Source organism: Brassica napus, chromosome A1, assembly GCF_020379485.1.
Source record: "Brassica napus cultivar Da-Ae chromosome A1, Da-Ae, whole genome shotgun sequence".
Classification (NCBI taxonomy): Eukaryota; Viridiplantae; Streptophyta; class Magnoliopsida; order Brassicales; family Brassicaceae; genus Brassica; species Brassica napus.
In genome coordinates, this window is record NC_063434.1 from 17,223,417 (window position 1) to 17,295,505 (window position 72,089).

At 34.3% G+C, this 72,089-nt stretch overlaps 5 protein-coding genes across 12 annotated transcripts; 3 read left to right on the plus strand and 2 right to left on the minus strand.

Annotated features, from left to right (window-relative positions):
* The first annotated feature begins 10,340 nt into the window (after nucleotides 1-10,340).
* On the plus strand, nucleotides 10,341-11,264 carry LOC106414146 (cytidine deaminase 1-like). The gene has a single exon (XM_013854855.3). The coding sequence runs from the start codon at nucleotides 10,623-10,625 to the stop codon at nucleotides 11,049-11,051; it is 429 nt and encodes a 142-aa protein (XP_013710309.1). The 5' UTR covers nucleotides 10,341-10,622; the 3' UTR covers nucleotides 11,052-11,264.
* Nucleotides 11,265-14,821: 3,557 nt separating this feature from the next.
* Nucleotides 14,822-18,372, plus strand: LOC106416287 (probable serine/threonine protein phosphatase 2A regulatory subunit B''delta). The gene is made up of 11 exons (XM_013857146.3): nucleotides 14,822-15,198; nucleotides 15,265-15,510; nucleotides 16,099-16,204; nucleotides 16,278-16,377; nucleotides 16,477-16,582; nucleotides 16,657-16,747; nucleotides 16,927-17,068; nucleotides 17,156-17,303; nucleotides 17,399-17,508; nucleotides 17,590-17,872; nucleotides 17,958-18,372. Exons 1-11 carry the CDS (start codon nucleotides 15,049-15,051, stop codon nucleotides 18,096-18,098), a joined length of 1,623 nt encoding a protein of 540 aa, XP_013712600.2. The 5' UTR covers nucleotides 14,822-15,048; the 3' UTR covers nucleotides 18,099-18,372.
* Nucleotides 18,373-18,613: 241 nt separating this feature from the next.
* LOC106411655 (protein RRP6-like 1) lies at nucleotides 18,614-22,936 on the minus strand. Of its 8 annotated transcripts, XM_013852455.3 has the most exons (14): nucleotides 22,379-22,934; nucleotides 22,116-22,271; nucleotides 21,645-21,803; nucleotides 21,477-21,560; nucleotides 21,064-21,143; nucleotides 20,926-20,976; nucleotides 20,738-20,846; nucleotides 20,506-20,588; nucleotides 20,258-20,303; nucleotides 20,085-20,172; nucleotides 19,806-19,975; nucleotides 19,284-19,427; nucleotides 19,128-19,208; nucleotides 18,614-19,047 (listed from the first exon to the last, which is right to left on the minus strand). In XM_013852455.3, exons 1-14 carry the CDS (start codon nucleotides 22,859-22,861, stop codon nucleotides 18,736-18,738), a joined length of 2,046 nt encoding a protein of 681 aa, XP_013707909.1. In that variant the 5' UTR covers nucleotides 22,862-22,934; the 3' UTR covers nucleotides 18,614-18,735. The 8 variants fall into 8 exon arrangements, with proteins under 8 accessions (XP_013707909.1, XP_048631926.1, XP_048631923.1 ...); XM_048775969.1 differs by having other exon boundaries at nucleotides 19,284-19,337; nucleotides 20,926-21,143; nucleotides 22,379-22,935; XM_048775966.1 differs by having other exon boundaries at nucleotides 20,926-21,143; nucleotides 22,379-22,935.
* A 4,329-nt stretch (nucleotides 22,937-27,265) lies between these two features.
* On the minus strand, nucleotides 27,266-28,276 carry LOC106412978. Its single transcript, XM_013853838.1, has one exon. It carries the CDS (start codon nucleotides 28,274-28,276, stop codon nucleotides 27,266-27,268), a length of 1,011 nt encoding a protein of 336 aa, XP_013709292.1.
* Nucleotides 28,277-51,309: 23,033 nt separating this feature from the next.
* On the plus strand, nucleotides 51,310-53,656 carry LOC106414884 (aldehyde oxidase GLOX). Its single transcript, XM_013855465.3, has one exon. It carries the CDS (start codon nucleotides 51,690-51,692, stop codon nucleotides 53,346-53,348), a length of 1,659 nt encoding a protein of 552 aa, XP_013710919.1. The 5' UTR covers nucleotides 51,310-51,689; the 3' UTR covers nucleotides 53,349-53,656.
* Nucleotides 53,657-72,089: the final 18,433 nt, after the last annotated feature.

Genomic DNA, 72,089 nt, shown 5'->3' on the forward strand with positions numbered 1-72,089 from the left:
CCAGTAGCTGAACTTATGTGAATTGTCTGAATTAAACCGAACTGATTTGATCTTGTCCTCAACTGATCTGAGCCGAGCTGTCTATGGTCTGAACTTGTCATCTACTGATATAGTCTGAGTTTAACTGAATTTTAGGACCAAAGCTGAACTTGTCTTGTACCAAACTGATACTAGCGGAACTAAACTGAAACGTTATGAGCTGAGATGAGTTTCTTCTTGAACCGGAATGTGAACCTTAAGTTCCAACAACTTTGTTTTGTTCAGTTACCCGAGGAGATTGGAATGGTCAGCCAGATCATGCCTTGTCTTTAATTTTAATCTGGAAGTGAAGAAGAAGTGGAGTGTGATTAGCTTGAGCTCGAGTCTAGTCTTGATTAGCCAATCTCAAAGAATCAAAGGTGAGTCTAGATAGATGATTGATGAGTAGTGAATGAATATTTCTTGATTGAATGTACTGATTGTAGATGATTGATAGGCTTTGTCTCTTGATCAATATTGAATTGGTAAGGTGTTTACTTAGTGTAAACACTTATTAAATATTTATGAATGATCATAGAGGTTTATTCCACACCTTAGTACTTGTTCTCAAGTACTAATACATATGTATAGTATTAAATATAATTAAGTATGAAAGTATTAATCATGTGAAGTCTTATTATAAACATGTCTTCCAAAATATTCCCGTATGAATGATGATTACCGTGAATTGGTCATGCGATATGGAACATGGTCACGAAGACACGATGATGGGGTCGCACCCTGGAGGCCGTGTAACTGCATGCAGCGTTAGATGTTCCATTTTTGAATATCTGATGGTGATGATGGTGATGCTAACTCGCTAGACTCGTTTAGCCTTTGTGGTTTCTTTGGGGTGCGGGACATGGCTCACTGAGTAAACTAGTTACTCATGACTCATTTGTGATGCAGGTAACCAGTAGACGGGAGACCTTACTCTAGGATGGGAAGAAACATCATTAGCCAGCGGTAGTTTTATTATCCTTGCAAAGTCATTTCGATATATCTTATGTATAAGATTTGTAGATCGAAAACCTCGAGGTTAATTTATAACAAATTTTGAAAGATGCTTTTAAATGATATATAAAGAATGTTTTTAAAGTACGGGTTCCATATGATATTAGTCTTTGTCCGGACGAACTAACTATCGGGTATTGCTTTTTCGGGTTGAAAAGCCTAGAGTGATATCTGTTAGGAGTGTTGGTGTTCTTTGGTTGTTAGTCTAAGGTGGTCAGAAGTATTCTGAGAACCTCGGATCGACCATCGAGGAACATCGACCGTGTCATTTCCGATCATCTACGATCGGGGGTGTCACAATGAATGTCCAGAGGGACATTGGTAAGCCTAATGATCAACATGAATTTCAGGAAGAAGGTTCAACATCGATCGATAGGTTCCGCAGGGCATCACTCGACGGCGAGAAACCTATAGAACATCTTCCCTACACAGCAGCAGAAGTAGATCATATCACATCAAAGCTTTACACAGCTATAGACACCATGGAGGAACAACTAAAAAAGCTGTGTGATGACATATACTTTCCATTCGATGTCAGACTCGGTGGACTGGATAGCCAAGCAGAGTGGTTACAGAAGGAAGTCAAAGCAGAGGCAACTCGTATCTCAACACCAGATATAAGCATCAATCAACAGAAAACGCTCCACCAGACAGTAAGGCACAAGCATCGACCGATAAACACTTGGTCGCATCGATCGATACCACGTCTACACCAGACGACGAGCAGCTGATACAAAACAAAATGGAGTCAATGCATGAGGAACTGAACGAGCTATCAGCATACGCCTACGACAGGATAGGATGGCATCAGTTCAGCATTGAAAACATCCTAGAAAGGCTACAGAACATCTCAAATGCAATACACAAGATGGATGAGAGATGGACCAGAAATGATGAGGCCACAAGAAGTTTCATTACAGCTTGGTCCAGAATGTGCAGAGATGAGGTGGATGCTTGTTTCCCAACAAGTAGCTGTCTTTCCACCAACTAGCCACACACCTCCACAGTCAAACTAATGACTATAACAAAGCGCTGAGTGGGAGGCAACCCACTATTAGGTAATTTTAATTGGTTTTCTTAGTTAGTAGTATTTGCTTTCGTTTTCATTCTTTCAAATTTATTGCAAGACCCAAGTAGGATGATTACCAACATATCGACCGTGGACGAGACGTCGACGTCGATTGACCTACAATCACATACGACGATCGATACATACTGATGCACATCGATAGATTCCCACTCCGGTCAGGTTTATCTTCCTAACTTGAATACATTAAGTACTTATGATTTATTTCCACCATAACTCCGACTGTGTTTAAGTATGGGGGGGAGGTTTACTGATATTATTTATTCTGATTCTTATTAAAGGATTTTAATAAAATTATGCTTAGTTATGTGAAAGGGACTATGATCTTATTATTAATTTATACTTGAATGTCAAACCACTCTTTAGCACCATTCTTGATTTACTGATTGCAGATAGTACTAAAGATGCTCAAGTCGATCAATCTGTCAACTATACACACTTGCCTTGATTGTTTGAAGGAACCAAAGCTGACCTCCAACACTAAACCTGACATAATCGCTTGTCTTGGGGCTTGGTATACATGGGATCAGATTCTTCAGACAAGTCTAGAAGGCAACGCCTTGTGTAGATTCCTTATCACATTTCCTCTCTTTATTTCGACCCTAGAGTAGTTAGTTTTTATCTTAAAAAAAAATCTAAATTTTTTTACTTAATTAGGACTTAGGATCTAGTTAGGAGGAGTCTGAACAGGATTTGGTGGCTAAAACCATTAAGGCTTGATTCATAAAGATTCCAATAAAAGAATTCGAACGGGACTTGGAGACGGCAATCTTCAAGGCTCGCTTCACAAACAATTCTTGGATATACGTCAAACAGAAGTGAACAGGGCTTGGTGGCAACCACCATTAAGTCTTGATTCATGGAAGCCTGTCCAATCTTGGTCACTGATCCTGCAATGGAAGCAGACTTTGACTCAAGAGAGAAATTAGAGAGAGAGAAATTAGGAACTAACTTTTACCTGCAGTTCCAGATACTTGTCTGAAAATCCTTGCATCCTGTGATCGATACTCCCAAGGTAAAGCATGCACTTTTATATTTATGCTAAGAAATGAGGTTAGTAGAGGGGAATGTCAGACAGGATTTTCTGAGTTGTAGACTAATTGAATTTGGTTGCTAAGCTAGGATATTGCATAATGTGCTTTTGTAATTAGGACTTTTTAGATGTGGTTTGCGAAATTGTAGAAGTGATGATTTCTGTGTTTTAAATATGTGAGTCCATGCTGTTTTCAAACTTCTTTCAGAGAGACTGCTTGTTTGTTTTGCTTGTGGACAAGCAAAAGGGTAAGTCTGGGGGAGTTGATATACCATGGATTTGACCCATTTTCATCAATGGCATATAAGTGTTTTACTATCTATATATTATATATTCTATCCTATTAGGTATGTTTTCAGGTTCAGGAGTATCTTGGAGTAAAGTGATGATTATGGAGCATTTAGGAGCTTGAAAGAGATTTCATCCGAGCTGACCATTAGAGGTCGATACGAAGAATAAGCAATCGTTCGATGCACATCCAGTACCGTCGATCGATACAGAAGAGAAGCCTCGACGATTGAAGATTAAGATCGATCGATGTACATCCTGTACCATCGATCGATGTCGAGATGAAAGATGCGCGACTTGGTTCCAGCCGACTTTAAACCCAAGGCTTCACCAAATTACAAGATTACCCCTGACGAGTATTTAACCTAATAGTTATATACTTGCCTAAGTGTTAGGAGGCAATAAGAGCTTTTAACCACTATTGTATTCTTACTTTCAGCAAGAGAGAGAGAGAGAGAGTTTTAGGAGAGAAAATCATAGAGATATTTGTGATTGGAACTCCATTGATTCATCTATTCTATTCTACGTCGTTTTTATCTATATTTTGTGTCATGAATTGCTTAGCTATGTCTGAGTAGTTTACTTGTTGGATTCAGGGTTCAAATAGGTTAAGAGGGATTATCCCCAACTATAGATTTGCTGAGTTGTGATATTCATTGATTGATTGTTCTTAATGCTTGTTTTAGCCTTGATAACTAGAACATGAACCTAGGAATTTGCATGTGTCAAGCATCCTTGATCATCATGTACTAAATCTAATCTGTCATGCTAGGACTGCTATAGAGAGCTAACCACTGATCTAGGAGACTAGTGAGCATTATCAACCCGCGTCTAGGGCTCCGTTAGAAGCTATCGATCGATATTGTCTTCTGACAATCAATCGATATTGCGAAAGGTGTATCGATCGATATTCATATAGGATCATCGATCGACACTTTCTTGTGATCAAAAGACGACAGTTGAGATCCAAGATCTAGTTAGTTAACCAGTGAAACATTGCCATCTCGGATCACTGTGATTAAGGAGTTGAGCTCTAATATATCATGCATGCAACTCTTAAGCATCTATAGGATTATTATCTCTAACACATGAATAGAAATCCTGCATCTAATATCTTCCAATAAAGTTACACCCCAATCATCTTGTTAGTCGAGCAATAGACTTGCTCAATTAGGATTCCTATTTACTTTTAAACCATAAAACAACAAACACCTAGAATTAATAACCTGACTAGATTTAATAGGGTCCCTAGCTCCTTGTGGATTTGATCCCTAAGTACTGAAACTCAATGTGGGAACCAAAATTCGCACTGTCGATTTCTATTTAAATTGGGTAACTATGAAAACCCTACTTTCCCAGAGGTCCCAGATCTCTGCGAAAGATAACGACAAGTGACCAAATATATGCAGAAATCATGAAAAGATAACAAACGAGTTTAGAGAAAACAATAGATCTTATTTCGAGTCCGCGTAAGAGCGTTGCGATCATTACAAGAGATCATGAAAGCTTTGGCCGCAAAGGCTGTCAGCGAGTTACTTAGTTCTAGCGACCTAATAGCTCAAACCTAGTTGAGTCGCAGCACGATAACAAAAGACGAAATAGATACAGGAAAGGTTTTTGATTGATTTCGGACAGAACCTTGTTAAAGGCTGGCTACGTACCCCTTTCGAGGATCAAGCCGAACGTAGTTCAATTGATAGAGCTGGACAAGAGATCGAACTTGTCGAGAATAAAGCCTAAAGTTTCTAAGTGCAAAGAATTCCGAGTCTAAAAAGTTCTCATCCATGCCTCTCGCCTAGGACTCCTTATGTACTAGCTCCAAGGTCGGTTTACGCTTTTACTCTTCTGCCCTTAAGCCGTCATAGCATAAAATGGAGATATTCCATTTTTTCCGATCTTCGTAATTATCCTCAAAATTTCGTATTTATCCGTGGAATCTTGACATTTATCCTTCCTTGCTCGCCAAGCGTAAACCGTGCTACGGTTTACGAGCTTTTGGTTAAGGAGTCGTAGGATGGGCCTCGAATCGTGTTTTAGGTCCCTTTGGGCCGTCTTCCGGCTCGAAGCGTTTAATGTGACTTCTTTCGATAAAGAACAAATTTTCCGGTTTTATCCGCAAAGTTTGATCGATGATTTAGAATGGCGGAAAACATGAACTGAGTTTGCTACAGTCTTCGGAGATAGCATCGAAGGATAGACGAGAGTGAATGGACTGGTGTCGAATCGACGTTTCGGAAGAGCTCGGTCGCTACGTAGTGACCGAGCGGGATGGACGCTCGGTGGCTACGTAGCGCCGAGCTGTGTGCATGCTTGGTCACCGTGTATCGATCGAGCTTGGCTTGTCTGCGGTCCGATTGCCATACTCGAGCTTGTCCGCGGCCGATTTGGATACATGTATGTTGCCTTTGGACAATCGTATTTAGTGGTTCGATTGAGATTTGAACAAGATTTTACCGCAAGGCTCTTCGTAAAGATATCTTTACGAGGATTGCTTTTCGTAAAAATGTTCATGCTGTTTTTTACGGACTTTCATACATTAATTTCGTCGTGACCGATTTTGACCCCAACAGTTAGCCCCCCAGCTCATTCGAACCATGAGCTTCTAGCGTGAGGTTCTAGCGAGTGGCTTGGCAAGTTAGGTAAGTAAGGTGAGTTAGGCGGAATTAATGGTTGAAAAGGTCAGTGAAAAGTGGTCTTCTCGCTCTTCTAAAAGTAGAAAGCGATAAGATTGGGGCTGCGCCTTATGATGGCTGCCTACGTACCCTTGTTGAAGGGATCAAGCCTTTCGTAGTTCGTCTTGGAGTTAAACTTCTTATGACTAGTTTTCCAGCGAGACCTTTACGGTCTAGTTTTTATGTAGCGGTTATTAGGAGTGTTGCTGCCGATGGCATTTTGTATGGGTGTAGAAGGAAGACTACGAGTTGTCATCTCGTAATCTAACTCTGTGTGAACTGCTATATCCGTAATCTGTTCGAGAGTTTTCCGCAGTGTGTAAACTTGCGGGATTTTCTGAAGACGTTCGAATATTGGCAAAGAGACAAATTTTGGGATCTCGTATCAGGGTGTTTGATACTATGCCTAGAGATGTTAGAGACCAGTGCGCTGGGTTTAGGGCAAGACCTAGGTTTACTCCTTGTTTTAGAGGGTGCGATGACTAATTCGACTTACGTATCCCGTTTCAGTTTCATCCTGATTCCATACCGATTTAAAGTCCGCAATAGGTTCTCGGCTTATACGACTTGTATGGTTGGAACCGAGCATCTCTCCAAGGACAATTTTTAAGCCTCCTGGAAGTGCTGACCAAAAATTTTGGGTTTCTTTTATAGCGCTATTATCCTTGTGTCGGATGTACGAGAGTCATCTCTACGAGATGGCTAAGTCTGTTTAGGACGTTGAGAGTTTGTTGTGATCAGCAAAAAACTTAATGGTATAAAAATACCGTTTCGAGTCTTCGCGAAGGATATGTTTTGAGAAGATGTTAGTGCGTATGAATGTCTGGTATTCCAGAAAATTGTTTTTATCGAGGAAGGAAATTTCGTCGAAGAACGAATCTTCAGGCGTCTGCGACGTCTCGCGATGCTGAAGATTTGATATTCTTTCGTATGCCGCGTTTCGTGCTTGAAATGTTCGCAGGCTTGAAGATGTTTCGTGATGTTGCAAGGGTTTAGTCTTAGCCCTACGTTTGAGAAACGTTCTTGTTTGACTACGGATGTTCGCAGCAAAAATTGTTGTTCCTGTTTGGATGCTAATAATTTGATTTTCGATCGAGGAATTAGGATTGAGGTGTAGGGTAAATTTATCCATGGGAAGAAGTGTTTTCCTTCATAATGTTTTTTGAAGTGTTGGCCTTCCGAGATCTATTTCGTGCATTTTTGAGGATGTTTCGTATAGCTCTAGAAGTTTTGTTACGAATTTTTTTCCTTACATGCCGCGTATTATAGGTAAAACGTTGCAGGCTTAAAGTGAATTGTGGGGCGTATTGAACTTGGTCAATTTTCGAAAAGTTTAGATTTTCCGTTAACCGTTTCATTGTTAGGACTTAGTTTCGTTACGAAGAATTTATCATATGCTTTCTGACTGTGGGCTATACGATAATTTATCATATCATATAACCGGTTTTACGAAGGTTGTAAATCAGTGATATGTATACATAGGTCAAAGTAGCGTTGTTTCTGTGAGTTTTACGAGAAACGTTTCTGCTGTGATTTTGATCTTAGGCGAAAGTTGCTTGGAGTTACTCATGGAGTGTTACCGAAGTTTATTTCAATACGATCTAGTCGCAGAACGTTTTTCATAGGTTTTTTGAGAGGATTCTCATGACACATTCGTTTCTTGAACGAATTGGTCAACCAGAGGTGGATCTAGCTAACCATCGGGAGGAAAGTGCTCCTTTTAATGTGCACGATGCTACATCTATTCTCGAGTTTGCTTCGTCGCAAATGTTTTCGATGCTTTTCCGTGACTTACTTGGTACAACGGAAACTGAAAGAAATGCTTTGGTGATTGAAAATTTCTCGTATAAATTTTTAAAACGAAAATGGCTTTGTGAAGCCGGAAAAGGCTTCAATACTTTGGCTAATCGTCGAGTTTCAGTTTGATATTGGTACAAGTTTTCTGTACGCATGATTGCGACAAGAAATGATGTATAGTTTTTGAGATTATGTTCATGATCGTCTGGATATGTTGCTAGCATTTAGACGAATATTAAGATTGTCGTTTGCCTATTCTTGACGATTTGCAGAAGTTTTTGAAGTTTAGGTTTATACGAGTATAGTATACGTATCTACTCCCCCATTTTTTTTTTTTACGAAAGAAAACGGTTGAACCGATACTTTGAAGGGTTGTGTACGTTTCTTCTTCTGATGTTTGGAATGATCGATAATCCGGGACGATTTATAGACGACGCTTGGACTGTGATTTGGTTGTTTCCACGTTGACGACTTGGGATATGTCGGTTCCGAGAAAATTGCCAGAAACGAATCGGTTTTAAGACGAAGTTCATGTCTCTAACTTTTTCTCTCTTTAGAAAGCGAGCTTGATATGCGTGGCGATCGTTTCTCGACTTTTGGAGAGTTTAGATCGGTTTGCAAGATCTGGATGAACAATTATGGAACAATATATCGAGACAGGAAAAATCGCTTAAAACTTAGTTTGCTAGACTATCCGCCTAGGTTTTACGTTCCCTAAAGTTCTATGGCAGCCCCAAAGTAATTTCCTACGAAAATTCCAAGTCTGATTTCAAAAATTTCAAGTCGGAAATACCTTAGTTCTCTCGAAGATGCAGTTTTGTCTCTTCTCAGTTTTGCTTGCTTATTTCCCTTTCCTCTTCTTGTGTATGTTCGCCATTTCCGATATTGGTGTTTATCCTATGAAACTTGACATTTATCTTCTGAACTTGACTGTTATCTTCTCCTTAGATAAGACGTCGATTTTTGTAAAAAGGTTCAACGTAATTGTATAGTTAAGGCGGCTAAGATGTTTAGTTAACCATTGCCGTTTTATACGATTAATCTGAATCCATGCGAGAAAACAAGTCTTTGCGGGTTTTTTTTATCGTAAAGTTTCAATGGTAACTCTGATAGAAACAAGAGACGTTTCGATCGAGATTTGAAGGAGAATACAAAGCTGGAGGTAAGGGCGAGTAGGAGAAAGCGAAAGAGTTTAGACGAGTCTTATTTGTTTTTGTCGTAAAATCTCGACGGAAACTCCGGTTGAGACGAAACGAAGAGCGTTTCGATCGGGATTCAAAAGAGAACACAAAGGAGGAGCTTTTTGAAGCCTGAAAGGTCTCAATGTAGCGCGCTGGGGGTCTGACAGTTTGCTACGTAGCGAGTGGAAGCAAGCCAGGAAGAGTCCTACTTGTTTTCGTCGTAAAATCTCAACGGAAACTCCGATTGAGCCGAAACGAAAAGCGTTTCGATGAGGATTCAAAAGAGAACCCAAAGGAGGACATTTCTGAGGCCTTACGGGTCGCTACGTAGCGACTAAAGGTCTGACAGGTCGCTACGTAGCGACCGAGCCGTGTGTGTGCTCGGTCGCTACGTAGATACAAAAAAGGTTTTTGATTGATTTCAGACTGAACCTTGTTAAAGGCTGGCTACGTACCCCTTTCGAGGATCAAGCCGAACGTAGTTCAATTGATAGAGCTGGACAAGAGATCAAACTGCCTGGACGAGTTCGTCTAGTAATTGAGCGCCAGTCATAGAAACCGAACTTGTCGAGAATAAAGCCTAAAGTTTCTAAGTGCAAAGAATTCCGAGTCTAAAAAGTTCTCCTCCATGCCTCTCGCCTAGGACTCCTTATTTACTAGCTCCAAGGTCGGTTTACGCTTTTACTCTTCTGCCCTTAAGCCGTCATAGCCTAAAATGGAGATATTCCATTTTTTCCGATCTTCGTAATTATCCTCAAAATTTCGTATTTATCCGTGGAAACTTGACATTTATCCTTCCTTGCTCGCCAAGCGTAAACCGTGCTACGGTTTACGAGCTTTTGGTTAAGGAGTCGTAGGATGGGCCTCGAATCGTGTTTTAGGTCGCTTTGGGCCGTCTTCCGACTCGAAGCGTTTACTACGACTTCTTTCGATAAAGAACAAACTTTCCACGGTTTTATCCGCAAAGTTTGATCGATGATTTAGAATGGCGGAAAACATGAACTGAGTTTCCAACAGTCTTCGGAGATAGCATCGAAGGATAGACGAGAGTGCATGGACTGGTGTCGAATCGACATTTTGGAAGAGCTCGGTCGCTACGTAGCGACCGAGTGGGACGGATGATCGGTCGCTACGTAGCAACCGAGCGGAACAGACGCTCGGTAGCTACGTAGCGACCGAGCGTGGCTCGAGCTCGGTCACTACGTAGTGACCAAGCGTGGCTCGAGCTCGGTCGCTACGTAGCGACCGAGCGGGACGGACGCTCGGTCGCTACGTAGCGACCGAGCTTTGGCTCGAGCTCGGTCACTACGTAGCGACCGAGCTCGGTCATAGTTGTAGATCTAATGAAACAATTCTGATCATGTCTCATCTGATAAATTAAACATTTATTTGAGATCTGTTATTGAAATGTCAAAACTTTGAACATTGATAAGTCTCTATTAAGAGTTGTTTTTCTTTGCTGCATCTAATACATATGGTTTGGTCTTGAAATTGCAGAAAGCGTGAATGAGAGATTGTGATGGAGTCAAAATATGGTAAAAATAAGTCCGGCAGTAGACGTCCCTCTACTCCTCGAGCCACACAATAACCATCTCACTCTCTTAGGTATCACCAACGGTCATGTAGATTCTGATCTAAAGGTCACGGCTTTATCTGCTGCGAATAGATCCTACGCGCCGTACAGTCGGTGTCCGACGGGAGTGGCGCTGGTGGACTGCGAAGGGAGAGTGTACAGAGGATGGTACATGGAGTCGGCTGCTTATAATCCTAGCTTGGGGCCTGTGCAAGCAGCGTTGGTTGATTTCGTGGCGAATGGTGGAGGCGGAGGGTTTAAGAGGATCGTTGGAGCAGTGTTGGTGGAGAAGAAAGATGTGGTGGTGCGTCAAGAGCATACGGCGAGGATGCTTTTGCAGGTTATTGCTCCGAAATGTGATTTCGAGGTCTTTCATTGTTGTGGATAGTGAGATTGTTGTGAGAAGCTGGTAAAAACCAAAGCTTTGTTAGTGAAGTCATGAACTTTCAATTTGTAATAGTAGTAATTTGATGCAATGTTTCTATGATGATGATGATGAAAAACCAATTATTTGTTCGTAAAGTCATAAACTTTCAGCTCTTAATATTTGTAATTTGATGCGATGTTTCTATAATGATGAAAAAAGCTAAAGCTTTGTTCACTTAGTTTCACCACAAATAGCTATGTAGACAAATTCTGAAAGGCAAAACAGATGCACTCTGTTTCATTTGTTAAGAGGAAGAAGAAAGTGTGGAGGATGCTATGTTGATTATCACTTTGTCTTTTATCATCTTACAAGAACAATGGCTGTAGCCTGTATTCATACACGAAAGCAGAATTTCTCCATTTAAAATAATACATTTGTTACCAAGAGTAGACCGTCCTATCAATAACCATTAAATAATTTGGCAAAATATGATCAAATGTTTTCCTGCATCTATATTTTTCTATTCCTAGACATGTTAAGCTCAGTTTCTCCATTCACTTTTACCGTGGAGCTGATGGCCAGCTCGAGTCCTTCTCATACTTTTTAAAATAATTTTCTGCACTATTTATTACTGTATAAAATTTTATAAAACTCACATATTATGCATACATTGTATAGCTCCATCAGTAGACATGTTAAACTCAGTTTCTCCATTTAAAATAATACATTTGGATTTGTTATTTGTTACTTTTTGGCCTTATTATTAAACATATCAGTAAAACTAATTCTGAATATATAAGCAAATATAACCAAAAACATCAAAGAAAAGAAACAAAGAAAGGAGATGGTCATGGTAGCCATCATCCTCATCATGTTATTAAATATACAAACAAAGTGTTATTAAATATACAAACTACAAATTAAATTCGCTCAACGCAAACACACATAAAAATGAGACATTATATTTTGATATATTTAAATAAATAATTTTTAAATATATTATATTCTTGATAATTTTTAAATTACTTAAAAAGAAACTAAATTATTAAAAAATTAATATACAAATAAAACTAAAGCAATATTTGTAACATCAAAATAATAAATGAATAAAAATATATTATGTTAATAAAATAGATTTTAGATTTTAAAGACTTCTAATTCATGTAATATTACAAATTTCAAAATTTGTTTATTACAATTAATATTTTACCATTAGATACAATAAAATAATATTCTAGATCGATATTCAATTGTCAGTTTTCAACTAAGTACGTTTTTAAAAAAAAAGGGGGTTTTATATTTTAAGTAGGTTATTGGAGTACTTTTTCTTTTCGTAAATTTATTCGAGATGAGATTTTGATCTTTTAAACTAAGATAATTTATGTTCTATACAAAATTATATTTTCTTTTACATAACTCTAAAAATTTAGGACTTGATTCTTCATATTATATTTGTTAATTGTGTTACATATAATAGAAATACTTACTTCAAACTTAAAATATAAAAAAAATCAAATTTAAAAATTAGTTATATATAATTTAGTATACAAAAATTCACATACAAATAAAAATAATAAATGTTCGGAAAAAGGATCTAGTGAATATTAAAAATTGAATAAAATTTCATTTAAAGAACTGAATTGAAAAAAAAAATGGTGGTTACTTATCAAATTTGGTAGTCTTCGTTAATTCATCAATATGAGAAACGCAAAGGAATGTGGTGGGTCCATATGCTTTTAATTTGACAAAAAAATCAATTTAATTGGTATTAATTTCGAAGAAAACAAATTCATTTAAAAAAAAATTGATCTTATGCTGCTCGACGTGTCACCTTAATTAGTAGTAGCATACACTAATGTTGATTTTGGGGGAAAAGTATTTTATTAGTTTCCAACAAGTTACTAATTATAGTTTTGATTAAGAGATTGTTTATGTCATTCCATCCTCTCTCTCTCCTTGAATTTCTCTGTTACTAATAAGGTTCTAATGACCTTAAGCTAAGATAATCCAAAATAACAACATCAAAATAAGCTATTTCATCAAGAGTCTTCACTTCAGACGACTTTAGTCAATTCTCCTGTTTACAAGAGAATTTTTCCTGCCTCCAACATGTAAATGAACATGAATTATCATGTTTACAAGAATTTTTTTCAAACCCATCAAACTCATAATGAAACCAATGAAATCATAAGTAAGCAAATTACAAGATAACTTACATGTTCATCTTCAAAGCTCCAGTCGCAGACAACTCTTTCACCCTCTTCCTTCTGTTTGCCTTCTGTGACTCTTCATTTTGCAATTTTGACACAAGGCACACTTTTGAACCGAGTTTGGTCGGGACTCGTACTATAATGAATAGCTCATCGGTGGGTTAGTTCAAATGTGTTTTATTATATCGAAAAGATTCCAGTTACAAATAAGGAAAGAGTAATCGGAAATTAAACTGGAAATTAAACCGATGCTCGGTGAGATGGCCGGGAAAATACAAGTCGGTGAGGATACAAATGAGTAAAGTTTATAGCCGCCAAGTGTGTGTATATGTTCGGATCCCTCTCCTGGTCGTCCTCTTCTTCCTTATGTAGTCTGTTTTCCCTCGCCTCTGCCCTAGGTCGTCTAGTCCTGGTGGGCTTGATCTCGATCGGGCCGAACAATTGGGCCTTCGAGCCGAGCTGATGTGCTTTCTTCGTGGAGCCGAGTAAATCAGTCATAAGCTAGGGTCGCACGTTTGGTTGGGAGCCGCTCGCTCAAGCTGATGTCCTAGGCCGGCTTAGATCTCTATTTTAAAGGCTTTGTTGAGGGATGCTAGCCATCTCCTACACACGAAACACAAAAGGAATCTCTAAGCCTATGTCGAATTCACCCTCTCTTGAATCTCACAATTGAAACTCGAAAATCTCTCAATCTAAGAAACTAGGGTTCGTCATCTATGTGTCTTCATAATTTGTGAATTTTTAGAACACTTAGGGATTTAGAGCTTAAACTACTTGATGTTTTAAATTAATATTGTGTTGTCTTATTTAAAGATCATATAATTCACAAAATAATCAAAACACATTGTATTGTTAGACAGTACAATTAATGGGAGGCGTAGATTCAATACAAAAACTGAATTAAGGGAAACATATGTTGAATCATTAATTGAGGGGTTTATATCTGAATGGAACATACTTGAGAAGTTTTTACGTTAAAAATCTTTAAAAGAAAAAAAAATAGTCTGAGTGTATCATATTTTAATACTATAGATTCAAAGTTGTTTTAATTTGTGTACACAAAGATGTTTGTAAATGGCTGGGATTTAAAAGTTAAGGTTTTGATGACCATTTTACCAATAAAGTTTTGAAAATAAGATACTAAAGTTATATCAATATATATCATTGCTATTTTGCAAATTTGTATTCAAATTATTAACATGTGACTAACTAACCCCGTTTTTAATAAGAAAGGTTGAACACTTCTATCCTTTAATTGGTGGACAATGAAAATGAATAGAATGAATATTAAAAATTGAACAAAATTTCATTTAAAGAACTGAATTGAAAAAAAAATGGTGGTTACTTGTCAAATTTGGAAGTTTTCGTTAATTCATCAATATGAGGAACACAAAGGAATGTGGTGGGTCCATATGCTTTTAATTTGACAAAAAAATCAATTTAATTGGTATTAATTTCGAAGAAAACAAATTCATCATCATTTTTTTTTGAAAAAAATTGATCTTATGCTGCTCGACGTGTCACCTTAATTAGTAGTAAGCATACACTAATGTTGATTTTGGGGATTTGACCCAAAAAAAAAATGTTGATTTTGGGGGAAAAGTATTTTATTAGTTTCCAACAAGTTACTAATTATAGTTTTGATTAAGAGATTGTTTATGTCATTCCATCCTCTCTCTCTCTCTCCTTGAATTTCTCTGCAAAGGTTGAGTAATCTCCTTCAGTATCGGACGGATCTAACTTTCTCCACTAGTTCAGATGTATAACTTTCTTCACCAAGGAATATTTGCATTTGAGAATTGATCAGGATGGCCCAATCCAAGGCGATGGAGTCTCTAACGCTCGATATAGAGCTGTTACAGCTGCCGGAGACGTCACCAATGTCGATGAAATCGAATCAAGACTTCGTGAAGAAGCTCTTTGATCAATGGCTTGCGCTTCCTGAAACCAATCGCCTGGTAATAAATAATAAAATAATGCTTCTTGAATAAATATTGTGACCTTGGGAGATATTTTGTTAATAGGTAGCATCTTTGGTGAATGATGTCAAATCTGGAGTCGCATTGAATGTTGTCTCTGGAGGCTCTTCTGCTACAAATTCAGGGTCTAATAGTCCTTTGGCTTCAATGTTTCCGGCACGCAATGGCCCTCCTCTTTCTCCCAGGAACTCCACCGGCTCTCCTCGGATCACTAGACAAAGGACTGGTCTCTCTAATCTTAGCTCTCCTCTCAAAGTTGTTTCTGACCATGTCAAAGAACTCATTCCTCAGGTCTCACCTTCTCTACTTTAAGCTTTGATCTGGAACATTGTATGAAATGATAGTACGGACTACCCCAGAGGTGGCACTAACTTATTGTATTTTCTTACCCTATGGCTATGATCAGAGGCGTGCCTACAGTGTATTGAAAAAGGCATTCGTCTTAGGCCCCCGATTAACATGACTGTTTTTAGGGCTCCAAATTTAAAATAACTTCTAATCTATTGGTTTAGACTTATTTAAGAAAAAAACATTTCTACGAAAATTCATTAACTCATTTTCTGAATTCATGTATTTTTTCTATATGACATAATATAACATATTTACGTTATAAACTTATTTTTTTACAGTATTAGACTTTTGTATTTTGTAAAAATAATATATCATATTAGAAAATTATTTTTATTACGGTTGTAAATAAGTTTATTTTTAGAACTTGCATTAGGTCCCTAAAACTCTTCGCACGGCACTGGCTATGATGTTCTCTGCATTTCTTTTATTTTGTAACCATTTTCTTGTGCATCTCTTAGTGCCATTTCCTTTCCATATAATCTCAGCATCGTTTTATGCTAAAAGCGTTGTCTATTATTAAATGTATAGTTTTACTTTGAAGATGGTCGCCCACCACCCAATGACCAAAAAGAGCAGTGCATAGCTAAGATCAACACACTTTTCCATGGCCATGAGGATGGTTTGCAATTGCAAGGTCGGTTAATTAGCTTCTTTTGAGATATCCTTATCTCTAATATTTAGTGACTAATCACGTCTTTTCTTTTCAGAATTTAAATTGGTCACTTCTGAGATCTGCAAGGTTCCATCATTTTTCTCCACCTCTATTTTCAGAAAAGTTGATACCAATAACACTGGTTTTGTGAAAAGGTTTGCAGTTTCAATCCATGTGTAGCTACAAAGTTTGGCGTAGTCAAAAAGAGATCATAACTCTAAAACCCATGCATTTTTTTTTTGTTTTGTTTACAGAGAAGCCTTCATTGATTATTGGGTTAAGGGAAATATGTTGACAAAGGAGATAGCAACTCAGATATTTACAATTCTGAAGCAACCAGATAAGAAGTACCTTGTCCAGGTGGTTTTTATATATTACTTTGTATTTGGCAACAATTCTTTATTGATTTTTACTTCGTGATGAATTTATAACAGGATGATTTCAAGCCTGTTCTCCAAGAACTATTGGCAACACACCCTGGTCTTGAATTCTTGCAAGGCACACCTGAGTTTCAGGATAGATATGGTTAGTTTTAGATTAAAATTTATTATCTTGCAAAATGATATAATACTGACGAAAAAGCAAAAGAGTGCAAAAAGATGTGTGTTTATGATCGATATAAACATTTTTATAAAGAGGTGTGATATATGCAAAGTTGAGTATATGATCCATTTGTAATCTTTGATGTACACTTTTGGCAACAGCTGAAACTGTAATATACAGAATATATTACTACATAAATAGGAGTGGGAATGGTCATCTTACCTTAAGAGAGCTTAAGCGAGGAAATTTAGTTGACGCAATGCAACATGCCGATGAAGAAGAGGATATAATTAAGGTGTTGAGGTAGGTGGCTAGAGTTAAATTAGTAATATTTTGTAGTTGGTACTAGTTCACGCCTTTTATTCTGACTCTTTACGGTTTACTAATTAGGTACTTCTCTTATGAGCATTTCTATGTCATATATTGCAAGTTCTGGGAGCTGGATACAGACCATGATTTCTTGATCGACAAAGAGAATCTCATCAGATACAGTAACCATGCTCTCACCTACAGGATTGTCGACCGAATCTTTTCTCAGGTCTGCTACTCCGCTTCTTCCCCCCCCTGCCTTTTTTTTTTTTTTTTAATCTTCTACGCTTCGGAATGTCATTGTCAATATGCCTTTTCATATAGGTACCAAGGAAGTTTACTAGTAAAACCGAAGGAAAGATGTGTTATGAGGATTTCGTTTATTTCATTCTGGCTGAAGAAGACAAGTCATCAGAACCTAGTCTAGAGTATTGGTGAGAGTGAAACTTTTTTTTATTGGGTGTAGGTGTTTTTTGGTAAGAGTTATGTTTATGATATTAATGTTGATGATGAAGGTTCAAGTGCATAGATTTGGATGCAAATGGTGTCCTGACACGGAATGAGCTGCAATTCTTTTATGAGGAGCAGCTGCATAGAATGGAATGCATGGCGCAAGAGGCGGTGCTTTTTGAGGATATTTTGTGCCAATTATTTGATATGGTCAAACCAGAAGACGAAGGGTACATTTGTCTGAATGATTTGAAGGGCTCTAAACTTTCCGGAAATGTTTTCAATATACTTTTCAACCTGAACAAGTTTATGGCGTTTGAAACACGTGATCCCTTCCTCATTCGCCAGGTAAATATGTCCAATAAATATTCCACTATGACCAATTATTTCATATGGTCAAACCCGAAGCCTTATTGATTCGTAATATACATAGGAGCGCGCAAATCCTACATGGACCGAGTGGGATCGTTTTGCTCATAGGGAATACATTAGGCTATCTATGGAAGAAGACGTCGAAGATGCGTCTAACGGAAGTGCTGAAGCATGGGACGACTCGCTTGAGGTCTCCTTTTGAGCGACTTATTATGGTAATTTAATCAACAATTTCCTAAAGCTTTAAAAGAGTGAGGGCTGGTTTAAAAACAATTCGGGTTATGGAATATATGGGGGAACTGAAGCTGAAAGCTATTATTGATACAGTTTTGATTTGGGTCTGGATTCAGTTTGACATAAACAATAATCTCTAAAGAACATTGAGTTTTTACTTAGTATATTTCCCTGTGGGACGTTCAGTTCTGGTTATGGTTTTATTTGGATACTTCAAAAATAAAAACGCATTTGTTTGTTGATTTGTTGGTTTTTCTTTTCTGAACGAGTCTCAGTTTCACCCTCTAGAAAATGTCAATTCGAAAGTTAGATCAAAACATAATGTCCTCATTTTATCTTACTATCATGTATTATGCACAAGTTTAACTGTAATGAAAAAGAAGATTCATCAAATTGTCAAGTAGATCATCATATAATCTTTATTTTTATTACTTATGATCAACTATTTGCAACCAATATTGATTAACAAAGTCACGGACAGTATTTTGGGAACACTAAAAGTACATTAATATATAAGTCAAAAAATACATTGTATACAAACGAGAAATACAAAATAAGGGACAGAAATTCATTGAAACACTGTACTACAAAAGCTAATCAAACAGCTAAATGTTGAGAAAGCCCGGTTTCAAACTCATGAATTTCCCCTGCTGTTCACTTATCATATTCATCCTTTCAACTTCCCTTTCCCTACCATCTCCAGTTTCTGAGTCATCATCCGAGTCATCATCATCTGAGTCATCATCATCTAACACGATAATATCCGGACCAAATGTCTTCACATCCGGTCCCTTAAAAGGCGTTTCTGAAACACTATCTGCCGCATACTCATCACTGTCATCCGACAGAATAATTACCTCATCTGGCTTAGAGACACATGCTGGCTTTGACTTGGACACTTTGACCTCTTCATTTGCCTGCATATTCTCAATAGATTGGGGTAATAACCGATTGATCCAAGCTTTTTCTTAATCTCTATGTAAGCATTAGTTATCACCTTGTTCTCACTTCCAAACTTCCTCTTTGAAGGCAAAGCTCCAAAACCACCGCTTTGTTCCTCCGAAACATCCACACTAACCTAACAAAAATATTATAATGTCTTTTTGTGTCCTAGATTTGGGAAAACGACAAATAATTTATAACAGAGGTTCACCTTTCCTGAACCATACAAGACTGTGGTCCTGACGCCCCCGATGTCATTTTCAACCTGCAAAAACTTCTTTGAACTCAGAGAAGAAGCTACAACAGCTTCTGTGCATGTTTCCTCAACGGTGCTTTCAATATTATTCTCAAAGACCTAAGCACCCATAGCGAAAGTAGAAAAACAAATCACGATCTCAAGGTTATGCTCCACTAAACTACTAGGAATTTGGATTAGTGACCACCATTCGAACGGTGCGGATTTAGATACTAATAATAAACCTTTATACTTAAAATACTGTCTTTAAAAACTTATCAATTCAATAACGCATTTCAAAAAGCACATACTCCCAACTGAAACCTTAAATTTCAAAAATACATAATTTCTTTCCAAAAACTCTATAAAACAACACTGCCATAAGCCACCGCAGGACACAAGGGCAAAGATAGATAGATTTTTAGTGTTAATATAAACAGGAAAAAACCCCCAAAATAGTAATAATAACAATTCAGAAGAACATAACAAATGTCTTACCGTTCCAGGATGCCATGTTTTTAAGGATTGAACAACTGGCTCGAACGCCGCTGCATTTTGCATTGATCGCCTGATGACACTGATCACCGCGTCAACATTACGCTCGATGTAAGGAAGCTTTGACTTTAACAACCGTCGCAACTTTCCCACATTAATTGGCATCTCTTTCGCTATTATTATTATTAATTAAAACAAATCATGACCTAGTCCAAACCACTTATTTCCAAGATAAAAGAGATCATATCCAAAAAGCTGGATATGTGGAAGTAGAATATCTACCTATTTCAAGAAGAGTTTTGTTTGGTAATACATAACCAGTGCTTTCATCGTCTGCTCGTGCAATCCGATCTCGCCATTCACAAAGCCCCTGCAAGGCAGCAACTACTGTGTAAGCTCCATATGATAATATGATGAAGGGTGCCTTGCGGTATTTGCGCAAGTTGAGAAAATACCGCAACAATGGCAAGTTGAACCGCATTGAAATTAGCTGCCTGAACCCTGAAAATGCCCAAACGGAAACACATACTAGAGATTAGTCTTAGGTAGCTACATCATGCACAGAGGGTAATATCTAACTGGGAACTGCACTTAGATAAAAAGCAGAAAACGATCAAGGGATAATCAAAAACCATGTACAACAGCCAACCAATAAAACTAAAGAGTATATTTTCTTTCAAGAAGAGGACAACAGGCAACAAACCCATTAATGTGAAGATATGAATTCTCAGTCAGAAGCTCTTTCTCATATAGTTGCATGCACACATCATAGCTGCGCTTGTAAACCTGTTAACAGCAGCAATTTCGTCAAAATAATTATCCAAAAAACCAAAGCAGGACACGATGCATCCCCTGAATGCAACGAAATATAGAAGGCAAATCGTAGATAGGATAATACTGGGTAGAAGATCTTGCGAATAGCTAATGATTATCACCTCTACCAGAGGGGAGTCAGGTTTCTCGTCTTCTTTTGCTACTGTGTGCAAATCTACTCGCATCACATCATAAATGTACAAAAGATAATGTGTATCTTCTCTAGCATATCTGCCACCATATTAAAATGTATGAGCTCTACTCACCCAATGCATAACAATAATAACGAGAGAGCAGAGAATATACTAACCTTGTCATTACATCTGGAAGGGGTCGTATTCTCCAGTCTGCATTTTGGTATCTGCAGGCAATTAGGATAATAGACGTTGAACGAAGAGTGAGAGTGTGCTTAAGAAGAAAGGTTAACAAAGGCTGAATTATGACCCACTGTTTATTTGCAGCAACTCCACAATAATGTTTCAGAAGAAATTCAAGACTCTTTCTCTCCAGCTTTAGCACCCTTGAGGCCTGAGAAATTCAAGAAAATCAACATTCCCACAAAAAGACTGACAGAAAACAAAGAGCAGCGCTGAAGAGTATTTTCGAAACTGAGTGCCTTCTAAGTTCTAACTAAAACTATCATCTCATAGCCACAAGAACGTCAAGAAATTTACTAAATGACCCTGCGCAAATGGGTGAATGCTATTCCAGTGTCGTGATAATGGACATAATAACAAAGGGTCTGAAAGATTATATTTTATTTTCTCCATTCGTCAACATTCAAAATTTGTTTTGCTAAGGTGGTTTTATGCGCCTACAAGTAACATGGCTTGCGAAGACAAACTCCAGCAGAAATCAAACCTGTCCTGTGTCAAAGAGATTGCAAACATATATGCCGAAGTCACGTTGAAGCCAAATAATATCTCGATCTGCTCCATGCATAACCTAGTTAAATTAAATTTGTTTATGTTGCAGTAGTCATATACTAGGGGATCTGTGGAAAGAAACTTTAGGCATTTTGGAGGAAACCTTTTTCTTTTTAGGGTCTTTGAAAATATCCCTGAGATATGTACCAATGTGATCCCAAAGCTTGAATGTATCGACTATATAATCCTCCGTTCTGGTAGATATTTGCATCAAGCATGTTAATCCTTGAAAAGACCTATACTGATTATGCTCCAGATCAACCTACAAAACAAACAAAAACAATGAAACTTCAGGTTAAGCATGATCTATCAAAGAGAACCAGCATCACTAACTCATCACTTCTGTCTGTCAATGTAACAAATGTAGTGGGGACAGAGACATATAGGGGAAACTATAAATGTCCGTTACTAAAACTGACTAGCATACTGATAGTTCACATCCATTTTAGTTTTCTTATAGTTTGACCAAAACTCATAGCATAATCAAACTCTTACAGCCTCCACTGCATTGCACATTTCTTTTTATTATAGAAAAAAAAAAGAGAAAGAACGAAAAACAGAGGAAGGTATTTACAGCAAACTCATCAACACTAGACAACTTCGCAGCTAAATCCTTCAGATCATTGATTTCTTCAACAAGCGTGAATGGAATTCCTTCCAAAGAGAGGGGTTCAACAGGTTTCATCTCTGATATATCTTTATCAACAAAGTCCATCACTGAAAGTTTCTCCTGCAAACACATATCAAAAGAGAAGAGAAGATCAAAGATTACAATTCTGGATGTTTAGATTAGAAAAACTACTTTTTTTTTTTTTTAGTCTCCAGATATTAACTAACCAGTGGATGAATAAAGCCTAGATTGTTCTCCTTCTTCTCCAACCAAACATGCTCAAACGGTACATTTGCGTTGTTCACCAAAATCTTATACTCCTCCTGAGGCTTCTTTATAGTTGCTATATGAAACGAAACCTTTGCCTTTCCATGTACCGGATCAGTTTCCTTCTTCATTGTGTCTTCCAAATCCAAATCAATTCTCTGGAGAACTTCATCGTTCAGGTTAACAAGCCAGTCATACGCATCATCACCTGAATATCTCATCGGTTTCCCACAGAAGCCACCGATCGTCTCAAGAACACACTGCGAGGTCCCTGAAATCTCATCAATCCGAAGCTTGAACTCATCGAAATTGCAGAGAAAATGGAAATCCTTATTAGCTGGAATTGCAAGACAAGTAGAAGATAGCTTCGAGAGATTCTCCGGGAGAGAACCACCGATCAACGCCTCCAGGGATTTCAGCCCCGGGGAATCGTCGGCTGCCATGCTTTATTGTCGCCACAGGAGGAAGAAATTCTATTCAGTAGAAAATTAACCACTCTTTTCTATCTTTTTTTTTTTTTTTTTTTTACTCAAGTTAATATTTATATATAAACGAAACCGACAATACATCTTCATAAGTTCAAAGATGACATTCTATCTGGATCACAAAAACCAATTAGCCTCTAACCACTACCAAGAGCACTAAATCTCCCAAAAAACTTCATCCTCCAGAATAACCAAACAAAATATACCCCTTCTACTCTAATTAGCCAGAGATACTTCTTTCATTTACAAAGAACTTGTCCAGCCACCGAGGATGACCTGAGGCAACATAGGACTGTGTTAACCCAAGGTTAACCACACTTTGTGCAATGAAAGAAGCACATCTAACCGAAGCCAAAGTCTCCACTTTCAATTCCCACTGTACAAAAACCTGCAACTCCTTCCTTAGATCCGAAGCTTCAAACTGCAGAGCCGGCCACAACCAAGGCTTAACTACCGCTTCAGCCAAGTCCTCAAAGGTAGATGAGAAGATCACCTTCTGATATTTAAGACTTCTCATACTTTCCACCGCCTATAGAGATAATTGGAGCTTAGCCTCCAATAATGTCGAAACCGCTGGGAAAGCTCTTCTACTGTGCTGTAGGACTCTGCCAACATCATTTCTAACAATCCAAGCCGCACCTGTGCAAGAGCTCTCTTTAGACCACTCCATTCCTATCTCACATTTCACCCATCCTTTTGGAGGCGCAACGAAAGGAGGGCCGACTTCAGGCGTGCATACTACCTCCTCCAACTCCATTCTTCCCTCTATCTGTTGAGCCAAGAACTATTCATCAGCTTCTTTATACGCTTTGCTCGCAATATCTTCCGGTGTTAAGCTTTTTCCTTCAAAAAGAAAACCATTTCTATGCTTCCAAAGATACCATAGGATCCAAGGCCAAACTCTTGAGATCTTAGGATCAACATTCACCCTCTTCCTCATCGACAGCATATAAGAGGTATTCTCATAAATGGATCTCTCCAACCATCCTCTCGGTCGCGTAGGAAAATCTGAAAGCGCCCATGTCTGTCTCGCAATATCACACTGGAACAGAACATGATTGGTAGATTCACCTTCTCTGCCACAGACCTGACACCTTTCATCACATTTCATACCTCTCGCAAGAAGAAGCTCTGAAACCGGGCGAGCATCCGACAAAGCCTTCCACAAGAACAGTCTTATCTTGGGCGAGGTATGCACTTTCCAACATTGCATTTTTAGATCATTTAGGGAGGGCTTCGCTTCAGCCATTACCCGCAGCTCCTTGTTCTTCTCGTTTGACGCCAGCCAGTAACCTGATTTGACAGTATAGGCACCAGACCTATTAAACTTCCACACCCAAAAGTCCTCTTTCGTAACAACCGGTTGGTTCCTCAGCAGCACTTCAATATCCGAAGGGACAAAGATTTCTTCCAATGCTCGGTGATTCCATCTTCTCGCTTGAAAGTCAATCAGGCTCCTAGCTTTAAGATTAAGATCAAACGTGCAGTTTTTGATCCAAGGAGCTCGAAGCCCATACCCATCTCGCTCATCTTCAAACCACTTATCACGCCAAACATTGATTGAGTTCCCATCCCCTACTCTCTTTCGAAGCCCCTTCACCAGCAGATCTCTCCCAAACAGCAAGCTCCTCCACCCATAAGACGGACGGTTTCCAAGTTTTGCTTCTAAAAAATCAACGTCAGGGAAATATCTGCTTTTCAGAAACTGAGCCAGAAGGCAATGCGGTGCAGATAACACTTTCCACGCCTGTTTAGCAAGAAGCGCTTGGTTAAAAGCCTCAAAATCTCTGAAACCCATACCTCCGATTTCTTTTGGCAGACACAGCTTGTCCCATGCAATCCAATGAACCTTTCTCTTATGAAGGTCAGACCCCCACCAGAAATCAGCCATAACTGAAACAATCTTAGCACAAACTGTCTTCGGGAGTTTATAAACTGACATGGCAAAGACCGGCATGGCAGAAGCGGCAACTTTGAGAAGAATCTCCTTGCCACCTTGAGAAAGCTTCCTTAGATACCAAGCATTGAGCCGAGAAGTGACTCGTTCTCTTAAATAACCCAAAAGGTCAACTTTAGAGCCACTGAAGCACTCCGGGAGCCCGAGGTATTTGGAGGAACCTCCTTCATTAAAGATTCCCAGCACCTGAGATATAGAATCTCTCTCCTCCTGTCCCACCAATCTACCAAAGGAGATCGCAGACTTCTGCACATTTATTGCTTGACCCGTAGCTTTTTCATAGATCCGCAAGACATCATGAAGCACCCGCGATTGTGACACTGAAGCCTTGCACATAAAGAGGCTGTCGTCCGCAAAAAGGAGATGATGGATAGATGGACCATGCTCTGAGAACCGCACACCACAGAGCTGTTGATCCCTTTCTGCCTTGTTTAACATATGAGTTAACCCTTCCGTACACAACACAAAAAGGAACGGGGATAGAGGATCCCCCTGGCGAATCCCTCGTTGCGGTTTTATGAGGCCAAAAGGTTGATCATTAATCAACACCGCAAAGGAAACTGAGGACACACACGCCAGAACAAGACCAACCCATTTTTGATCAAACCCAAGAGCTTCCAGCAGTCTCCTCAAATAACTCCATTCAATCCTATCATAAGCCTTGGACATATCCGTTTTTACCACCATAAACTCCTTCTCCACTTCATGATGAGAGCGTAAGGCATGAACCACCTCATGAGCAATCCCAATGTTATCCGTGATGAGTCTCTCGGCTACAAAAGCCGACTGATTGACCGAAATAATATCAGGCAGCAAAGGTTGCAGTCTGCGCACCATCACCTTCGAGATAATCTTATATAGGACCGAGCACAGACTGATTGGACGTAAATCACTCATCAACTCAGGATCCTGAACTTTAGGCAGTAAACAAATATGGGTAAAGTTCCAATCCTCCGGCATAACCCCTGTGGTGAGGAACTTCTGAACTTCTGCTGTTACCTGTGGACCCACAATGTCCCAATATTGATGAAAGAACAACCCTGTCATGCCATCAGGTCCAGGCGCACTAGAAGCTTTGATACTAAAAACGGCCTCTCTGATTTCTTCACACGAGACATCGGCCACCAGTCTTTCATTCATAGAAGCCGTGACACGAGGAGCCATGTCTTGGAATATCAACTGGAAACTAGATGGGTTCGAGGATTTGAATAAGACCGAGAAATAATCCACAGCCACTTGTGCTTTTGCTGCCTCTGACCATTGCTCAATCCCATTGATATCCTTAATTTTGCTTAGGAGTTTCCTTGAGTGATCAGATTTCACTGAGTCGTGGAAGAATTTAGAATTCCTATCACCATGACGTAGCCATCTTTCTCGACTTCTTTGCTGCCAAAAAATTTCCTCCTCTCTATAAGCCTTGTATAATTCCTTCTTGATCACCCTGATAGCATGGAAGCAAGGATAGTTTCTTGACTCAAACCATTCCAAACGATGTTCAAGTAAGTGGATCCTGTCTCTTGCATTAAAGACCCTTGATTTCTTCCAACGACTCAGAACACCTCTGCAGTCTCTTAATCTTTTAGACACATTCCGGTTCTCAGCACCAACACAACTTGCACTCCAAGAGTCCCGGATTTTCTTTTTTACCACGGGTTGAAAGAGGAACTTTTTGTCGAACCTGAACTGTCCCTTATAAGTTACATGAGAAGACCGGAGATTCAACAGGACCGGCCTGTGATCAGAACCCCGCTTGTCTAAGAACTTCTGATTGGATCCAGGAAATAACCTGAGCCATTCCTTGTTCCCAAAAGCTCTATCCAGACAGCATTGGATCCATTTTTTCCATCTCTGCCCCGACCACGTGAATCTGTCTCCTGAAGACTCCAGTTCCTCCATACCACACGCTGAGAGCATATCCCCGAAAGGCTGAAAAGACTCTTCAGCTCTAGCAGGACCACCCAATTTCTCATTGTTGTTCAGAATTTCATTGAAGTCACCAACCAAGCACCATTGCTCTTTCCTACCAACTCCAATCCTGCTCAGCCTCTCCCAAACAATACTTTTCCCTTCTTGAGCAGGCTCACCATATATACACGAGAGAAAAAAACTAAATTCTCCAAACTGAACCTGCATATCGATCAGATTCTTGTCCGCATACTTAATATCCAATTTGATGGTGATTTTCCAAAATAGAGCCAAGCCACCACTCAAACCTCTAGGATCCACCGTGAAAACTCTGTCATAACCCAACCACTCTTGTAAATCCACCAACACGTTTCTACAGTTTTTTGTCTCCATTAAGAACATTATCTCCGGGAAGTAAAGTCGCCTGAACTCCCGAAGACGTTGAACTGTCAGATCTTGAGTACGCCCCAAGCCCCGACAGTTCCAACTCAGTATGCTCATTAAAGGTTGGACAGTCCCTCACTTGGGACTATCTTTAGGGATTTGGACTTCGCCGAGACTAGAAGTTCCCCTTCTTCAATCTCTACCTTTCTCTTCACTCCTCCTTCGATTTGTTTACCAGCCTCCTTGCTTGAAAAAACTGCTCCTTCCATGACAGGCTCCCCAAGAGTTCTCAGCTTCCTTTTGGATTTTGAAGGACGTCTTCTTTGATACACCTTTTTCTTGGTCCCGGAAGAAGCACAAGGTTCCGAGAAACCCGTACTAAACACCGTTGAACCAGAAGAAAATGTTCTAGCATTAAAGCCAAAATTAGCATCTTCACTCTCCGTAAGGGCTATTGGCTTAGGTCCTAACCGCATAGCCATTCCCGCGCCAATGGCAGAAGCCATTAGTTTTTCAGATGCAGGAACTCCAGCGCCACTTCTGAGCCGTTTAACATTCTCATCATAGTTGAAAACGATCCCCTTCCCTTTATTAACGTCATACGAGATGACAGGAGGTAATTCCAATCTAAGAACCATCCTTTGCAACATCGGGTCTTGTTCCACTTCAGCTACAGACTTTCTAACTCTTTCTTCCCTTATGATCCTGTCTTCTTCTGAAGCCAAAAGCAAGTATTGCCTCATTTCATCCATAACTTCCTTCGCGATCTTCGGCCTACCAGTAAGAGAATTTATCCCCACCTGATCTTCCCTAAGCACACCATAGAGGGGATCACTTTCATTAAGAACCGCCTTCTTCTTCTCCAGCTCTTTAGCAACCATTTGACGACGCGCCAGAGCCTCGTCTTGTCTCTTCCTCACCACGAGAGGACACATTTTTTGCTCATGATTCAATCTCTGACAAGTGAAGCAGCGCTTCTGAATTCTTTCATAATCAAAGTGAATTGACCACGACTTGCCTCCTTTGGTAGTCACCACCTTTGCCATTCTAAGTGGCTTAGCTACATTGAACCTGGCCTGTAGCCTGATATACGGTTGAGTTTGCGGTTTAGAAGGGTCAAATACCATCTCTTTAACTTCACCCACAAGTCACCCAGAGCCATAATGGCTTCTTCCGTGTAGTAGCTCGTTGGGATTTTGCTGAGACGTACCCAAAGCGGAATGAACTGCAAGTAATCATCTGGAGGTTCTTCAACCCACCTTTATATCACAATGACCCATTCATTGAAAGTATGGACCCCTTTCTCCAGAACCTCCACCAAATCATGCTCAAAGTCGAAGAAAAACTGGAAACGCTCTTGCGAGAGAGCCACACCACGACATTTTCCTTCCTTTTGCCATTTTCCAGGCAATCTCCAGATAAGAGAAGACATTTTCTGACATTCAGGGTTAAGAACTCTCCCCACAATGCTTAGTAGATTCTTCTCGTTCGAACAGAAACCCGGAAGATCCGGCATCTCAAAAGGTTCATCTTCTTCATCCAAAGAAAGAGCCATTAAAGCTCTATCCATAGCAACATACATCTTATAGTAACTCACAACCAACCAACCAGACGGTTTAAAGGTGAAGACAACCACCAAAACTCTGAAATTGAATGCTTTTTCCAAAACGTATCTGAGGAACCCTAGATCTTATCTTGACTTTTCGAAACAGAAGTACAATAAAGTACACCAAAGTGGTTACAGAGAGTAAAGAAAACGTGTTTTTCTTCCCAAATACCGGGTCCCACACTCCACTAGCACTATTACTTCTAGAGAGAAAAATCGTCCATAAAGGGATGCGTCTTGAGTTACATTTTCAGAGCTGCACTTTTTTGGTGAACCACTCTTTTCTATCTTGATAGAAGTAATTTAACAAGGGAATTTAAAATGCTTTACTTCTCTAGGGTTCACCTTTTTTTTTTTTTTTTTTTTTTTTTTACTATCCTGTTCGTTTATTTTTTATTGATGCTTAATGTTCAAAGACTTTTTTTTTCTTTTTTTTTTCTTTTTATAGCAACATAAACAAAGAAATAACTTCATGGCACTGTATACGCTATCTTGTTTTACATTCATGTATATAAATAAGATCTGAGTGGTTAAAACTTCTTCAATAACTTTATGTTCATTTTTCTGATTTGGAAACCACTTTTAGGAGTTGAGAACTATTCGTAGCAAATAATATTACATGGAACCAATATTCAAAGAAATCTATATTATGAAAACTGAAGTACAAATATAAACTTATTCTTTAATTAATTTTCAATGCCATTGAAAACTACTTAATCCTAACTTTTAGCATTTATTATTTTTCTAAAAGTTAAAATAACCATAAAACATATCTAAATCAATTTCAAAATAATTAATGTTAAAACTAATTAAATTTGTTGCATTCAATCTGTAAACTACCATTACTTAATCAATGCCAAAAACCAGTGTTTTTAAACCTGACCCGGACCCCAGTCGAGCCGGTAAATTCGGTGACTCGGTATGTAATCCGGTTTGGATTTTAGGAAAATCTCATTATTTAAAAACTCGGTAAAACCCACAAAAACTGTTAAAACACGAAATCCGGCGATCGGTTAAACCACTGATTGAACTAATACGTAATTTTGAATTATTTTTTTTGTGAATTTTGCAGTTACATTATTAGAATCAACATTCTAATTAAGAAGTTAAGTGTTTAGTTTCTTTCAAAAATAAAAAGATAATATGATCATGTGGATTATGAATCTACTAACAAAACTTTGATGTAATTTGACATTAGTTTATTTTTGTTATCGGTAATTTATTACAATTTTAAATTCTACCTTTGTTTTTTTTAATTTAAAGTTTAATTTTATTATTCACACTAGACATTTTAAGTACTTATAGATTTTAAATCTTGATATATTTTTATTCTATGTCATAACTCTTAACTTGTTACAAAATGTCAAAATTGTTAAATAGTCTTTTTTTTTATATTTTGTATGTGCAGTGAAAATAAAAATAAAAAAATCAAGGGAAATTGCCACAAATATCACATTCATAGTACCACTTTTCATGTTTACACTAATCACTTTTACCCTCACTTTTAATGAAGGGTAAAATACAATTATACCCTTAGGGTTAACTAATCTAGACTTAGGGTTTAGAGTTGAGGGGTGGGGTAGAGTTTTTGGAATGTGAAATTTATGATTTTAATAAATATATAAATACTTAAAAAATATATAAAAAATTTAAATAATAGTTTCAAACATAATTTTCGTTTTTCAAAAAGAAATTTGAAAAAAAAAAAATTTCGAAAAAAAAATTCAAAAAAAAGTTATATAAAAAAATTCGAATTTGAAAAAGTATATTTCGAAAAATAAAAAAAAAATTATTATTTTATTTTTTTATTATTATTTTTATTTAAATAATAATTTATTATATATATAAATAACAAAGACATAAGAGTCTTTTATCACTTAATGAAGAATGTATTTTTGAAAATGTTTCATTAGTAGTGGTAAAAATGAAAAGTGGTACCATAAAAGTAGTAAATATGTAATTTCCCCAAAAATCAAAGTTAAGTATTTTTCCAAAAGGTTTTTAAAACATAAAATATTTATTATATTTTCAATAGTTAATATATTATTGTATAACAAAATTATTTAATTTATTAACCCACGGTCTACCTAATAATCCGGTAACCCGATAAGTTATCCGGTTCAGTGTCCGGGTCAAGTTTCAAAATATTTCCAAAAACATAACAAGATGCCCATTATTACAAGAGTATTTATAAATGTATTTAAAAAATAAAAGTAGTTTATTACTATAATGTTTTAGATTTGTAAAATAGTGATATTCATGAATCAAGTCTATTTATTTCCACACTCAGATACTTCAGATAGATAACATAATTAAAACAAATAAATAGTAAGCAACCCACATATATTGACGAAAATACACTATTTTTGTACATATAGTTTTGCAGAATACAGTCCTTTTTTTTATATAAACATATTCAAGTGGATTGTGGTGGGATCTCAATAACATCTTTCTTTTTGTCATAAAACTAAAATTCTGTTATAAGTATAAAAGAGAAAGAGGAATTGGTGTGTCGTATTCATTGTATGATGGGTCTTTTATATAGGATAGCATAGTTTGGAGAAAAAGTCTAACTTGCATTGCGGAACAAGTATATATCTAGGACTTTTCTTATGGACATCACCATAATATTCATAACATTTCCCCTTAATGTCCATTATACTAAATTACTTTTCAAAACGCCGTAGATGCTGCCTCGTTAAAAACATTTCCAGGAAAATCCAGTGGAAAAAGCCATGGTTAAGGAAAAAAGAGTGCAACGCGTAATGACTTCCCATGATGTGTACATACGTAAAGATCTTTGAGATGACCCAGTCTGATAATATGAACTAACTTCTTGAAAAGAACAGTGGTTAGCGCCTTGGTGAATAAGTCAGAGAAATTTTCACTTGAATGAGCTTATAGGACGAACTTCGCCATTCCTTTGCAGTGTATGAGTCTTGATATGATTTGATCCTTTTCTTCGATTCTCTTGACTTCAAAGACTTTAGATCTGTGATAGACTTTCAACTTTGAAATTATAATAATTCTTTCGGGTGTCTATCATTTGTGTGTTCTTTGTTGCCTCGTTAAAATCTTGTCATGGAAAAACTCAGTGGGATAAAATCCATGATGAGGGAAAGAGTACAACCACACATATTTCACATTTCTTCCCCGGAAAGCAATGTCTTCAGGATATGCATTCCAATCAGATAAATCTCTTTTTGAAATTGAGAATATCATAATACTCTTTCCATTAGAGTAATCAAGGTCTATACACTTATGGTCCACAATTCTTATTTGATATAGACAATATTTTCTTGGTCAATTTGAATTTCAAACCAAATTTCTTACTTACAATCGTCTTATACATACGAGTAACTCATACGTAACTATGAAAGTTACTAATAACTTTCTTTCTTGTCATATGAAATTACATCTTTTAGTTATGAAAAAGATTAGTAATTTGCTTAATAACACTTTAAATATGGTACTTCAAGACCAAACATATATGAGCATCTAAATAAAATCCTTCAAGGATCTTTACTATAAGATCTCATTTTAAATCTCCAGTTTGGAATACATAAAGACAATATGGTATTGTCAAGAGCTTTCTTCCAAAATACAATTTTTCTATAACTCTTCACGGGTTTTTGATTATATTCAAATCAATGATTCTATTGATCTATAATCTCTTGATAAATATAAAGGCAATTCTCCTAAATAGACTATTTTAAGTTTTGGTCACAAAAATAGACTACAAGGAGGAAAATGATCAAAATGTTTAATTTAATAGGTAAAAGGACCCTAATATCCTAGATATATACAAAAAAAAAAAATTAAAATATTAAAAAATTAAAAAAAATTAAAAAAAATAATTTTTTTATAGTTTTATATTATATGTTTTCAAATTAGATTTTTTATAAAAACATTTTTCGATTTGTTTTTTCAAATTTTCTTTTTGTAATTCGAAAATACTTTTTGAAATTTTTTAAAATGTTTATTTTCAAATTTTTAATATTTATTTTTTATTTTATAAAATTTTAAATCACAAAATCTCCACCCCTTAACTCTAAACCCTAAGGTTTGGATTAGTTAACCCTAGGGGTATAAGTGTATATTTACCTCTTTAATGAAACATTTTGGTGATTTTGATCTTTAGAGTCTATATTTGTGACATAAACTTTTTTAATGTTATCCTAGGGTATTTCCCTAATTATAAAGATGTATTGATTAACTTCAAATATTTCATATATCCCATAAAACATATTTCGATCGAACAGTTAAAGTTCCTGGGAACATGATTTTGATATCACCAATCCTTCAGGGATTTTGTCTTTTAGGGATTCAATCTCTTAAGGATTATCAGTTTCCAGTGGGTTGCATAATACAAGTTCTTCCTTTATTTCTAGACTAATAAGGAACATGAAAGTAGTTGCATCTACCACATGCGACTATGTCTCTTCACAATCCATTTCATATTGATTTTTTTTTTGGTGCAATGGCTCATTTCAATCTCCCTTGTTTACACCTTCTAGTGTATGGACTACTGGTCCAAATACCTCTCTCTTTCACAAGGGTTTTTATCTTTGTCTATTGCTTCTTTCTGATTTGGCCAATTATCTCTTTGTGTACACTTTTCAATAGACTTTATTCCATGATCCTCTTTCTCATTAATCATATCAAATGCTATTTTCTAGGCATAAATATCATCGACGTCGATTTGCTTATTGGTTCCGTTTTATTGCGTACATGTCAAAGATTATTGAGATCTCTTCATTGTCTCAAGTACATGAATTTCTTTTAGTCATGTTTAATGTATCTTCTGGAGATCATTCAAAAACTCTATTGCCTCGTTTTGACCATTATCAATATATGCTCCTTTTCATATACGAGGATTCTTATCTTAGGAACCAACAAGCCTACCACGCTGCAGGCGTGACTAGCATCTTGATATTGTTCTTCTAGAACATTACTGGAGCATTTAAAGCTGTTATATGTGACTTGATCACTATATTTATTTGGGTCAGCAAATGTGTCTGGCAACTGCTTTACTAAGCACATTAATTGAATTTTCTTTTGGACTTCTATTTGACATTTGTTTTAGTCCGAGGATCAATGATAACTCATATCAACTTATTTTTTTTACCAGCTCTTTATTCCCCCCCCCCCCCTCCCCTTATGTTGGAAATACTAATTAACTTTTAGCAATCATATCGAGCCTTACTTATATCCTTCTGGGATGGCTTTAGATACTTAAGTATCAACGGAGATTCATATCCAAACATATATTTCCAACCTTATTAAAACATCTTAACTAAGCTCTGCGGTGGAGCAACTAGTTGGTTTCTGACCCAATACTAATAATGGGGAGAACTAGTGACTACTTGTTGGCTTGATGCAAATTAGTGTTGCTCAAAATGTTTAACACTTATCCCAATGAATTTTCTGTAATCATCAAAGACTTAAGACGTGAATTCACCAAGATTATAAAGATGAATAGTGGGTGATCAGTCCACCAACATCTCTTTTATTCATGCCAATAACTTCTTTTGGCTGGTGAAAACCGTATAACCATTTTATCTTATGAGCAAGCAACATATATCAAATCATTCGGAAGCATCTTCTGGATCTTCAATGACTATTTATATATATTTTCAAATATTTTTCGCATCATTACTGAACCAAAATGATCTAAATAATTCATGCCAACTATTTTGTAAACTTCTGGTCTACTATATATTTATCTCCATTACAGTAATCTTTGTGTAGTACAATCTATAAGAGGATGTAGGCACTTTCTCAATTATACTTATACGGCCTTTAGAAATATTTTTTTGATTTGAAATGAATTTGACATTTCTTTCGCTTAGTGTCTTAACATAAGTGTCTCAAAATCCCACATATTTACTTTGAGAATGATTCATCAATCTTAATTTTAGTGCAAACATAATCTTTTGGATGTTTCACTTATCATAAAATGTGGGATTCATTAACTCTTCCCCTCGAGATGATAATACTACAGATTTATCAATCTCGAATGAATCTCATTTTGAATCAACAACATACCATACATGGGTTATGTATTCTTTCTTAGAAGCTTCTAACTTTTGAGACTTATAAAAATACAATACCTCAAGAACTTTAAATTGCATTCTTAGAAACTTTAAATTGTATTCTTATGTGTAATACTATGTACTCTTCTAGAGCATTCATATATCATCTTTTTGAACACTCTATAAACTTTATATTAGCTTGTATTGTACTCACAATACTTTTCTTTCTTCTTTAGATGAATGAATAATTTCTCTTCTTTATTACTATGTTTATTTTCTCAACTTCAAGTGAAAATATAAGCTCTATAAAGAAACTATTTGGATCTTGACATTATCTATATTCACGTCTACAACCATTTTTATGTCCACTTTCTTGACCTATACTATTTATGTTGATTTTCTTTCTCAGTATAAAATGTCATATTCTCTTCAGGAGAGTGATCATAATCAACTAGCGTGATTTTTCATCTAACATCAATAAGTCATTATTTTTCTCAGTCTCAAGGAGATTAAATATAGTTATAAACTTCTTTAGTCTCTTTTCTTAATCATGTGTCTGTTGGACAACATTACTTATATAAAAAATTATATTTTCCAATATATATGCATCATTAAAAAATTCTTCGAGAAATTTTACTTTTAAACTCAACATCCAACATAGTTGAGATTTATTTACAGACTTTAGCTCTTGTAATCTTTAGATGCAAAATACATAATGAGCTTTGGATAATCACATTCTGGTGATCATATTTTTTTTCTTTGGATTGTTTCCAAAACTTATGAATCTTTTAAGGTCAAGCATTAAGCTTACAGTGGTAATGAAATATAATAATCAAATTATTTCAGATTATATAAAAATATTTATTAACAGAAGTATTTCATTATATCAAGAAATAATACTCTTATAATAATTATCCTTACTTTCATGCTATTTAACAAAGGTTGACCAATCAATCAATTTAACAAACAAATTTCATATCACTGCAAACTTTCATGCAAATTGCCTTATCTAATCAAGTTTTTTTAACTTTGTATATAAAGCATAAAAATACTTATCTTAAAAGGAGAAGTGTATCTGCGATGAAAGTTTCAGCTGTTCATGTTTTTGAATTGGTTGTGATCTCACATTATATTTTCTCTTTCCGAGAGAGTACACAATCCTGAAAACTTAAAATTTGCTCATATAAACATGGCCATTACATTAGTAAATATTAACATATAATACAAATTATTTTATGATATTAGACCAAAGACTAACCGACTAAAAGACTTACCGATTACAAATAATTTCTTTTATGATATTAGACCATGAATCATAAAAGTATGTTTCCTTAATGCCATTAAACTATATATAAAGCATATTAAAGTGTATTAATCAAAAGTTAATTCAGCAAATAACTATTATTCTTACATATAGACAAGCGTTAATGATGAATATAGTATCAAGTACTTTTAGTGCTCAAAATTTTAAAACCAAACAATCAAACCAACCAAAGATTATATTTTAAATATTAATTAATGATTCTCAACTATTCAAAGCATGAACCATATAAAGCAATTTAAATCATTAAGTTGCTAACATCCATAGAATTAAGTCAGCCTAAATCAATAGCATCTTATAAATGCAATAGTTCGGTAAAAATAACTAATATGTAATAACTGAGATTTTATAAGAAGCAAATATAAAACAATCAAATAAGTGGCCAGTGACAATAGATTATATATCAATCTATAAATAAGTAGTTATATGACTATATCATAGCAGTAAATTACGTAACCAACATAATATGCATAGTCAATTCTCTGTCGGGATGATAATTACCATACTTATGAAAATATAAAACATAAAGCATAAATCAAATTTCCTAAATCACATTATATGATATTGTTAAGTTAATATATTTGTCTCATGTATCCATTTAGCCATAAAAAGAGAATCAGTAATTTAATTCCATTAAATGTCAAATAATACTTAGCTCGATTTAAATTGTCGGTGGAAGGGACGAGACATCTTGGCTCGGTTTGAGAACATCACAAAACCGGAAACGTCTTGGCTTGATTAGGTTGCTAGAGTTTTCTTGGCTTGCTTAGGTTGCTAGAGTTTATCACCAGCGGCCAGGACTTAATCGATGGACAATGAGGATGACGTCACCAAGAACACATACACCAACAATTATGGATTTGTATAGTAGCTAGGGTTTTAGATTTTACTCAGCGGCTAGGGTTTCGTGTTGATAATGTGTTATAAGTATAGAAGAGAAAGAGGAATTGGTGTGTCTTATTCATTGTATAATGGGTCCTTTATATAGGATTACAATAGCTTGGGGAGAAACTCTAACTTGCAGTGGGAAACAAGTATATATCTAAGACTTTCCGTATGGACATCACCATAATGTTCATAACAAATTCTATTTTGTATATGCATGTATATATATATATGAAATGAACAATGCAGTGCAACAGGATTGGCTATATTTGATTTTGGTATATTTTCTTTATTTTTTTAATTATGACAACATATTTTTTTCTAAAATCAATAATTTGAAATTTTATAATCCTTAGATGATGGTTTTCACAGTGAATGTTCCTAACTAATGTTAAAACATAAATGTAAAATAATTAATTAACCAATATGACAAATACTTAATGTGGATGAATGTTTGTTTTTTGTCATATTAAACGTAAAATAACTAACTAATGCAGATGGATGTTTATCATTAACTAATAAACAATTAATTAATAAACATGACAAAATATAGTATAATGTTAAAACATAAAATAACTAATTAATGTAGTCCGTGTATGCTCCACATCTAAATCAACAGAGCATACACGAAGTAAAACACTATCCAAATCTGGAATGAAAAACATGACGAAAGGGAGAGCCACGAGAAACACAAATAATGTTGAAAGCTGCAACGAGAGGGAAAAAACAGACAGGGAGGGGGGGACTAAACAAATCATCAAACCCTGGAGCCGTCCTCGAGCTATATAAGAGATCATAGATTTCAGATAACCAAAAACCAGATCTTTGCTCCAGTCACACAGTAACAACACCAAACTTTGCTTGAAACATATTTGGAGGTACTTTGTTCTTATACTTCCTTGCACCTGGCCGTTCCTATTTAAAAACATAAAAATTCAGTACACTTGAAATGTCAATACATTTTCAAGCTAATAAACTCAATTTTTTAAAAGCAATAAGACTAAGAGAACGACAGTTATTTGGTTCCTTCTGTATGCCTTAACTAAAATCCAAAACTAATATTTATAAAATAAAGCATCTCAAAAATAAAGCATCTTCATTTAGTGTTTTCAGATATTATAACATCTTACACAAATCTTGAAATGTTCTTTTATTCATACGAAAAATATCATAACACTGTTGAACTGATCTGTGCATAAGATGTTGAACATGATGTCATCCTACAATGTACCTTTGCATCTTGAAATCTTGAAATGTTCTTTGAAACAGTCTGTCAAGTTTAAACACATCTAATGAGTTAGATACATTATCCTCATACTTATCATCCTCGTCATCATTATCATCCATCATCCACCAAACCATCTGGAAAATATTAAAAATCATATCTATAAGTTCTGAAAATAACCATATAAATTACTGCAATACACTAAACGAAAGACGAATATCATAAACACAATTGACTTTATAATCATAAATAGTCATAACACAAAAGTAGTCATAACAAACCTAAGTAAATCAAGGGTGAAGACCTAACAATATACACGTACAAACACATTCTAAGCCAATAATAGACATGTATCAAAAATGTATCATTAAAAAAGTAAAATTGAAACATACACTTAACTATTAAGCAAGTGCAAGAACAAACCCACATGCCAACCACGTTTTTTAAAATCAGTTAGTAATGCCATTAATCCCCTTGTCTCAATCAATTCATAAATAGAGTCATAACAAAAGTATACTAGAATATTTAAAACATCTGAAAACACTACAATCCACCATAAATCATAACTCCGAGCATATGCTCAAGATAGCTAATCTTATCATCCTCACTAACATCTTACACAAATCTTGAAATGTTCTTTGATTCATACGAAGAATATCATAACACTGTTGAACTGATCTGTGCATAAGCTGTTGAACATGATGTCATCCTGCAATGTACCTTGAACCTTGAAATCTTGAAATGTTCTTTGAAGCAGTCTGTCAAGCTTAAACACATCTAATGAGTTAGATTCATCATCCTCATACTGATCATCCTCGTCATCATTATCATCCATCATCCACCAAACCATCTGCAAAATAGTAAAAATCATATCCATAAGTTCTGAAAATAACCATATAAATTGCTGCAATACACTAAACAAAAGACGAATATCATAAATACAAATTGACTTCATAATCATAAATAGTCATAACACAAAAGTAGTCATAACAAACCTAAGTAAATCAAGGGTGAAGAGCTAACACTATACACGCACAAACACATTCTTAGCCAATCATAGACATGTATCAAAAATGTGTCATTAAAAAGGTAAAATTGAAACATACACTTAACTCTTAAGCAAGTGCAAGAAAAAACCCACATGCCAATCTCGTTTTTTTAAATCAGTTAGTAATGCCATTAATCCCCTTGTCTCAATCAATTCATAAATAGTCATAACAAAAGTATACTAGAATATTTAGAACATCTGAAAACATTACAAACCACCATAAATCATAACTCCGAGCATATGCTCAAGATAGCTAATCTTATCATCCTCACTAACATCTTACACAAATCTTGAAATGTTCTTTGATTCATACTAAGAATATCATAACACTGTTGAACTGATCTGTGCATAAGCTGTTAAACGTGATGTCATCCTGGAATGTACCGTTGAATCTTGAAATCTTGAAATGTTCTTTGAAGCAGTCTGTCAAGCTTAAACACATCTAATGAGTTAGATTCATCATCCTCGTACTGATCATCCTTGTTATCATTATCATCCATCATCCACCAAACCATCTGCAAAATAGTAAAAATCATATCTATAAGTTCTTAAAATAACTTTATAAATTGCTTCAATACACTAAACAAAAGACTAATATCATAAACACAATTGACTTCATAATCATAAATAGTAATAACACAAAAGTAGTAATAACAAATCTAAGTAAATCAAGGGTGAAGAGCTAACAATATACACACACAAACACATTCTAAGCCAATCATAGACATGTATCAAAAATGTGTCATTAAAAAAGCAAAATTGAAACATACACTTAACTCTTAAACAAGTGCAAGAACAAACCAACATGCCAACCACGTTTTTTAAAATCAGTTAGTAATGCCATTAATCCCCTTGTCTCAATCAGTTCATAAATAGAGTCATAACAAAAGTATACTATAATATTTAGTACATCTGAAAACACTACAATCCACCATAAATCATAACTCTGAGCAGCTAATCTTATCATCATCACTAGAAAAGTTATAAATGCATGTCTATTTTCTTCATCAGAATTCAGATGTTTCATTGCAGCAATGTGAAATGGTGACCACTTTATCACTCAGGCAGCTCATTAAGAATGTCCACTACATAATTTGTAATCATCTCTGATTCGCTCCAACAGCAGATGGTCACGTTCCACCACCTGTAACATCCTTTCAGCTAGCTTGTTTTTTTCTGCGAGAATTGTGTTGAATACAACATACGGCTTTTGATCAACTTCTTTACGCTTCCTTTTTCCAGCCCTGCTTGCTCCTGCTCTTGGAGCTGGCATATCGGTGTCAGCTGAATCTGAGTCGTCTTCTTTTTCTGCATCCATTATAGAATCTAAGCTAGCTTCTCCTTGATTAGCACTCAATCTTTTTGCTCCAGTCACAGTAACAACACCAAACTTTGCTTGAAACATATTTGGAGGTACTTTGTTCTTATACTTCCTCGCACCTGGCCATTCCTATTTAAAAACATAAAAATTCAATACACTTGATATGTCACTACATTTTCAAGCTAATAAACTCAAATTTTTTAAAGCAATAAGACTAAGAGAATAATAGTTATTTGGTTCCTTTTGTATGCCTTAACTAAAACTCAAAACTAATGTTTATAAAATAAAGCATCTCACAAATAAAACATACACATAAACATTTCATTTAGTGTTTTCAGATGTTATAACATCTTACACAAATCTTGAAATGTTCTTTGATTTATACGAAGAATATCATAATACTGTTGAACTGATCTGTGGATAAGCTGTTGAACATTATGTCATCCTGCAATGTACCGTTGAATCTTGAAATCTTGAAATGTTCTTTGAAGCAGTCTGTCAGGCTTAAACACATCTAATGATTTAGATTCATCATCCTCATACTGATCATCCGCGTCATCATTATCATCCATCATCCACCAAACCATTTGCAAAATATTAAAAATCATATCTATAAGTTCTGAAAATAACCATATAAATTGCTGCAATACACTAAACAAAAGACGAATATCATAAACACAATTGACTTCATAATCATAAATAGTCATAACACAAAAGTAGTCATAACAAACCTAAGTAAATCAAGGGTGAAGCGCTAACAATATACACGCACAAACACATTCTAAGCCAATCATAGACATGTATCAAAAATGTGTCATTAAAAAAGCAAAATTGAAACATACACTTAACTCTTAAGCAAGTGCAAGAACAAACCCACATGCTAACCACGTTTTTTAAAATCAGTTAGTAATCCCATTAATCCCCTTGTCTCAATCAATTCATAAATAGAGTCATAACAAAAGTATACTAGAATATTTAGAACATCTGAAAACACTACAATCCACCATAAATCATAACTCTGAGCAGCTAATCTTATCTTCATCACTAGAAAAAGCTATAAATGCATGTCTATTTTCTTCATCAAATTTCATTGCAGCAATGTGAAATGGTGACCACTTTATCACTCCAGGCAGCTCATTAAGTATGTCCACTACATAATTTGTACTCATCTCGGATTACGCTCCAACAGCAGATGATCACGTTCCACCACCTGTAACATCCTTTCAGCTAGCTTGTTTTTTTCTGCGAGAATTGTGTTGCATACAACATAAGGCTTTTGATCAACTTCTTTACGCTTCCTTTTTTCAGCCCTACTTGTTCCTGCTCTTGGAGCTGGCATATCGGTGTCAGCTGAATCTGAGTCGTCTTCTTTTTCTGCATCCATTCTAGAATCTAAGCTAGCTTCTCCTTGCTTAGCACTCAATCCTTTTTCTCCAGTCAGAGTAACAATACCAAACTTTGCTTGAAACATATTTGGAAGTACTTTGTTCTTATACTTCATTGCACCTGGCCATTCCTATTTAAAAACATAAAAATTCAGTACACTTGAAATGTCAATACATTTTCAAGCTAATAAACTCATATTTTTAAAGCAATAAGACTAAGAGAACAACAGTTATTCGGTTCCTTCTGTATGCCTTAACTAAAACACAAAACTAATATTTATAAAATAAAGCATCTCACAAATAAAGCATACACATAAACATTTCATTTAGTTGTTGACCCCAAAACAATAAAGCATCTCATGAATTAAGATATTAAATGCACATGAGGTTTAATTCAATTAACAGCGGTTGGTAATATATCATGTATAAGCAAAAAGGAAGTAGTTACCTCTATGCGTTGATCCCACCAAGCATCTGGCATCTCCAACCTTCTCATAACATCATACACAAGCCCGGTTCTGTTGTGAGTCAGCTTCTTAAACTTGACATATACTTTTCTACAAACATCAATCTTGTTCTTAAATATGTCCCATATCCATTCCTTACTAAATCTCTCTTCAAACTTCATAGGGATGAACTCTCTTCCAACTTAATTTATTCCCTTTTCTTTTCTCTTCAGCATAAAGAGTAAGAAAATACCGACATTCTTCATCGGTCCAGTTCTAAAAACAAGTCTCATCAGTAGATAGAAAATCTAAACTAGCTGAAAGAAACAATCACAAAACATCTAAGAAATAAGAGATGTATTAGAATCTTATATCATTAGCCATTCTTCATGTCTAGTTGTGATTTATGTCCAAATCTGAAAAGATAGGATCTAAAAAGATAAATACAAACATAAGTCCATATATTCCTTAAAAGTATTCTGAAAAATCATATTCAGTAAACAAGGAGAAAGATACATCATAACTTAAGTACAATAAATGACAACTACACAACACACAAGAAGTTGCTCAAACAACTAAACAAATTTAAACAAACCAAATGGGAAGAAGCAACCACATATAATTGCTTGTACAAAGAACATAACAATAGATGTCATATATTAACATAAAATCACTTTCTCAAACCATCCTCGTAAGTCATAACAAGCAAACAAAGGCAAACATTTACCCTCATACATAATCTGATTAAAAAACAGAGATTTGATAATCAAAATCTTAAATCTAAAAAGCAACCCATATCAAGAATAAAAAAAAACCCAACATCCAACTTAATTAATTTAATGGTTCCATTATCCTAACACAAAACGCTTAGAGAGAGAGAGAGAAAACGAACGAGAGACAGCAAGAGAGAGAACGAATGAGAGAGAGAGAGAGAGAGAGAGAGAGAGAGAGAGAGAGAGAGAGAAGAGAGAGAGAGAGAGAGAGAGAGAGAGAGAGAGAGAGAGAGAGAGAGAGAGAGAGAGAGAGAGACCGAACGAGAGACATCGAGAGAAAATGAACGAGAGAGATAACCGAGAGTGTTTCTCAGTTGCCGGAAAGAGATCGAAGAGAGAGGATGATACTTTTTTTCTGTCAAACAAAGAAACTGAAGATAGAGATGATGGAGGTGTGAGTTTGTATTAGGTTCAGTGGCAATGTGTTGTGATTTTGGAAGTATATTAAGGGTACCTTTTTCTTCTTAAGTTTTTTTTGGGTCGCATGATTTTGATCGCTAAACGCTAGTGCCTGGTCGCTGCAATCTGTCGCTGAGCCCTCGACCGGTTAACGAACAATGCTTAGACGCTGAAGTTGGTTGCTGACGCTAGCAATCTCCAAACGAACAGGGCCTTACTTCAAAAAGCTCACTTCACCACTAATAAGTACTACCACACACACCCACAACAACACATTATTGAAAAAAAAACACATAATATATTAACATATCACTTACTACTACATGACACCAAAAAAACCCCAAATTATGTTCTTATCAAATAAAGAAGACCACATAATTGATGACAAAAAAAAAAAAAAAGAAGACCACATAATTACATCATAAAAAAATAATACTTAACAACAATAAAACAATATCCCACGCAAAGCACGAACACCTCTACTTATATTATAAACATGAGTTCTTTCCTCTCTCTATATATCTCTTTATGCATCCAAATCATCAATTGGTTAAAGGAAAATGTGACAGCTCAGAATAAATATTAAAATTTTATAAAATCTTTCACATTTTTATTATATTAATATTTTGACCAAATAGGTAAAAAGTGATATAATCGTAAATATTTAAAATTAATTGTTAAATTTGAAATTCAAAACCAAAAGTAAATTTTAAATCATAAATAATATTTCAAACACAATGCTGTGATATGCATATAGATGATGATATTTATTATCGATTATATTATTCTCTTTTTGAAAAACATATACTGAGAATATATATATATATGTATATATATATATATGTTTGTGTGTATGTGTGTGTATAACCAAATTTATTAATTGTAATATTTGTTAGACAAGTTATGTTTGAAAATTTATTTGTGATTTAAAAAAATTATTGGGAGAATTTTAAGTTTAACCCATTTTTTTGTACCACAATTCATGTTTACCTTCATTAATTAGTCATTTTCAGAAATACCCTCTTCATTAAAGAAGTAAAAGACCATTCTAGCATTTTTTATAGATATATAAATAATTATCTAAATAAATAAAAATAATTAAAAGTTATGGTTTTCGAATTATATGTTTTTAAATTTTATAAATTTATGGTTATCTAAATTCCATTTTTCTTTTTGAAATTCGAAAAATTCTTTTTGAAACTATTTTAAAAAATTTTATTTAAAATTTGAAGTATTTATTTATATATTTGTTAAAATCTTAAACTCTACTTTTCAAAACTCCACCACTCAAATCTAAAATCCTACGTCTAGATTAGTTAGCCCATACATGTCTATTTACCTCTTTAAAAATATGGTTAATGTAAACATAATAAGTGATATTAGAAATGTGGTAGTTCTATTTCTCAAAATTATAGTTGGTTTCAGCTTCAAAATATACAATTAATTTAAAAATATTTAGGACTATCTGATGCATTGTTTAAATATTTCGTCAAAATATTAACATCATTAAAATGTGAAAGGCTTCATATATATTTAATACTAATGTTGTAAAGTCACATTTTTTTCTGACAACAAACTGCTAAAGAGTCTCCTTTCGTTTAACCAACTGATGATGTGCATATATAATGAGAGAGTGAACTCATAATCATATATAATATTTTTACTACATTATGTAAAGCTTTATTATGAATGTAGTAGATCTTATATAATAAATACATACTAGGTGGTTACCCGCGTCCTGCGCGGAATGAATGGATTAAAAGATATTATAACTTTTAATCAATAGATAATAAAAAGTAAAAGTCATAATCTATTGATATTAAAAAGTAAAAGTTATAGTCACAAATTTTACATGTTATATAATGAAAGATTGAACAAAAATGTGCATGTTTATATAAGGTAAGCTTCGATTAAAAAAAAAAACTTTTGTCATTGGTTAGGTGTAATTGAAGTATAGTTTGTGGAACCAAATCTATAATAGTAAGCAAAGAATTACTTCCTCCGTTTCTAAATAATGCATGTACTAACAGTTTTTACTTGTTTCTAAAAGATCAATGTTTTAGATTTTCTATGTATTTTTAATAATGAATTGTAAACTTCAGGAAATATTAATTGACAATTTTGGTTGGATCTATTGAATTGCTATTGGTTTAAACTTATGGGAAATTGTTATAATTTTAAAAATTAATGCATTGATAGTCAAATATTAATTTTTTTTAATATTTGTGAAAAATCTGGAACATGCATTATTTAGAAACATAGGGAATATATAAAATTAGTTATGAATTTAAGATACAACAAAACATAGGTAATAGAATTATAACTTTCATCATATAAATTGTGAATATAGGATAAAATGAAACATAGGATATAGAAGAATATAATATGAAAGGAACAAATTATAAGGAAACAAATTATAGGCCACAAAAATTGAGTCAATCAAATATATTCCATCACAAGATTAATGGAAAAAAAATTCCTACAATTTTGTGTATAACTTTTAATTGGTCATGAAATTTGTGTATAAATTTGTAGCAATTTTTCTATATAACCTGAAACCATATTGCATTATGTTGATTGCGTATATCAGTTTCCTATATTTTGTCTATTGCATAAATTACGGTCAAACGTAAAATTAGCAAAAAGAATCAAGTAAATTTAAGAAACCAATATTATTGGATCTGATATTAAAAAACACAATCAAATTCTACATTTATTTAAATTCTAGGATTGATTCCCCATTTATTTACTTGAATCATATAAGTTTTGTCATATATAATAAGATTATATATATATATATGTTTATTATATATATGTTTAGAGAATGATAAATGTTTAGACAAATGATATATGTTTATACAAAATTGCCTTGAGCAAAAACTCAACTAACAAAAAAACAATGTCTCTTTCTACAAAGATTAATACAAAGATGTTTGATTAATTTTATGTTTGCATATAGACAAATGAGAAGATGAGAATAAGTAGAGGCTTTGATAATATTATCTTCGTGTATATCCGAGAAATGTAATTACGTCTAGGATACTAAAAAGGAAAAATGATCGCTGACTACATGAAATATTGACCATCACATGGCTAACCATGCGAACTAAACTAATGTATGTCTAGCCACATGAAATATATGTTATGCATGACAACATCCTTCAACTTTATGATATTATGTAGTTAACATCATAAGTTTAATTTTATTCATCCAAAAACTGATGTGGATGTTATTATGTTACAGATCGTTTAAATATCTTGTTTCAACAATTAAAATATAACCGATCCGACTATAATTTAACTAAAATTAGATTTTAACCCACATTTTAACAGCGTAAGAATATTTTTAACAAAATCTAATTTACAAAATCAATATGTTTTAACATTTTTTGATAAGTAGTATTTTAACATTTTTATTTTAGTGTATTTTTAAAACTATATAATTGTATTATTTTTATTTATATTAATCTCTTTTGTTATGAACTTTTAATAAGTAGTGTTTTAACATTTTAATTTAGTGTTTTAACATTTAAATTTTAGTGTATTTTAAAACTATATAATTGTATTATTTTTATTTTTATTAATCTTTTTTATTTTTTTAATTTTTTAATCTGTTTTGTTATGAACTTTTGATAAAAAAAATTTAGTTTCTTTGATTAATTGTATATATATACTTCTTTGATAATTTTTTTAATTATAAAACTTATTTGTTGTCAATTTACTGACTCTAATATTTTATTTTCTTAAAACTTATATGATGTCAACTTAAACCAAACATAATCTTGCGTATATAATTATAAATTACATACTTTTAAGAATAAAAATAATCAAAGAATAAGATCTAATATGAAAGTTTTACAAAGTTTAAATGAATGGAATTTTTGTTTATGAAAAAATATAAAAAATAATTCATTAACTTAATAATTTCAGATTAAACAAATAAAATGTTAGAGTCAATAAATTGACATCAATGAAGTTTTATAATATTTTTTTATCAAATAAGTATATATCACACAATTAATCAAACAAATTACATAATTTTTTATTAAAAGTTAGATTTTTATTAAAAGTTAGATTTTGCAAATTAGATTTTGTAAATTAGATTCTTACGCTTTAAAACACGGGACAAAATCTAATATTGGTAAATTACCCTTAGATACGTCACATTTTAATTGATGAAACGAGAGATTTAAACGGCCTCTGACATACACATCATTTTTTGGATGAATGAAATTAAACTTGTGATGTTAACTATATAACATCATAAAGTTGAGGGATGTTGTCATGCATAATATATACTTCGTGTAGCTAAGTACACATTTGTTTAGTTTGCATGGTTAGCCATGTGATGGTCCATACTTCATATAGTGAGCAATCATTTTTCCTACTAAAAATGTTATAATGTTCTTCTTATATGAATATGCATACAAAGAAAGAAAAACTACAAACACATATATATAAAAAGTAAAAATTCCTATATCAAACGTTTAATGTGAAAAACAAATAGTATAATCACTATCTAGTTTTAGGGCCTGACTGGTTCAAACGCAGCGGTTGCGGTTGCGGTTGCGGGAGTTTGTGGATGCGGGCAATTGCGGTTTCTAGCGGTTTTAAGAGATTTGTACGACTGGTACTGCGGTTAAAAATTGATGCCTTTGCGGGTGACTTATGACTGGTTAACTACCAAATGCAGTAACAGTCAAAAAATAAATTAACAATATTTATATTGAATATAATTATAAAAATATCAAAAGTCATAAAATTATTTTAATTTTTAAAACATTTATTGAAATTGTTTTTATTATAAAATTTTATAATATTAATTAAAATATAATAGATATATTTTAATATTTTCATAATTTCAATTTTAAAATTTTAAAATTTTTATTAAATATTTTTACTTTTGTATATATATTGTTTTAAAAAAAGAAAAAAATTTTACCCTCCCGCAACCGCCCGCAACCGCAAACGCTAGCTGGAGCCAGCTTTTGAATTTATGAGATTCAGAGCGGTTTGAAGCGGTTTAGAGCGATTTGAGTGATTGTTGCAAACCGCCGACAACCGCTACCAACCGCAAAAGCTGCGTTTGCGGGTGGTAGCGGGAAAACCAGTCGCCCCCTTAATGTGCAATGGTATTACATATAATGTATCTAGTAAATGGAGATCTTTTTTAAAAGAGTGTGAGGAAGATTCTCATGATGACACTTAAGTAATGACAATTGTGTTAATCACACATGAGGGTAAGGTTAATAAATAAAAGTGCTTCTCAGAAAATAAAAGATACTAGACTTTGACCCGCGCGTCCGCGCGGGTGTTTGCTTTATTTTTTTTATAAATCAAATAGAATTGGTTATATATTTTCAAATGTATTTATATGATGTTGGTATCCATTCGGGTTCGAATACCCATTTGGGTTCGTTTCAGATCTATTCGGATTTTAGATTTTTTCAGTTTGAAGGAATTCAACCCTATTTATGTATTTATAAATTTTGAACGAAGTTCGGTTTGATCTTTGTAGGTTCGATTCGGTTTCCGATAACGAATTTAAATGATGTTTAAAAATTTAAAATCATGTATAATTTAATTTTCTCAAAATCAAAAAATAAAAATTAATATATAACACGAAAATATCTAAATTTAACATAAAAAATTAGTTTAAAATATTTAGATGGGCAACCAATATATACTTTAAGTAGTTTTGGTTATTTAAGTATTGTTTAGATATTTTAAATATTTACTTTTGACCGGTTTTGGTTCGGGTTTTGATACTATTTTTTTGGACCGGATTTAGTTTGGTTCTTCGGATTTGGGAATCCAAGTTTTATCCCAACAATTTTGCATAATAAAATTTTTGGATATTCAACAATCAAAAGGATATCATATATAGTTCACCTTTTGTATAATAATATTTTTGGTTGTCTCCACAAACATTTAACTAATTTATACCTAGTTTTTATTTTGTAATAACAATTTAAATATATTGTATACATTTTTATTTAATGTAAATCTATAACAATATATATCTTTTCAATTTATTTTATATGTAGTTTAATTTGTTATCAGTTGGTAATACATATCAATAAAATTTCACAAAATTTTCCATACTAAATTTATTATGAAATAACAAAATCAAAAAAACACCCATAACATATAAAAAGAAATATTGTAAGAAATTATTTAATTATATTTTAAATTTAAAAACTACATAAATTATTTTTTTTATTCTTAAGAATCAGTAGAAATTAAAATTATAATTATATTAACATCATTTAGCATATTTCTATTTAGAATTCCATATATCGACATATATATATATATATTATTATTATTATTATTATAAAATTGAATTATATAAGACCAAATATAATTTTAAATACATAATTGTATTACATATAATTAATATTGGACACAATATTTAGAATTTTGACGCTTTCCATGATAACTTCGTAAGCTTCCGCCATGGGTTCGATTCTCCTTGGCCACTCATAGAAGTTTTAAGTGGCAAGAAAACCCAGATTTCTATGGGCCTTTTGGTGATTAGTTCTTTGGCCTAGAAAGTCTTTGGGATCACACCAAGGTTATAAAAAAAAAAAACTTCGTATTTTCATAATTGATATTGTATTAGTTATGATGCTAGCGTCGAAATAGGTAAATTTTCTGAATGGTATTGATTTAGGAAGTTATCTCTCTTTCTGATTTAGTGCACCAATATATTTTAAAGATACTAACTATAATATCTTTAATTACGATTATTATCTATAACATTTTAATATATGAATATTATGATTTTTTGGGTTTGTAGGAATTTGATTATGTTTGTCAAATTAATTTTGCCGGTTTACGTCTGTCTATTTAAGTTCGCTGGTTTTATTATGTTATAAACGATGACTGTCATACATAATAATAAAAAGTTAGTACTAAATACCAAATGTATTTCTATTTTAATAATTTAGATAAAATAATTTTATTGATATGATTTACTATTTACGTATATAATAGTTAGGTAGTTATGAATTTTGTGTGCCTATAATTAAGGCGATTAATCACGCACATATGCTGAATTCCTATTATCTACAATTAAATTAAATCTATAGGAACAAAGAATTTGGAATGATGGTGAATCATGCAGAAGATACTATAAAAAATAGTGGTTATCTAAATTATAGGAACTTGTTAGTAATTATTTCATTTACGGAAATCAAGCTTTATTGTGAATAGTAAATTTTCGTTAGATCAATTGATGATCTTTATACCAGCAATATATTGTTTACATATACATGATTGTGAATCACAATTTGTGATATCTTGTTTAGCATGTATATACTGTTTATATGATGATCTCCATATGCTTAAGAAATCGTGATGAATAGTTTGGTTTGGTTTGTAATTGGCAGTTCTAATAGAAAAAACTACCGGTCGTACGTTTAGTGGAGTATTGGATTGGAATAATTATGTGCTGGTTGCTCAACTATTAAAACTGGAGTATTGGTTTCGAATGATGTAAGTACGTGCTGGTCTAATTTTTTTAATACGATTGTATATGGAACGGGATGGTTTAACGTTTTTTTGGTATAGAAAATAAATGGGTTAAGGAAAGTGTAAAATTACTGTGTTTAAGGCCAGTGGCATATAATTGTAATTATTGAGAAAAACTTAGGGTGAAGATTTATTTGTACTTCAGTTTTACTAGTTTAGATATAATAACCCCCAATTAATAAAATAAACATGTAAGTGTAAAATAATCTATGACAATATATAAGTGGACGCACCCCATCCTCAAGAAAATATACTACCAACCTCTAACTTAAAATTCTCCAACAAGAAAATATACTACCAACCTCTAACTTAAAATTCACCATCAATCCAAGAACAGAGGCAACACTATGATCAATTAATAAAATAGTTTAGATATAATAACCCCTAATTAATAAAATAAACATGTAAGTGTAAAATAATCTATGACAATATATAAGTGGACGCATCCCATCCTCAAGAAAATATACTACCAACCTCTAACTTAAAATTCTCCAACAAGAAAATATACTACCAACCTCTAACTTAAAATTCACCATCAATCCAAGAACACAGGCATCACTATGATCAACTCCGAGAATGTCGGTATCATCCTCACAGCATTAATCTTATGCTTCTCCATTTCCATATTATCCGAAAGTGAACCCATCCCGTTTCAGATGCAACTCGATCGATGGGAAGTATTGCTACCGAGCATCGGTATATCCGCCATGCACATGCAACTCCTCCACAACGGCATGGTCATAATGTTTGACCGTACCGATTTTGGAATCTCGAATCTTTCTCTACCAGGAGGCATGTGTCGATTTGATCCTAGTGACACTGCGGTCAAGTTCGATTGCTCCGCGCATTCGGTTCTCTACGACATTGTCTCTAACACATACCGTGCCTTGAAAGTCCAAACCGATACATGGTGTTCTTCTGGTTCGGTTCTTCCCAACGGAACATTGGTTCAAACTGGTGGATACAACGACGGTGAGCGCGCTGCTCGAATGTTTACACCATGTGGTTATAGTGAAACATGTGACTGGATCGAGTTTCCTCAGTATCTAGCCCAACGTAGATGGTATGCCACCAATCAAATTTTACCTGATGGACGGATAATTGTGGTCGGGGGAAGAAGACAATTCAACTTTGAAATTTTCCCTCGACCTGATTCTCACGGTTATAGAGGGTCAAGATTTGATTTTCTTAGAGAAACTACCGATGGAAGTAGCGAGAACAACTTGTATCCGTTCCTTTATCTCTTACCCGATGGAAACTTATTCGTCTTCGCTAACACAAGATCCATTGTGTTTGATTACAAAATGAACCGGATCGTGAGAGAGTTTCCAGAGATTCCAGGTGGTGATCCAAGAAACTATCCAAGCAGTGGCTCTTCCATACTTTTTCCATTAGATGAAAGCAAGAATATTATGGAGGCTGAGATTATGGTTTGTGGAGGAGCTCCAAAAGACGCTTTTCCACGAGCAAAAAGCCAACAAGGATTCAGACGTGCCACTTCCACGTGTGGAAGGCTAAGGCTAACTAGTCTGAATCCAATCTGGGAAATGGAGACCATGCCATTGCCACGTGTAATGGGGGACATGCTGCTCTTACCAACGGGTGATATCATTATTGTAAACGGTGCAGGAGCTGGTACAGCCGGGTGGGAGAATGCCCGTGACCCGGTAACCCGACCCGTGATATATCACCCATTTGATCGCCGCTTCTCAATTATGTCCACATCATCGCGTCCTAGGATGTACCATTCGTCTGCAGTTTTGTTACCGGACGGTCGGGTTTTAGTCGGTGGTAGTAATCCTCACATTTATTACAACTTCACCAACGTCGAGTATCCAACGGAATTAAGCCTCGAGGCTTACTCTCCTCCCTACCTCTCTTTCACGTCTGACTCAATAAGACCACATATATTGACCAACGACAAAGTAATCAGTTACAAGAGATTGTTCAACGTCCATTTCTCCATACCACTGTTTTTGACCATTGATCTTCTCTCTGTGAGGATAGTTGCACCTTCGTTCACTACGCACTCTTTTGCGATGAATCAGAGGATGGTGATTTTGAAGCTATTATCTGTGACTCATGAGGATCTAACGAATTCGTATAAACTCGATGCGTTGGGTCCATCAACGGCTGAGATTGCTCCTCCAGGATATTATATGATCTTTCTGGTACACGCAGGGATACCAAGTTCCGGTTTTTGGGTGCAAATTGAGTGAACCTTAAATTGAGGATGAATTGTCTGAAGTGTATGTTGCATGTTGAGTTTATTACGGCTAAGTATACATTAATACTGGTGAGAAATAACAGGAGGAATAAGAGATTAGGTATCTTATATAATGCATGACACATGAGCGACTCAGCTTGAGTCCATCTCATGTTGAAATAAATCACTATTATGGATTTCTTAGCTCTTTCTAGAAAATAGATGACAATTACACATCTCATGTTGAAATAAATCACTATTATGGAGTAATAAAATGTACGTATTACAGAATTCCTATTTATGAGATAAAATATTTTTATATTTACAACTAAAACTATTAATGTCTTATGGAATTTTCATAAGAAAATTCAAAATATGGAATAAATCTTATATAGTTTTAGAAGTAACGGATTTTATAATATAATACCACCGTCTTTGGGAGAATTCATCAGCCATGGAAAAAAGCTGGTACTCAATATTTGAAATGGACGAGAAGGAACAAAGTAACTTTGGTATGAAGAGGCAGATATTGTGTGTATGTATAATTGCAACGTCCCAAAATAATTTGTGTGTTTACGAAGATACTTTCATTCAAAATATGGAATAATTAGTGTATAGTTTTAGAAGTATCAGATTTTATATTTCATTAATTAGAAATGTATTGTATATGTGTCGTAATTCTTTAATGTTGGTGAATAATATTATTTTTCCATTAATAATAAAAAAAACATTTATGTAGACATATTAAAAGAAAATATAATAAAAATTAAAATTAAAATATTATTCCTAAACAATATAAATTATGAAGTACAATTGTCGAAAAATAAAGCAAAATCAATTAGAAACCTGCAAAAAATTAAATAAATTTTGTAAGCAATTTGATGGGTTAACATTATTTGATAGATTTATAAGTTTCTAAATATAAGTTAACATGAAATAATATTAAATTGACATACAGTCATCAAAATAGTCAGAAAACGGGATGCTCCTGAATACAATCGGTCTTCTAACTCATCACTACCCATCTGGAAAATACAAAAAATTAATAATTGTAACAGTTTATATACTAAAAAATTTGTATTTGAAAAGAAAGTAGATTAAAATTACGTACCGTGACTACAGAATATTCTGAAAAACTTGTTTGTAGACAACATTCAATGTTTTTGTCTGCGTTTTCCCTTCCTTACCAATTATTAGGATTTTTAATCCAGATCTCGACTTAACTCTTGAAAGTACAACGTAGAGCTGACTATGAGAGAACACTGGCCTAGGCAGAAACAACCCAACACTTTCCAGTGTTTGACCTTGACTTTTGTTGATGGTCATCGCGAAAGCCAAAGTAACTGAAACTGTCTTCGACGCATTCTGAAGAGAAACTTTGTGTCAGGTGGTGTGACAAACACTCTAAGGATCCAAACCGGATGTCCAGCAATTTTGTTTCCGGTTATAATTCTACCTTCTATCACATGGGGCAGTAAATGAGTAACAATTAGCCAAGTACCATTACATAAGCCATCTGCAACATCCATGTTACGAAGACACATGATAGGAGCACCAACCTTGAGCTTCAAACAATGTCTAGGCAGTCCAGCCACTTTAACACTGTTCAAAAACTCTGCAGGATATACTACATTTTCTTCTATGTCAACATCGGATGGGATAATACTGTTAGAGCTAAGGTAAACCTTCTCTTCTCCTGAAAGCATATGTAAATCCTTTTGTTTAGTGATATGTAAAAAGTTAGTTGAACATAAGAACAAATGATAAAACATGTTACCTGGCAACTGCGAAAGCATGTAATCATTTATTTTATCCACTTCATCATTTGTGGGAGTAAAAATGGCTCGATGTCTATACAAATCCAAATTTGTCGAGGTTTGAAAAGCTTGTCCATAAACCTCTTTTGCCATAGTCTCAATAGGATCTTCTCCACTATTTTGTATCAGCAAATCAGAAGGGATGTCAATCTCAACTTGACCGTCGTTAGGCAAATTTATTTTTCCATCTCCAATATCCAAAATCCAGTTTGAGAAGGATTGAAGCTCTTTTGCTGCATCATCAGTAAGACCAGCCAGCAATCTCATGTTTTTTGTTAGCTTCAAAGCTTTGCAGTGCTCCCAAAGATATGACGAATTCAGAGCCGCCAAAACAGACTCTGCTCTACCACCTCCAGGTATAACCGGTAAAATCTGTCTGAAATCTCCACCGAAAACAACAACTTTACCCCCAAAAGGTTTGTCTTCAGAAGATCTTATAATATCACGCACGATCCAACGTCTCGAAACAGTGTCTGCTCATCATAGGCGCCTCATCCCATACAATTAACTTTGCCGCTTTAACTAATTCTGCATGATCTGATCCTGGCTCCATTTTCTTGCAAGTACTAAATTCGTCTGCATCTATCGGAATACCAAATATGGAATGTGCGGTTCTACCTACTTCCAACAACAATGCTGCAATTCCACTTGATGCGGTATTTAGAACAATCATACCTCTAGATCGGATCGCTGATGAGAGTGCTCTGTATACGAAGGTTTTTCATGTGCCTCCATAACCATAAAGAAATAACACTCCACCGCTATCATTTAAAACTGCATCCATAATCTGTTCGTATACCCCTCTTTGCTCATCTATTATCATCGCCATAAGTCTTTCATTTTCCTTTAGCTGATCTTACACAACATATTTAAGCTCATCATCTATAAGGCGATTGCCGTTGTAACAACCAAAATCTTCTGGCTTTGGCATGTGGGGCCATTTCTTGAGGCTACGACCATTGCTGAGCAAATGATTTTCGATCTCAGTAAGAACAATATTTTTGATCTGCTCTATGGTCAAGTTCATATCTGCAAGTTTGATAATTTTATTAAATTAACATAGACATTCTTAGAATAAAAAAATTTAATAAGACAAAACTAACTAGGTCGTCCAGTTTCTCGCTGCTTCTTGTAAAGAATATCGTCGGTAAGATACTCCCAAGTAGCTTCCCACACAACATGAGGCTGAGACAAAGATTTGGAACCAACATTATCGCAAAAAGCTTCCTCGCATACGTGGCAGGACTACAGTCACTGGCATCTTTGATAGCTTCTACGAATTCCTTGTCATCATCCATCAATCCCAACGCATAGCAAGCATCTTCGTATGTAGGATACAAAACACCATCAATTGTTCTTATATCCTCGTATGATGTCGGCCCTCTTACCCAATTTAGCAATACTCTTAAGAAATATAGCTCATCACCTGATGACTGAATATGCACAATCCTCCCTATTGCAAAGCCTCGTTTCCGTGGTACCCATTCTCTCATACCTGATTTTCAAACAAATTTTGTTGGAAATTCGGCATATGTCAACTCTCTTGCCTCTGCGTATTTTCTGTTTGCTATGAACCAGGCCAAAAACATGGATTGGCTGACAGTCTTTTTGTTGAGAATACTCTCAATAGGTTCATCTTCATCAAAAAACACCAGCTCCTGATCCGGAAGATGAAAGCCAAGTTTCTCTACAGAAGTAATACGAAAATGTGTAGGAAAAGCAAGAATCCGCCACAACGACTCGCATGCAGTAATATATCTAATTAAAAAATACGAAAACATAGATTAGTAAAGATGAACGTAGACCTTAGAATTTAAAAAACAGATAAACTCTATTTGTTAATAATGTATTTATTTTATTGTAAGAAAATGAGTTATATAAATTTCATTTATGATATTATATATTTTTTAAAGCTTATACATATATATTTGTACTAATTGTAATAGATTATTGATGTATTTTCATTTCCTTTGCAAAGACATAGCGTAGAATACAAATTTTGTTTTATATCTATTATTAATAAATTATAAACTATAATAAATATGATATATACAAAAACATATAGTAAAAATTCTGGAAACATTTGTATATTATAACATCCAACGAAGATAGTATATGATATTATTGACTTAGAACTTCAGTGTGACCATATATTTTACTAACTTGACGAATTTATATTATTATATTATTACTTTTTCGTATTATCTGATATTTTACTTTTGCTCAATCTTGGATTGGAGAAATGAAGTTAATGTATAAAGTTCAATATTCTAATTACTATTAATTTATTGATCTTCTATGGATGATGAATTGCTTATAGAGTTTCTACTGAATTTTTAATATATTGTTATAAATTTATAGAATTTAGTACTTTGTAGATACTAACACGAATTGGTTTAAATATAATAATACCTGCAGTCGTAATATGTTTTGATTTCGTCAATGACGCCATCTTCATCTTATTTATCTATTGCAGCTGAGGCATAATCAGGTCCCTTATGGATATATTTGAAAAGATACTTAACAACTCGTGTTTGAACGCACCACTCGACATTCATATGCGCGCATTATCGAAGCATGAGGTCTCTGTTGTATGGTACAACAAATCCATTGTCTAATCTGATTCCATTTTTCTCAATCAACCTACCATCAATCCGACACATGTAAGCTGGAAATCCATTTGCGTCAATCGATGTCCTGATGTTGAGAGGTTTCGGAAACATCTTAGAACATTTACCGTTAACTATACATGCATTATCCTTCTTTGCTACACCGCAAGGACCATGCCTCACACAATTCCCAACAATTACATACAGGTCTGGATCTACTGTCTTGTCTGGAATTTCAGCGGAAATAATCTTATCTATATCATCGGCTGTTGAAAATTTAGATCCTTTTTCCATGAAGACAAGAATATGACCGTGTGGCATTCCTCTTTTCTGAAACTAAATCGTGTACATTACTGACAAAATAAAAAATTAAATATTTAGAAAATTTTTACAAACAAAAATACTATCTAAATTAGTTGTTTTGCTTAAACGATTAATATAAGCAATATGGAGAACATGTAAAGGAGATATACCTGCAGCAACATGCCCAAATAAGGAGCCGTTCTTTTTAGTCAACTCACCGATAAGATTATCGAGTTTCATCTTGAAAACTCTACACAATATTTCTGGTCTGTCTTCGGTGGTCAGGTTATATTTTTTCAGATACCTTGTAACTTCAGGCCATTTTGGATTGCACGTAAAAGTGATGAAAATATCTGGAAATCCATGGTATTTGCACAGAGCCATGACATCATAGTAGTGCTGCTTCATATACCTTTTTCCCCCGGTGAAAGTTGCTGGAATGAAAATTCGGCTCCCTTGCTCAGCCATCTTAGCTCCAGCTCTTGTAGCCGCTTTCTGGATTGCAGCGTAACTACTTGACCGGAGCTTTTTCTGATTCAGCCACAAGTAATGCAGTCTACTCGATTCTATTATTGTGTAAGCGTCCACAAGGAACTGATGAAACAATCTGACTGATCTTGTAATTGTAGGTGCTTCCCACCTCCTCTCTAAAATACGAAATGCAAAGTACTCACGCATAGTTACATTCTTGCTTTTTCTCGCAGTGATGTCTTCAAAACCAATAGGAATATTTAATCGAAAGCCATCCTCTTCATATGGAAACAATAGTGGATATTGCAGAGGCAAATACACCGGATGTAATTCACTTATCCTTTGCAACTTTCCACTTGTACTCTCTAGAACAATATCTCCTGTCTCCATATTTAAAACAAAATCTCCAGGTATCAAAGCAACCACTTCATTTGCAGTCGGCAGATTATGGGTCCGTCCATCAGATTGTCGACTTTCAATCAATCTCATCCTATAACCTGTTGATCCTTCCACGTCGAATCTGTCTCTTGCAGACCTAAAAGCCTTGACATGAGGGTTACACTGATCTAACATATTCTTCAGAAGAAGAACAAGTGGTTCTCTTAGTTTCTTAGCAGCAGCTCTGTTAGACCTGCTAAGTTTTTTAAAATTTTAATATAAGTTAACAAAACGTTGACCATACTACAGTCTGTACAATATAATCATAGTAAGTTCATATAATGAAGAAAATTACCCGGCATAAGCGTCAAGTCTATTTTTGATTTCATTTAAAGTATCAATGATATACAGCTGGGAAAATTTTGGAGCTTGTCCAGGCTCGGGAACTATATCACCAATACGATGATAGTTCTCACCGGACATTCGGAAAACAAATGGTCAATGACCATTGTTAATAGAATGATATATCTTCCCCCCAAGAGATGTGAAAGAGAACATCATATTGTAAGCTCGTATGAACTCTCGATAATGTTTGCTTAACTTGTCTCCTTTGCATAACAAAGTCATTAACTCCATTGGAGTATTCGCGAGCCAAGGAAGCACAACTTTAGCACGTTTACAACACATTGTGAAGACAGGTTTGGAACTACGACGGCGTTTTCCAATTCTTTTACTATACCACATATATGCTTGACAAAACGTACAATTCCAACCTGGATCTCCGTCGTCGTAGTAACCTGTGTAAGAAAATATCTTTATTAAAAAAAAACAAACTAATATGTGGTTATTTTTTTGTAAGAAACATTGTAGTAATTTTCAGGTCATACCGTTTTTTTGTATCCCGATGATAATAGGCGAAGTAACTGTATTATTAGTTTGTTGTGGGATATGTTGTGGTGATGGGTTTATCAAACACTCTCCAGCTGGATAGGTAGTGTAAGTCTGATACCCGTCATCTTCATTTTCATTTTCAGACTCACTTTCCATTTCATATCGATTATTGTAAGCTGCGTGAAAAAGTGTACTACAAATTCAAAATATATGACCCATGAATATAATTTATTGTCTATGTATAGATGGAATAAACATTTTACCTTCAGGATGGTCCTCGACGATGAACCTTGGTGGAGGAATGAATTCATTAGTTTTGGTTTGTTGGAATGGACTTTGAGTAGCTGAAAAAGATTAATTTAAACATATAAACAAAGGTCTAGCGCAAATAAATTCATGAAATAGGTATAATATTAATATTTACCTTTCAGTAGACATCATATTAGTACGATTAAAACAGGGCAAAAGAATTACCTTTAGGAGGTGCATCTGCTACAGACACTGCTGGAAGAGTCAGATTTGTTTGTTGTGTCATGTTGGGACCTTGTCTTGCTGTTGAAATTTGTTTAAGTTTAGTCGCACTTTTGAAATAGTAGCATAGAACACCTCAAACAAAAAAATTTATCTAAAACCCGTTGTTACCATCCTTTTGTCTTGTCTTTGAATTCACCGATGGAGGTGATCCAAGTGTCTTTCGTTTCCTCAAGGAAATGCTGGTACTCCGGGATATAGTTTCTTGATTACCAATTGTACCTAAACGGATGACATTTTTTTATTATACGAAACTTGTGCTTACCTATAAATTAATTACTATTTTCTTTACTATTTGTATACGATCATACTATATAAGCGCTACTTATATAATATGCAGTAATTAGTAAACAATGCTATTACTCGATGGGTGCATGTTGATTCCAGAACCACTCAAATTTGCGAGAGTAGGTGAACTTTGCGTTGAATTATAGGAACCTGCAGACATAAGTTGAATGAACAGAGAAATAAGTAAGCTAATTTTCACAAAGGGTTATTCCAGTAATTCTTTAAAAAGCCTTGTAACTCTTGCTTTGAAAAGAAACTTATTCCTGGAGGTGGAACAACTGATGCCTTGGTTGGCTAGAAAATTCTGGTAACTGTGGAATGTAATGAAAATGAAATATTCAGAATTTTTTTTTCTCAATAGATTAATAAGAATAAACGTGGGAAAAATGAAAGCGTTAGGAGACTAACCTCTATTTGAGGTAGTAAGGCCTATTGTTCTTTTGTTATTCAGTATTTCCTTTCGCGCAGTTCTAGCTTGATGTGTTAGTCCATCTTTAAAACTTTGAAAAACACAACTTAATGGGACAGTATGTGTCGATGTATTTTCAACGATTTTTGACGGATTAGACTTTGATGGCCGTGGAATAATGGGTCGAATGACTTGATTCGTAACATTCTGAAAGGGCGTCCTAAAAACATTTATACTGGGCAGAGGTGAAACGTTTGTGATAGATGAGTTTTGTGTTATATTCCCCATTGGAGTATTCTCTTTGTCATTGGTACCTGCGTCAACATAATAAGTCTGTGAAAATTTAACCAACTATCACTTTCCCTGATTTCATTAGAACAATTACGTATCATTCTTTGTATTCAGTAGTACCAAAATTCAGAATTTATAAACGTTTTTATTTATTTTCAGTAGAACATACACTGTTTTTTTCTTCTGTGGTTTATTCCCCGTGTCTGTAGACACTGGATTACTTCTCTTCATGCTTCCCACTCAAAATCGAATGCTTGTGTTTTCAGTAAGACCAAAACACTACATATAGATTGAATCGTATGCAATTAGAAAAAAAAAGCTTGAATAAACTAATATAATTTGAAAGAAAGTCGAAGATCTAGAGTTTAGAAGCTGACCTCTTGAGCAAAATATAATAGAAATCGATCCATGACTATTAGGTTATATCATCTTCTAAATATACGTATAATCCTTTGTTGCCAAATAAAGTTTCATTATCAAATTCTTACCATGTATCTATTCTTTGCGCAAGTGAATATGATATTTATTGGAAAACACTTTATGACAATATAATTTAATATTACCTTCTTTTACATTGTTCTTTATTAATTAAGATTTTTTGGAACTTTAACATATATATAACAACCTTATTTTATCACCTTAGATATATAATTCAATACTATCTTCTAGTGATAAGTTTAAACATTTAAAGTTTTAAACAATAATTTTGTGATAATGTGGACAAAAAAACAGATTAAAGGAGTTTTTCTATATAACGAACCAAATAACACCTCATAATTCACTCTCATAACTATAAAACCCAAAAGAGAGACAACGGAAAACATTATGAAATTTGAAGAAAACAAAAACAAATTTATTCTTAAACTCTTGCACTTTCACGGGCATATTGGACTTCAACTTTGTTCCTTAATTTTGGATTAGCATCAGTCCTCTTCCGATTCATAATCATTAAAAATCACAAAATGAGGCTGCACAAAAAAAAATCGTTAGAGCTTATACTGGGTAAAATTAATTTTGAGTTATCACTATTTTAAATATATTACATGTGGATCAAAATGTTGAATTATGTCTGCATCGTCAATCACTAAATCAACAACATACGCTGAATTATGTTCTTGTTGACCATAAGTTCCGATAGTGATCTTAAATAGAAATTTTTTCCCAATCAAATCAGTTAGAGATTGAGGTAGAAAATGTGGATTTTCCTGTAAAACAAATATACATCTTTCAAAGAATATATAGAAATGAAATTTTCTTAAATCCCCCTAAATTAAAAATGAAGGAAATACCTGAGCAGCCTCTTGGACTAACTCAAACGCAGGTCTCCTAATGAGCCTCTCCGCAATGTTGTTGAAAAGCAAAAACTTGGCTTCTCCCTTTGAGTCATTAGAGACACGTACAACCAAGTAGTAACTAAAAAACCCACTATTTTAATTAGTATATGAACAAATAATACTAAAGGTAGCAAGATTAATCTTTATAAACGGTCATACCAGTGAATAGCATTTCAAAATCCTTGTTGCATGTTTTGCAGTTGTATATAGGGTTATGTTAAAGATGTTTCACGTTTCCCTCAAAACCATCTCCTTGTCTGACCATTTTTCTTTTGCAAAAATTGCAGGCAGTATAGTACCATGGTTTGTCCAAATCAATGGCCTCAATTTTAGCCACAACCATATAATTTCCAGCCTATTTTGAAGCATTTAAATGACAATAAATTTGTATAACATAGTAACAACATAATAATAGAGAAGATAGAGAGTGGAGATTGTAACCTCTTTGTACTCAATATGATCTATAGAATGTCGAGTAAAGCTTAGTTTTATTTGTAAGAGCATATGAAAAACCTAGCGTCAAATCAGAAAATCCAACCACTTAAATAAATTGGATTTTTTTATTCTTGTTTGAGCAACAAAATATTCTTATTCGTATGAATAAGGACATGAGTAGTGGTCAAGTAAATTTCTAACTTTTATTATCTTTTATGAAGAAAGAAATCTCGGATAAAGTTATTCAAATGCTTTAATGCATTTCCTAAACTAAGAAATATCGGATATATTATTACCATTAATTTAAGTGGTTGATTGTTTGAGAAACTATCCTATTCAAATACATACTAATAAGAAAATGAAAGTTGGTCAAGTTAATGTTTTACTTTTATAATATTTTATTAAGAAAGCATAAGAATCCAGTTTCAATATGTCAAATTGTCACTTCGATTGGTAATATAAATAAGCATGCAAAAAAAGTAACGACCAACTTTTCTGAGTAAGTGACAACACCGGTGAACCACAGCCTTTTTACAATGCATGTGTCGTCCCTTGTCCTTTTTAGCACATACTTCTAGCACGTACACAACATTTTTCATCATGTACAATCACATCATTTTCCCACAACCATCTTTATAACTATCGTCCAACAACATCCAACATTACGTATCCGCATTCTCAGCATCGACTGAGAGTAAAAACAACCCAAATAACCAAAAAAATTTCAAGTGAAATCCAGACACTTAAGTGAAGATGGGAGAAGAAAAATCGGTGAACAATTATGACACCAACTACATCTGTGATTCCTCTAATTCAAACGACGACCACTCCAACTCCGATCCCACCAACTATTTCAGAAACATTTCCTTGTCATATTTTGCGGCCGAACCTTTCGAAATGCTCACTAAGCACAACAAGTTCAAGGAACTATGCTTGGAGAACGACAACCCTGCGGCACACTATATTGAGGGCATACTTCAATATTTCGTCTACAAAGAAAAACGCAAAGGCCTCTTTCATCTACGCCAATCATCCATTGGTGAGTATACAAACGGTACGTATCTTTACGGTTTGTTAATGCTTACATTAGAACACTATCCAAAAGGTAAAAAGTATCTGGATAAACTCCAATGGAAAGAAAATCTATCAACCTCCGATCATTGCTGGAAAAGAGTCAAGAAAACTTTAAGTACAATCCCTGCAATTATAGAGACCCGCTACTAGACAGCTATGGTCAACCTTGAGCCAAGGACTCGGTGCCATCCCGATAACATGGCTCAAGTATGCAAGCATTGTTACTACTCCAAAAGGCTTACTCAATTTGTTCAGTTTGCTATGAATCAAGACTAAAAAAGGCAGAGTTGTGGAGGTGTATTATCTAAGAACGCATGTAAAAATACTTATGTTTTTTACATGTGTGATTTATCTATTTCGTTCAGTTTCGTAAGTTGCTATTTTGTATGTTTCGCAAGTATTTTTATATAATATCAATTCCCAATATCATCCAACTCATTATGTCAGTTCCTTTTAACTTTGCTTGTTTTGCAATCGTTTTGACTTAATTGTGCAATATATATAATTTTACATGTGTTGATTATTTGAACACAAGGACCAAAGCACCTTAACAATGGTTATAATGTATAACATTTTCCACCAAAAAAATGGAATAATAATTAAACCCTTTCAAGAATTCAAATATCAAAGAAGCCAAAATAAGTAATAAAATTTCTAATGTAAAAGTAAATAATAAAAATAAAATAAGAAAAATATCTGAAAATACAGAAAAAAAATTCAATTGACAAATTTATATATGAAAAAATCCGACAGATTACTAAAACTCGTAAGTTGGAATAATCTCCAGGACTTTGAACGTTTGGCAGTTGAACATGAAATTTTGCTCCTCTATAACAATCTTGCAGAAATAGGTTCCGCCAACTAATTTAGAGAGAACAGAATGGACGACAACGGGATCCTCGATCTATATAGATGTTAAAAAATAATTTATAAACAGATTCAGTTACAGATAACATGCATAGTTTTCAAAATCAGGTATAGTTAACATATTCACTTGTACGTTCTTACCTGGTCAGACGATGAACCGTATAACGCAACGCAGGGAATCCCTAATAATTCTTCTGCAAGGTTGTCAAGCAGAAGGAACTTTGAGTGGCCAGTATTGTCAAGGACTACCAATTGTAAATTGTACCTATATGGAACAGAATGGGTTGCTCATATGTTTCGAAATCACTGGTTTCTCTTATCTAAATCAGAAATTCAAAATACGGTCCGAATGTTTTACTTACCTTGGCAGAAGTTCAGACCGATAGTTATTACACTTGGCGCAATAGTAATTTTTCTTGATTGGGACTTTTGAATTCCATAAACCATATGATCGCTAGGGACTAACAATACTCTTTTCCAACAGATTTTGCAACTCATATAGTACCATCCCATATCATAATCAATGGCAGCAATTGTACACATAACAATATACCTCTGCTGCTGTATATCCAAAAAGAAGAGTGTTATAATAGAATCGGAAAACAACGTTAGATATAACATCTCCTTTAACTGTTTGGTCTCCAACACTTCAATAATTGATTTCTGAATAATAGGCTTGAAAAATCTAAACTTTCCATATAACTCTGGAATCGGACAATATGGTTTGGACGCCACCAATGCTATATGCGGGTCTCTTTTGTTCACCCTGAAAATATTTGAAAATATGATACCAAAAGCGTCGGTATAACATATACTTTGCAAAATATTTATGATTTTATATTTTGAACCACTTACAATTTTAAAAAAGCTTCAACCTCTACCATTTAAGGATTGAGGGAAACGTCAGTAACACCGTATGCGGTAGATACACTATCTGTTGTTACCAAAAGCCAAATCTTAAGAAAACCGGATACATTTGGCAGACGTAATGTATTATTTAAATACATGAAGATTACCTTTGAACACTCCGATTTTGGCAAATCGAATAACGCATATAATACACTTCTTCTGGATGAGGTTTTGAGTAGCATCATGAACAAATATAGCATATTTACCCAACAGATGAACCGTGAGGCGATCAGAACTGCAATAAAAGATAAAAAAAAACATCTCATATTTTTTAAAAAATGTAATACTATCATTAAGCGCTGATTCATTATTAAGAACCGAAAAACATACAGCTGATTCTGGAGCTCCAGTGTTATCTTCTCAGTGTCTTTTCCATTGAGAGAAACAATCTCAAAATGGCTGACCCCAACTATTTGATCTATAACGTCTAGAAAAATAATGGAGGGAAAAATATCAGTTAACTTAATAGGTACGGATAGTTATAGCCGTAACAGAATTAGCGCTTGAGAAATGAATCGTCTTGAAAACATGTTTTAGTATACGCACCAACCAAATACTCAGTATTAACCAAACCATCCAAGATATCACGGAAAGCAACTGGTTGGAAACCAGTGAGTGCCCGTGGAAGGAAATCACACTCACAAACACAGGTATTACATACAAACTCAATCAAGTATGCATGTTTGCTGGTTCGATATGCACCTCCCGATTGGATAACTGAAATTTTTTCAAAAATTGTCCATAACCCTTGTTTGAGTCTTGGTTCATATGGTGCTACCAAAGAACTACTGATAGAAGCATGTTTGCTGGTTCGATATGCACCTCCCGATTGGATAACTGAAATTTTTTCAAAAATTGTCCATAACCCCTGTTTGAGTCTTGGTTCATATGGTGCTACCAAAGAACTACTGATAGAAGCATGAATCTTATCTCCCTGCATCATAAAAAATCATATAAGGGAGAAATCTATAGGTCGGGAGTAATAAATACTTTGGTAAACTAAAGTCTATGATGGTGTATATCTTACAAAGGCATCGCATAGCACCAACTCAATAGTATATCGATCAGCTGCGATATAGTTTTTCCACAAACGGATAATCTGAACATAAATATGACATATCTCTTTGTAAGGCACGAGCTCTGCTACAGTTTTGAAAGTAGACATATCGATGAGGATCTCTTAAAATTAGGTTATACGAAGTGTTTAGGTTGAAATATGTGTTGTTATATAAACGTTTTTTAATAAATGGTGTGTTCGTCAAGGAAATTTATATATCAAAGGTCCACAAAATTATTATGCGTATATCCTCTACCCATATTTACTGGTAATCATAAATTTGTTACCAATTCTAATTAATACAATGATCGACATCTGATGTAATAGGTACAAACACATTTAATTCTTATTTGGCCAAGTATATTTTCTACAGTTTTAAGAAAGATATCACTCTGAAATACGTATTGGTCAAGTAATTTCAGTTCCTAAGTTATACTTTTCAAGTTTATTATTAGAACGACTGCATGCATGGTACCGGTAATATTTATGATATTAGAGAAACTGATATTTTCTTTCTTTGAAAAGTTGGTTTTAAGATATTGATTTATAGACACCTAATCACTTGAATATTTAACGTTGTAGGTTTAAATTTGGTCATACACATATCAAATTATACTTTTGAAGCATAATATTACGACGGCTGCATTCATGGTACCAGTAATGGATAAATATATTAGAGAAACTGATATAAGACAAATGAAGATCTCTAATATAAAAATATAAAAAGCCCAATGAAGCAATAAATAAAACCAAATCTAATAATAAAGAGTTAAATACGACAAATTAAAAAAAAACATATAGTAATCTTCAAATCTCAAATTAAGGTGTCCATGTTTTAGTCAATGGATTCCAAACAAAGTTACGAACAGCACATCAATAGGAAGACTTTAGATTTAAGCCTTGAGGTATTTGTTTGTTAGTCTCCATCCAATCCATTAACTTGGATTTATCTTGGTCATCGTGGATATTGGCTGAATGTTGGTCTCCGTGTGTAAATGTCATCATATTGTGATATTGATGCCTCTGATTGACTTTAGTCTCTGTATGATTGACAACTTTTTCGTAAATCTGTCACATATTGTACGACAGTTTATGACTTGTAAGTACTCCAAACGTATAATAGAAATTAAATATTTTATAAGATAAAAAAAACTTACATAGCCATAGGAAGACAGTGAAGTTTTATCATGATCAAATGTGCATAATTCCTATACGATCACAAAAATGATTCCTTTATTCAATAAATTTGGTTTTGCAAAAATATTTGGTTCTCGAATTCGCTAATACCTGGGTAGGAATTGACCAACTATATTTTCCCGGCTGCATGTTAAGCCAAGAATTTTAGGACGCTAGGCTTGTAATTTTTAGTGGCAAATTTATAGAGTGCTACTAAACACGTCACTCAATTTAGAGTTTTGGAGTTTTGAACGCCGTCTTCTTTATATTTGGGCATAACTATGTTTTTAGGTAAATAACTAAAATAGGCTGTGATTGTATTAATGCATATAAAAACCTAATAAGGGGGATCGGTTCGATTATGATTTTAAGAATGTAATGATTCTTAAAAAAAGTTCGGTTTCATTTGGATAATAGTTGGTTTTGGGTTTATATATATCAGGACTCAATGTCATATTGTATAATTACTTGTATAAATCTATAGGATTTTTATTATCGGTTTTGCACATTTGATGTTTGTGCTATCTTGGTGATACGAAATAGTTAATTTGTATTTCTTATGTTCATCGCAGCTTATTTTACAAAATAATGATGGAAATAAAGAAATTCAAATATTTCAAAACTCTAACTGATGAAACCCTTTACCCTAAACTGAAGTCCTATACCCTAAATCCAAACCGTATACTTTAAATCCAAAATATATATCCCTAGACCCTTAACTCTAAACCTTAAATCCAAACCCTATACACTAAACCAAAGTCCTATACCATAAATCCAAACCGTATACTTTCAATCCAAATTCTAGACCCTAAACCCAAACCGTTAATTTTAAATCCAAATGTATATATACTAAACCAAATCCTAAACCCTAATCCCAAATCGTATACCATAAACCCAAATCTTAGACTTAAAACCGAAACCGTAAACCCTAAACCCAAACCCAAGTATTTAACAAAATTAGCAGAAGCAAACATTTGAAAACTTTTGGTTGAATATAGGGGAATTTTACATATGCAAATGCGTTAAAAATCAATTAAACCCAATATCTGTAAAACGTGCTTGGCAAATAGTATCTTTAAAGTAATATTTTGTATGTGTCATTTTCTAATTACGAAAATATAAATATAATTTGTTCAATAAAACCATTTGATGTATAATAATGGATTTAAAAGTTTTTATTTTACATTAGCTAAGTGAATGCCAAATGATGAACAAAATCATAACTTTTTTCACTAACACCACTAATAAGTGCTAATTAATATCACAAAATACTCTATAAGTATATCGAAACTACACTGACTGAACACAGAAGATCAGCAAAGACTGTTTATAAATCATTGAAACGCATTGTTCAACAATCAAAATATCATATATTGCAATGATCCATGCAAATATAAAAGCAGCTCATCTGACTACAATAAGTTTAAACTATTGAAAATAACATATTTGAAAATTGGTTTACAAAACCAGAAGATAAATTCCGATATTGGTAGCAGAATCAACACAAAAACTAAAACATTTCAAACTTGGAGAGATTGTTAAAAGAAAGACGTCAGTCAAACATTTGTGGCTCACCCATCTTGAACCAATCAACGTAAGGAATCTTGACCCCATCCATCTTCTCCTTTGCGAGCACAAGTTCAGTCTTTAGTTTCTTCTTCTCCTTCCTCCTTGCGTCTTTCTTGAAGAGTTCCTTGAGTAACTCTAATTTACCTCGCACGCGATAGACTTCACGCTCTTCATAATGCTTGGCTGTGATGGCTTCCAATTGGTTATGGTACATCAAGAGCATGTCTCGGTAGTGCTCCCTACTCGCATTCTTTACATTGTTGAAAGCCTCTTCGAGAGAATAACCGTAATCTTCAACGATCGGTTTTTGGAGCTTTAGATCTCTGTTGAATGCCATCGGGAGATCTTGTCTTGCATGTGTACAAAAAAAATATTGATTAACATATACAACAATTATATAAGCAACACAATTAAAAACATAGTTATACTATTGATAATTCAGATGAAACATAGAGACAAAGCGACTAATAGTGAAATATATCTATTTAGTTAGATCCTCAAAATTAAACAAAACATGATACTATAAAGATCTTACAAAATCGTTATCTAAATTCCATATAGTTATATTTATCCCTAGAAAGATGATCGACATGTATTGTTAAATGCCACAGATATAACGAAATATTGAATTAAGAAACTGTGATTCGATAATCGAATAACTGAATAATGATATACATGTGTTGCTAACAAAAAAAGAAAATGAAAGCTTACAAAGGATTTCTGTTTGAGATTAGGAGAGAATTGTAGAGACAATGTCGGCGAAGAAGACTGATATTAGGTTTGATAAGATAGGCAACATCTACAATTTATATAGAAAGATGTGTTCTAGAAAAATGTCTTTCCAATTGCCCTATAAATGGTCATCCAATTAGATTCGAATACAATATTTATTAAACCTTTATATGTTTGAAAATATAAAGGTTTCCAACATATATATATTTCCTTATATATAGATATTGTCCGAAAAAATATAGAAAGTAATAGATTTTTAACTACTATAGGATTGCATCGTAACAGGAATTTAAAATATTGCCTTCCTTTTCGAATAGTTGAAAAATTTATTAGATATATCATGCCGATTTATTAGATATTTGTGGGGTTATATATTTATAATCTTTCACTCATGTCAATATATTAAGTTATAAAGATTTCAAAAAAGATCATCATTTCCATACCTCGATAGAATATTTAACTTAACCAATGCGTTACGAAAAGACATTTAGTTAAATTATAGACACAAACTCTTCGTAATAATTATTTAGTCAGGACATTTCAAAAATTTAATGTATTAAATCAGTTTCTTCTCATATTGTAAGATCTGAAGAATCCAAAATTGATTCGATATTGTCTATCACATAATCACGCAACCTTGAAGAATATGATTTAGACAAATCTATCAATCTAACAATCTAACCCAAAACCACTTACCCCACCACTATACGTATAACCTACAACCTCTGCCAAAGTCTTACATACACAAATAGATATTATGTAACTAACGCAACTAAATCAAACGAATATTTAACCAAAACTCTTCAAGCCAATTATAAGCTATCACAATAAGAAAAAAAAATGAGATATGCTAATAAAAAGGCAGATTATCATATAAAAAAATTAGTTTAGTTTAATAACCGACCAAATTTAAAGGAAAACTGGTTTTAAAAACCAGAAAATATGTTCCGAAATACATAACCATAATATCAAAAAACATTAAGCGTTTTAAACTTGAAGAAAACAAGAAGCCGAAGAGGTTAATTAAACATCTGTGGCTCATTCAACTTGTACCAATCGATATAAGGAACCTTCACATCAGATGCCTTGGCCTCTGCAAGCACAAGTTCCGACTCTAGCTTCTCTTTCTCTTCACTCAATGCAGACATGTTGAAGAGTTCGTGAAAGAGTTCCAGTTTACCTTGAATGCGCGTGACTTCAAGCTCTTGAGCATGTTTTTTGATGACAGCATCATGTAGTTGCTTGTACATAAAGAGAATGGCTTGGTAATGTGCAGTCGTCCCCTCCATTCCATTTTTGAATGCCTCTTCTAGAGAAGTACCGTAATCTTCAGTCATGGGAGACTTGCGTTTAAGGTCCTTGTTGAATGCCATCGCGAGATCTTGGTCTTACTGTTATTATAAACAGTATTGGTTATTAAATTTATATTATCTAAGCGGAAATAATTTTTTTCAAACAATAATAAGCATTTGTACACATAAGATCTCCTAAATTCTCAATGATTTTTATACATAACAATCTAAAAATTGAACTAAAATAGTTTACTTCATTGAATCTAAGTTATTATAAGCCTAGCAAGATCATGGACTGGTTATTGAACAAAAAGACGCATG

What these genes read in the sequence shown, in the direction of transcription:
- LOC106414146 (XM_013854855.3), top strand. Translation starts at nt 10,623, where the DNA reads ATGGTAAAAATAAGTCCGGCAGTAGACGTCCCTCTACTCCTCGAGCCA.
- LOC106416287 (XM_013857146.3), top strand. Translation starts at nt 15,049, where the DNA reads ATGGCCCAATCCAAGGCGATGGAGTCTCTAACGCTCGATATAGAGCTG. An exon ending in TGAGTTTCAGGATAGATATG is followed by an intron (nt 16,748 to 16,926) that starts GTTAGTTTTAGA and finishes TTTTGGCAACAG; the next exon opens with CTGAAACTGTAATATACAGA. An exon ending in ATCCCTTCCTCATTCGCCAG is followed by an intron (nt 17,873 to 17,957) that starts GTAAATATGTCC and finishes TAATATACATAG; the next exon opens with GAGCGCGCAAATCCTACATG.
- LOC106411655 (XM_048775966.1), bottom strand. Translation starts at nt 22,861, where the DNA reads ATGGCAGCCGACGATTCCCCGGGGCTGAAATCCCTGGAGGCGTTGATC. An exon ending in TAGGCTTTATTCATCCACTG is followed by an intron (nt 22,272 to 22,378) that starts GTTAGTTAATAT and finishes ATGTGTTTGCAG; the next exon opens with GAGAAACTTTCAGTGATGGA. An exon ending in AGTTTGGAAGTGAGAACAAG is followed by an intron (nt 19,048 to 19,127) that starts GTGATAACTAAT and finishes GAGAATATGCAG; the next exon opens with GCAAATGAAGAGGTCAAAGT.
- LOC106412978 (XM_013853838.1), bottom strand. Translation starts at nt 28,276, where the DNA reads ATGGTATTTGACCCTTCTAAACCGCAAACTCAACCGTATATCAGGCTA.
- LOC106414884 (XM_013855465.3), top strand. Translation starts at nt 51,690, where the DNA reads ATGATCAACTCCGAGAATGTCGGTATCATCCTCACAGCATTAATCTTA.